A 72,089-nucleotide genomic window follows, 5' to 3' on the forward strand; every position below is an offset into this window, starting at 1 on the left:
CTAAAATCTTTTTTTCATGCTCATTTTTTAATACAAATTTTTAATTATTTGTTAGTGTATACATTTCATTAACTTTTTTTAAACCTTTTGTTTATCAAATAATTGTATATTTTATTCTTTTAAAGCAAAATTAAAATAGTATTTTATCTCTACAATTTTACATTTTGAAATAGCTTAGCACTCTAACATCGTGCTATTGCATGTTCCTTAATTACGTAGCAATTAATATCATTTATTTCACTTCTATGCATCTTTCTTTTTTACCTACTTGGTATCTATTTTCTTTTTCATTACTTTCTCTTCAGGTTGTTTCTCTCCCACCATTCTTTTTTCTTTTTTTTTACTCAAGACATCATCTTTATTCATTCTTATTTTGTCATGTATCATGTTTTTTATTTTTCTTTTTTCCTTTTTTATAACAAATATTGCAATTCATTTGCTTTTAAATGAATAAATATTCGTAGGTTGACAAACAAATAACGAAGTTGTCTTACTTAGTAAAGAGGAACTAGCATGTACCATTTTAGTCATCTCATAACTTTGTTGAAGTGTTCCATTTTAAAAAAAAAATTACTCTTTTTTTTATTTAAAAAAATATTATGTGATTAACTGATTATCATGTATATATTGTTGCATGTTATTTTTTTTTCATGCATTTTTTTTTGTCAAACTTGGTATATGTTATTTGAAGATTTTTTTTAGCAGATGTGGTTACAATTTTTTTTTTTGGTAAATGGCTAACAAATTTTTTTTTTCCAAGGCAAATGGCTAACATGCTTTTTTTTTTCCCCTTTCTGGATAACATTCTATTTTTTTTCTTTCAAGATGTATCATTTCTTTGGACATGTATTTTTATAGACATGTAAATATTAACATATTTATTTATTATTATTATTATTTTTTATTATATTTACTTTTAATAATATCACATATATTTTTTTAGGAAGATTACTTTGAAAAGTTATAAAATATTCATAAAGATAAGTATTCACTTACAATAATTGACTAAATTTTAATGTGACATTTTCATATTATATTCTTAATACTTAAATTTTAAATTTTAAATTTTTTTGTTATATGTTCATCCTCTTAAAATATATTCTATTAAATAAAATTATACAATAATAAAAAATAAAACTTAACTTTAAAAAATAGTAAAAAATAAATTATTGTCTCAAAAGATAAGATATAAAGATAATATAATAATATGATTATTTAAAAATATTATATGTACGAATTTAATAAATACAAAAATATAGTTATGATATTTTCTCATTTAAAATCAATTCTATTTTTTTTCCAATATTAATATACTTGAAAATGCAACATTAAATAATACTTATACAATAGCATGTAATATCATTTCTACCAGTTTAGGGTTTAGGGTTTATGTAGCTTAAAATATTTATGATTATTTGAAGTATTATAATTGTAAAAGAATTAAATTATAGCATTATAAAAAATAATATAAATACACATATATATTAATAAATTAATTTTTTTTAAAATAAATATAAAAATATGAAATATCTTAATTCTATTAGTTATATTAATTTTAAAGATTAAGAGAAAAAATTATGCTTTTAATATCGGAAGAACCAAATTAAATTAAATAAACAAATAAAAATAAGTAATTAGAGCATAAAAATAATTATTATAAATTTAATACATGCACTAAGGTATTCTTTTTTCCTAATAACTTATAACAGTCACATCTTTAAGCTCAAAAAAAAAAAAAAAGTACATCTTTAACTTTTCCGCGAAGAATAGTAGAAAGTGCCCAGGGGCGAAGTCAGTAGCGTAGGAATAACGGAAACCGCGCACACGGTAAGGAAGCGATTTTAAAAGAAAGAACTAATAATTTCATATGTTTTTTTTACGAAATTAGTTTTTTTTTTCTCATTTTATTTCTATGTAATAGTAATCATCTTGTCACGCGTTTCTGTCTCTTTTCTTCCCGTGTCATTGTTTATTCCTCAAATATATTCGCTCATTGAAATTGGGTAATTCCGTTTCAAAATACGCGGTTGAGCGCAGGAATTAATAGTCTATGAAGAGAAGAGAGGTGTATATTCATTAATTCCTGTTTGCGAAGTTCAATTTGACATTTTCGATGGAGTCTCAGAGTCAGAGAGATCGCAGAACAGATGCTCTCGGAGATCTTCGACTCCTTCCCGACGAAATCCTCTGCACTATTTTGGAACGTCTCACTCCCCGAGATGCTGCTCGGGTCGCTTGCGTTAGCAGGTAACACTATCCACAATTATGTTATAATACAGTTCCTTAATCATTTCAGTTATGAATCTGTATGGAAATGGATTGTGCTGCATCGTTTAATTCGATTGCACTTTTGGTGTTTTGCTTTTCGTGTGACTCGGATTCATTGAGCAGCATTCTTTTAGTTATTATAGATAAATCATGTAGCTCGTGAGTACTGTGAGTATGATATGTTAAATTTTGGCAGTGTGATGTACATACTGTGCAATGAAGAACCACTGTGGATAACTCTATGCCTAAAAGGAGCATCTGGTTTGCTTCAATACAAAGGCTCTTGGAAGAAAACTGCCCTACATAAGTATGTCTCTCCCCCTTACGCAATTGCTGGTTCTGATATCAAATTATTAATTGCTATCCTTTTTGGCACTTAATTTTAGTTTCTATTGAATTTTAACGTATTTGGAGTTGGGCATTCTGAATGCAGTGAGAATCTGCCAGACAAATACAAAGAGTACCATCGAGGGCCTTTATATTTTGATGGTAAAAGTTCTAACACCACAAGCCTCTTATCTAATATTTTGCGGGTAAATTTAGGCTATATGCTCTTAGAAAATCATGCTGAAGAATTTTGTATAAACCACTGATATTCACCTTCTTGCAGGGTTCAACTCTTTATTTCTGTACAGGAGATTATACCGCTGTCATACCACATTGGAGGCATTTTACGCAGATAACGGAAATGTGGAAAGAATAAAAGACATCTCTCTGAAGGACTTCTATAATGAATATGATGCAAAGAAACCGGTACGGAGAAGAATTTTAATAGTAAACAATGTTAATTTTTTTCCCTTGAGAATTGAAATGGTTCTGCATTAGTTTTTATTTTTGGAATCTCTTACCAATTAAAAGACAATATCTTTGAGCTCTATACTTCCATTGTTTTCTTTAGTTTTTGGAAGAAATTATACCGATACTTTTTTGCTAGTTTATTTTTTTTATAAAGATGGTAAGTGAGAGTTGAGAAGACATTTTTTTAACCAAGGGTCCTTTGCAGAGATATTATTATGGTTGTTGGTCATGCTATATGTTCCTGATATCTTGAAATTCATCAATTTTGAATTACCAATTGTTAATGGTTTTCTTTTTATTGAAATGGAATTTCGATGAATTAATCCCAGGTTATGCTTACTGGATTGGCTGATACATGGCCCGCCCGGCATAAATGGACAACTGATCAGCTGTTGCAAGACTATGGAGATGTAGCATTTAAAATTTCTCAAAGGAGTTTTGGGAAGATCTCCATGAAATTCAAGGATTATGTCTCATACATGAAAGTTCAGCACGATGAAGATCCCTTGTATATTTTTGACGAAAAGGTGCTTGTATTGAGATATTCATATTTCAATAATCTGCTCCACCTCCCTGCACTATTTCTTTCCTATTTCTTGTTCTGCAGAATTTGAGAGTTTGGAGTTGTTTTAAATTTGTTTTAACACTCTTGCAGTTTGGTGAAGCTGCACCTAACTTATTGAAGGATTATTCTGTGCCTTATCTTTTTCAAGAAGACCTCTTTGATATCTTAGATACAGATAAACGACCATCCTATAGGTGGCTCATAATTGGACCAGAGAGATCTGGGGCCTCTTGGCATGTTGATCCAGCTCTAACCAGTGCATGGAATACCCTTCTTTGTGGCCGTAAAAGGTAAAGAGATAAGTTGCTTGACTTGTAAATTTTGCCTCCATTTTGAGTTTTTGACTTTGTAGCTTGTAGCATAGACTGACTGTTTACTCCATATTTGAGGAAGCTATATGCACAGTCTGTTTTGAGTTGTATCCTTGAAAATAATTAGTTGGTTCCTCTAGCCTATGACAATTCTTTTATTTTTTGGAGTTTCAGTGGGGGATAGGAATGAGGAAACGTGACATAAAATCCTTAAATGTGAGTGTCTAGACTTGTTAGATATTAAACTAGGCATCATTTTTTTATCTAAAGAAACTAGGTGCCATTAAGGTGCAAGGCCATCCATTGGCTGTAGCTTAATATTGCTATTAGGGTTTATGTTTGTTAGTTATTTGGTCGATGAACAAATGTTTGGTTTACAAGTTTCACATTTTGGTTTTAAATCATAGTAGTCAATAGCACACTATAGTGGATTGGAGCGGGCCATCCTGGTATGGCATTCAAATTGTGGAGTAGTTTTCAACAACAGCCATTTATATATGCTTCAAAAACCCAATTTAACTCCTGAAAAACACATTGTTTAATAAAATTTTGATTTCTCCCCCATTTCCTAATAACTTTTTTTGCTTCAGAAGCACAATAGGAATTGAGAGTTAGTTATCTTCCTTGACCATTCCACATAAAGTTACCCCTGTTTTGACCTTTATTCCTTCACACTTTATCTTATTCACATTGATAGTAATTGTGTGTATCAACTGTGTCTTATTATTTCTCATGATTTTTTTTAATTTTTGTTTTATTTGAGTATCGGTATGTTTAGTTTAAATTATTTAATTTGTATTATAGTATTTAAAATAGCAGCCATCACACTCCTGCTATAACAATTTCAAAGTTAGCCACTATGTACTGCTATCCGATATATATATATATATATATATATATATATATGTTTTGAATTTTCATTTAATCTATTTCTGAAGTCTGAACTAATGCTACATGGCATAGTTTTTTCTAGATTTTATAAGATAGTAGCACTGAGATGCTATATGAAAAGTAAGATTGGTCATTTTTAGACTTGGCGTGCTATTCCTGATATATAAGCTAATCTAGGTATTTAAAAACTTCACATTGGCCAAGGTTGAACAAGAATCTTAAAATCAGAAAACCTATATCCTCTAATGACATTTCAGTTGTTTCAATCTTCTGGGTCTTAGATGTAGTGTATAGGTGTCATATATAAATCAAACTTAAGCTTTGTTGTTTTTAGGTCTCTCTAATTGCTTTTTTTTTTTTTTCCCAAAACTCTTTCAGCAAGCTGGTAAAGTAAGCAATTATTTTTCTAAATGAACTGAATCAAGCACACAGTAAGACAACATCTTGGCAAAACAATAGGAAAATGTTGATGTGATATGGGTTGAGGGGTGGGTGTTGCTAGGTTCAATTATGTAACTTAGATTGGAGTTTTCGTTACTGCTTGATTATGTTTTAGTTTCAGGTAACTAATGTTTAAGTGGTAATGTTTCACTTGCATTTGTTAGGTGGGCATTATATCCTCCAGGAAAAGTGCCTTTGGGTGTGACAGTACATGTCAATGATGAAGATGGCGATGTCAATATTGAGACTCCATCTTCACTGCAGGTACTGCAATGTTGCGATTTGGAGTGATTTATATATCCTCTTTTTGGAGGTGTATAATTATGATCAATATCCATAATAACTTCTTTTTTTTTTTTTGCCTATTTGTTGATGTGGTTATTATTATTAATCACATACCTATTTTGCAGTGGTGGCTAGACTTCTATCCTCTTCTTGCGGATGAAGACAAGCCAATTGAGTGTACACAACTACCTGGAGAAACAATTTATGTTCCAAGTGGATGGTGGCACTGTGTGCTAAATTTGGAAACAACTATTGCTGTCACACAGAATTTTGTGAATTCCAACAACTTTGAATTTGTATGTTTGGATATGGCACCTGGTTATCGTCATAAAGGAGTTTGTCGTGTTGGGTTGCTTGCTCTTGATGAAGATAGTTATGAAAATGTCAGACAGAACATGTCATGTAAAGAAAAGGATTCAAGTTACTCTTATTTGTCAAGGAAAGAGAAAAGAGCTAAAACTCAGAAAGATGTAGATGATCTGTATTGTGAAAGAGCCATAAATGGTGCATCTAGAAGCTACAATTTATGGAAAGATGGATTTTCTTATGATATAAACTTCTTATCCATGTTTTTGGATAAAGACAGAGACCACTACAGTTCCTTGTGGAGCTCAGGCAACAGCATTGGTCAGCGAGAACTAAGAGAATGGTTATCTAAGCTCTGGATTCAAAAACCAAAAATGAGAGAAATAATATGGAAGGTTATTTTTTTTTCCTACATTTATGCATTCTTTGAGCTCACAAAGTTACATTATCAGATTTTATGACCTTTTTCTGTTTATATATGTCTAGGGAGCATGTATTGCTCTAAATGCTGACAAGTGGTTAGAATGCCTATCAAAAATTTGTGCCTTCCATAATTTGCCCCCTCCCACTGATGATGAAAGGCTTCCAGTTGGCACGGGTAGCAATCCTGTGAGTTTTTGTTTATGTGATTAATAATTTTAACTTGTATTTTCATAAAGATTGAAATACATTAATTTTTCTTAGGCTTTGGTGAAAATATTTGCTCTATAGTGTCACAAGCAATATTGATGATGCAAAAATAACCAACCTCGGCCTTGGAATTATTGTAGATTTTAGTAGGATCATTCAAATGGAATTTTTGGTTTAGTTGAAGTGATTGTGCTTTATCAAAGAGTAAGGATGCTTTTATCATTTCTTTGTTATACCCTTGTCCAAAGTATGAAGTTAATACTCAATTAAAACCCATGGAAACAAAATCACATTTCAATCAATGTGCCCTGTCTGCAATCAACTTTTCTTTCACTTATTTGGACTTAGAGCCTAATTTAACCTCACAAAATTAGTTTGTGAAATGAGGATTGTCCAAACCTTATGAGGACTATATTGACCTTATCTTTAGTTGATGTAGGATTTCAACTTACTGAGAGTCGATGTCCTAGTGGCTCTACACTATGACGCGTCACACCTATAGGTAGCCCCCTCTATAGGTAGCCCTTTCCTAGACACTTTTGGGCTAGGGGTAACTGTAATTAAGGAGGCTTTCTAACACACTCCCTCACACCTAGTGCTATGGGCTTGGAGGGTTGTAGCATGGCAATGCAAGTAGCTCAACAATGGATTCAGGACAGGTTTTGATACTATTTTAGAATTTGGGTTTAGGGCCTAACTGAATCCACAAAACCACATTGTAAGGTGAAGACTGTATAAGTCTTATAAGGACTACATTGTTCATATTTATGTTGATGTGGGATCTCAACTCGCTAAAAGCTGATGTTCAAGTGACTTTAAACTACGAAGCTTTGCTCAGATTTTCTGATGGAAACCCAAGAATGGTTGGGATTATCATTTCAAATAGAAAAAAAAAGATTGGTGGATTAATCTACTGTCTCCCTCTCCCAGAGCACAAGCTCTGAATACAATTCAATAGAAATTCACCAAAACTATCTCTCTCTCAAACTACTATATTTATTATCATCTCCCTCAACTAACTCCCTAAAATAGATAAAAGTAGATAAATCCTAAAGATAAACTATGATAACATGATTCAAATAACATAATCCTAAACTAAATCCTAAAGATAAACTATGATAGCATAATTCAGATAACATATTCATAAACTAAATTTGCTTCTTTGAGTTGGGTTCTATCATTTTTTGGTTAAACCTTCCATAGGTAGTTCTTTTTGTGACACTTGCAGACTAGGGGTAACCACATTTATAGCAGCTTTCTAACAATTTCACTGCTTGTGGACTTGAAAATCTTTGATGAACCACTGTATTCATCTTGTATTCTACTTTCGGCATTTGGGGCCCTTTTATTTCTTCCACCTTAAGGTACCTTAGTTTAGGTTCTTTTGTTTTTTTGCCATTTGAGGTAAAATAGAAACAAACTCTTGGATCATGATTCGGCTCCTTATTAGGTGCTCCATATCTTACAGAAGGTGCCTTCAAGATGCAAGGTCCAGCATCTTACCTCAGCAATAGGTGAAGAGATTGTCACTTCGACTGCACCAAGAAAACCAAAAATAACAAGATCCAATGGCATTGTAGTTGTTGATCTTTTCACCATCTTTTTAAGTTCATGTCATAGTTTTCCCTCTAGTAATCATGAGTATTGTCTTTTGATTGTTGAGCTGTTATAAATATACAATTACTTAGCTGCTAATTATGGCCCTATCCGGCATGGTTGTCTGTTTTGAGCTTTGGAAATTTAAAAAATAAAACTGCTTTTCGGTCTTATCATTTTTATTTCAAACTTTTTTGGTGGTTAGTCTCAATTTTTTATAAAAAAAAGCTTTCATCCAAACAACACAAATCATTCTCTACTTCCTAATTCAAGTTGATTTGGTAATGTAGGTGATGGTGGGATTAGGAGTGTAGGGTGGTGGCTATTATAATGGTAGTAAAACAGACAACAATAATAATAACAATGATAATGGTAGTGGTGGCAGCTAGTAATGGCATTAGTCACAATGTAGACAACAGTGGTGGTAGTATAGTAGTGATGACTGTAGTATAGTAGTGATGACTGATGAAGGCAGTGACTGGCAGCAATGTTCATTGGCTGGTGTGGTGGTTGTGACTCTGGCTGTGACAACTGATTGGTAGCAGTGGAGGTCAATGATGGTGGTGACAGTGATGTATTGTGGGTCTTTTGGGAGAAATGGAAGAGTTAAACTTATTTTTATAACTAAAAACCAAAACTATTTTTTATTATTTAAAAAATTGGTATAAAAGTTTCAAAAATTGAATTAAAAAACAATTTACTTCATTTTATCCAGACATGTTTTGTTTTGAAATTTACCTTTGAAAACTTGCAATCATCTTGAATAGGCCCTAAGGTTCTCTAGTTGAGTTATGGCATGAGAATGGCTTGTGGTATGTTCATTCATTATCTAATGGAGTACCTGTTGGAGTATAAAATACCTTTCTAACTGTGGGAATGTTTTCCATTCTCTAACTAGGTTTATTTAGTGGGAAACTCTGTCGTCAAGATTTTTGTTGAAGGAGGACTGGAAGCTTCACTTTATGGTTTAGGCACAGAGGTACTTTATATTTGGCATTCTGTTTCCATTGCTTCTGTTGTACATATCTAACTTTAATATTGTATATTTTTCAGCTAGAGTTTCATAGTCTGTTGCATGAAGCCAACTCCCCTCTCAGTAAACATATTCCCAATGTTTTGGCCAGTGGGATTATTTATCTTGAAAATGGATCTTATAACCATTTAAGTTGGGATGGAAAAGGAGTCCCTGATGTCATTGTGAAGAACAATCTAATCAGTAAGATATGCAACGTCAATGGTTTCTCATTTGGGGTATGGGGCAAGAAACAGTTGGAGTATAGAAATGCTGGGATGCTGGTGGATGGATCAGTTAGCTTAGATGGTCACTCAAGCATATGGCCATATATGATAACAAAGCGATGTGAAGGGAATATGTTTGCGGAATTGTAAGTCATCGTTAGGGTTTAGTAATAACTCTGCCATTCAAATTTCTTATATTTAAAAGTGACATAATTCACTGAATCTTATGGATTTTGTTTTCATTCTCTTGCAGAAGAGACAGACTAACATGGGAAGATACAACAAAATTGGCCTCCTTCTTGGGGGAACAGCTGTGCCACCTTCATCTTTTGCCATATCCACCCCTAAATATTTCATCTTTTTCTGATATTGAAAATGACCTAAGCGTGGTTGAGGCTAATGGTTGCATTGCAACTATTAACTGTAAATCAAACGCTGCAGCAGAATGGGGGCTCTTCACCAGAACCTTAACAAAGATGAGGAAGGATGTGTCAAGCCGTTTGACCAAGTGGTACAGTTTGTTCTTTTTGGCCCTCTGGTTTCTTGTTATACAATATAGTTTAAATTCTTAGATATGTAAGAAATGTGCACTGAGGGAAGACATCATATTTTTATGCATATGAATGCAAATTTAGTGAACCTTCATAGCACTTTGAAGTTCAAAATGAGTTCATAACTTCATATAGATATAAAAAAAACTGCCAATTTCAGTAGCTGTATTTATCAATTATTTATAAGCTCTCTTTCGACGTTGACTTGCTTAGATTGTACTTTATTCACGAGTTGCTTTTTTTTTCTTTTTTGGTTTTGCCTATTTGCTCCTGTAACATACTTGTCTCTATGATTAATCTTTCTGTTAGTCATTTTTATTTGTAAGGCTGCCTCTTATGCTTGTTACTAATATTTTGTAGGGGAGATCCAATTCCTAGCAAACTGATAGAGAAGATTGATGAATATATCCCACCTGATTTTGCTGAGTTGTTAAATATAACCGAGGTTTCTTCTAAACTCAAAATCACATTCTGTCATTAACCTTTTTTATAGATATGCTACTAGAGTTTCTCTTCTAAAATCTGTGTAACTTCTATTTGACTTCAGAATTTTGGAAATCATGCTAGTAAACCTTGCTCCTGGATACACACTGACATTATGGATGATAACATTTACATGAAACCATCATTGGTTTGCTCTACTACCAGTGGGAAAACTGAAGATAGCACCATGGTGGACAATGGTTCGTTGAGTAATTATGAAGTAAAATCATGGTATCCTAGTCATATTCTTGATTTCAGTGATCTTTCGATAGGTCAGTACTTCTCCTTTTCTACTTCCAAGAATTTTATTGTCTAACTTTTATTGAAACTTTGTCATTGTATGGCATCATAATTGTTCAAGTGCTTTCAGTATCTACAAGAAGCTTTTTCTTTATTCAGTACAGTAGAACTGGTGTTGTGTTTTCTCTAAAACATGAACGAAGACATGCATGTTATTAAACCCCAGGACTGATTATTTTTTCCTGTGGTTATGATTTCATTTTTTCCTGCACTATTTTTATGGTTTTCAGGCTAATGCAAGCTGTTCTGCAAAAAGTAATCATTATAATTTCAGTTTTGTCCCCAAGAAATAAGAATTCTTGTTCTTTAGTGATTGCTGGTCTTGAGATGCATATTCCTGGTAAATTTAAGAATAATTAACTAGTAGCTTGTTAAGTAACATGGTTACTCATTAACCAATCTATGAACATCATTAACCAAATGAGTGATTCTTAAACTGGAAATATTTATACCAAGAAATCATTCTATACAATTTTCCCCAAATGTTTCTTTCTATGGTGTTTTCATACTTTTGTTTCATTCTTCTTTAAACTTTCAGTTGATTGATATTGCCTGCCTTTTTGTTAGCTCTTCTATTATACATTAGTTCTTATTTACCTTCCTCTGATTTGTCTGTCTAATCTATTTATATAATTAGTTGTACAATTATTTATGATTGTCTCACCATTATCTAGATCATCTCTTTAACTCCGCGCAGATATATGTTCAAAAAGTAACATTGCCGTGAAAGTATTCTGATGTTATTTCCATATACTGGTTATTTCAGCTGTTTTTCTTTTTATTTATTTTGCAGGTGATCCTCTTTTTGACTTGATACCAATTTATTTAGATGTATTGAGAGGTGATTCGTATCTCCTTAAGCAGTTTTTAGAAAGTTACAAACTTCCTTTTGCTAGTAACATATCAAGGTATGAGTCAACAGAGAGTGATCAAAAGTTTGGTCGACTTTCTTATGTTGCCATGTAAGTAACTGTCTCCATATTTCTCTTGCATAATTAATTTCTCATCAACTAGTATTTCAATTTGCATATATGGAGGATTTATCTAGAAATATGAAATTGTCTGTACCTATAAGTCAATGAATCAGTCACGCTTCCCTGGTCCCCTGAAAGGTTGTTCGAATATAGCTGAGATTGTGTTTAGTACTTCATTAGTTGATAATAATAACGTTAATAATTTTTCACCTTGCATCATGAATTTTACAATGTTTCACAAGAATAATTGGATATTTAATTTAAACTCAGAGTAGTCTATAGAAGCAAATCATTGCACCACGAAACTAGTCGATAAATTGGTAATTGTGAATTTTCCATTTCATGTTTATTTGTGGAAGTAAGTAATAAATGAAGACTTTGTTCTACACGCATATGAAATTATTCGGGTGCCTTGATGCAGAAAATGAACATTTTGTACGGCTAATATTTACAGACTTTTCTTTTGGTCAATTATCAGAAGTATAGGGTTATGTTTGGATTGATGAAAAGGAATGGACTGGAATGGCATTAATTTTTTGTTTGGATTGTTCAATATTGTAAAATGAAACGTAGCATGGTGGAATGTATTCCTTCACATTCAATCTGGTATTTCTATTTTTCTTCCCCCAATTTATAGAATGGAATTGCACTAATAAAGTTATCACTCATAGTTTCGTTTACTTTTGAAAGGATGCCGTAGAAACTTTATTTCTTCACATCTTAAAAGCCAAACAATGATAGGATTGTTTTATGGATTTTGTTTACAATTGCTCTAAGGGCATTTATTAAGGAGCATTTAGTACACTTTATTAATGCTTTCATTACATAAAAAAAAAATAGTAAATTAATTGTGATTTTAAAATATAAGTGCTATTGCATTTCATTACATTAATAAATTTGTGTATTTTGTAAACTTTTTTTGCAAATGTTGAAGTAGCCCATTGAGATTTGTTCGTTTTCTTTTGAAATTGTAGGTGCTATTGCATCTTGCATGATGAAAATGTCTTGGGAGCTATTTTTAGCATATGGGAAGAACTAAGATCAGCAAATTCATGGGAAGAAGTTGAACTGACAGTTTGGGGAGAGTTGAACAATTACAAAGGCTTTCCGTGACCATTGGCCGTTTAAGTGATTTTGGAGCCCGAATGCACGTCAGAACCCCGGTGATCCTAAATATTCAACTTGTCCAGAGAGGAGTTTAATCAATTAGTTAACATTAGCTTTTTATCTATTTCATTGTTTGAAAATTCATAATAATGTTTCCTTCCCTGTATAGTTAATTTAGTAGTGAAATCATAACATTTTTTCCTGGCATAGAGCACTGTAAAATCACAAATTTTTTCTATAAATTCAAAAGTAAATTATATGAATATATTCTAACTTTAAAATGGATTTCCTTAGTTTCTTCCGGAGTCTGTTATTAAAATGCATTGCAACTTCTATCAATGTAACACGGGAATGGATCTTCTCATGTGGGTTTAATTAATGTAACGCAAATAGGAGAGCCATCTTTAATAGTTTTTTTAAGTAAAAATTTAATGCTTTTACACTATTATACCGTGTATTAATAAATTTATATTTTATTTTAAAAAAATTAACTCTCAACTCTCATGCCTTTCAAACCCATTTACTATTGACTATTTTTATTTGCTAAAGATGGAAATAAAAAAAAATTGGATTCAAGAAACGGAAAGAAAGTGGTTAAATTATTCTTTTGAAAACTTTTTTTCATTTATATTATTTTATTTAGTCATTTAAAAATTTTAATTTAATTTTTAAAATTATTTAATATTGTATTTATGTATAAATTGACACTAGTCATGAAAATACTAACGTTAATTTTAATGATGTGGACAACATAACTCTCCTGATATTTAACATAATTACATAGCAAGATTTGAATTCAATACCATTATATAATAATACATAATAAATAAAGAAACATAGTTCAACATGTTATAGAGATTAAAATTAGTTGAGAAAGATATTACTTGCAAGGAGATGTAATGTAAAATGTTTTTACATTATTATTCAATCACAAGTTATTATATATAGAAAAATTGTTGATTTTAATAATAACTATTTTATAAATTATATTAAACATGATTTTTAATTCATTGACTTGGAAAAACTCTTATACTTCTATATTCGGTAAACTCATTGAAAGGATCTTTACACTTAAATAATCTTTACTCTTAAATAATCCTTTGCACATATTAAAGAGCTCTTGAATAAGCCTTGGGAGGTGGTCATCCGTCACTCCCTTAGGGAAGGTAATGAGTAAACTGATTACATGGCCAAGATGGGACCTAACTCTGATGTGGATTTTCAGCTGTTAGACTCCCATCCGAAGGACTTGCAGGCTTGCAGCACATTCTCTTGGCAGATGCCATCGGAATCGAGTTTAGTAAGTTTTTGTTAGACTTTTCTTTTCTTTATTTTTTTTTCTTTCTGTATTTGTCTCCATGTCTCAAAAAAAAAAATCTATCATTAGTCAAGAATATTCTTTATGTAAATTAAAAAATAAATAAAAAAAAACCTCTAGGAGAGGTAGCTTCCAACAAAAAAAACTTGACTTGTTAAATTGCTTGTTAACCTTATCTAAAGGATTAAGTAGCTATTATAAAATGAGTATTGACACCTAATTTTATAATTTTTATATATTTTCTAATATATCATTCAATATTATCGAATAAATTTACACAAGTCATACTTAAAAGATATTATACTTAAGTTTTTTTTTTTTATCAATAAGAATCAAATTTGATATTAAAAAATTATAATAACTTACACTCTACTCAATTAATTAAGTTTGACTCCTTATATTAAACATTAAGTTTTAAATAAATCTACATAAAACTTATACTTACAAAAACTATTATTTGTTCGAATACATTATAATTAAAGCATAATCATCGAATAAAACATACATAATTTATATCTATAACTATATTAGTCTATATTTATAATCTATAATTTATAACTATAATAAAAATAATAGGTCTTTTTCGTGATATTTTAGTTTCAATTTTATCTCTATAAACTAAAATTACTTCCTCATAATTACTATTTTTTCCCTGTAAGTTCTACATTATAAATCACTTACATTTTTTAAATAACTACAACGTTTCACTATTTTTTGTTTTATTTTTTAAATATGAGAGACACACCTTTTAAATAATTATCTATTTCTTTGTTTTATTAACTTTTCTTTTAACAAGAGAGACACTATAATTTATTTTAAATATCTTTTTCATTATTAATTATACTTATGATTATTAATTATACTTATTAATTATTAATTATACTTATGATTTTTTGTTGATATGTCTATTAATCAAATCAATAAAGTTCTATTTATCGATATATATGATCTTTTAGACCGTAAATAATTAATGATCTTTCTTTAGAGTTTGAGTACTTATTAATTCACTTTTTTATTATGTTATTATTAATTATTATGATGACATTCTAGTTCTTAATTATAATTATAATTCTCCTAAAAAAAGAGATATTTAGAGTGATAATTATATATCTTATAATCAAGTATATTTGAATACTTTTTTTCTATGAGTGGGAGAAAGAAATTTGAGATGTAATAAAAAAATAAACATAAAATAATGATGTATGTACTTCACAATATAATCGCTCTTATAAAAAATAGTACGATTTAAATAATTTCTGATAAAGCTTACTATATACCAAAAATTAGGGAGACATAATACTTTATACGGAAATTGTGTAGTAAACTTTATTAATGCAAAGAGCGAGCGAATAGCAGGTTGGCCTGAGTAGTGACTAGTAGCTAGTGCCTAGTATGACCTACCACTTTCTTGATTCTTAATCAAGGAGGACCGACGAAATAAAAAGGAGGACCAGAAAAAAGTTACAGTGAAAAGCACTTTTAAGGGCCTCACACGCAGTGGCTACTCGAATCCAATCTCCAAACGGGCCCATTAGCAACCAACCCAGCCCATTCCTTTTCCTTTCCCAATTGGCCATTATTGAGTTTCTGAATGGGCGACCCGTTGAATTCAAAGTTGAAACTTTTCAAACCAACGAAAACGAATATTATTCCTGGTTATAAAAAGAATACAGATTCGCATTCGCAAATGACAGAGTAAGAGAGAGAGGGACGCACCAACCTTTTCCGCCACAGAGAGTATCAAATTCAAAACCCCGTGTTTGACAGCTGTCACTATTTTCTTATTTTAAATTAATACTTAATTTGAAATTAAAAAATCATAAATCACCAATCCAACGGTTCACGTTCCATCTCCAAAACGACCCCACCAAGGCTTCTCAAAACGCAATTATCGGACGCAATAGCCTCAAAACCAGCCTTTCCCTTTCGTCCCTCTCCGTCTCCCTCATCGCTCCCTTTCTCTCTCTAACCAGATCTCGCTCTCTCTCTCTCTCTCTCTAGATTCCACAATGGCGGCCGCTCCCACGCCTCGTGAAGAGAACGTCTACATGGCGAAGCTTGCCGAGCAAGCCGAGCGCTACGAGGAAATGGTCGAGTACATGGAGAAGGTCTCCGCCGCCGCCGACAACGAGGAACTCACCGTCGAGGAGAGGAACCTCCTCTCCGTCGCCTACAAGAACGTCATCGGCGCGCGCCGTGCCTCCTGGCGCATCATCTCCTCCATCGAACAGAAGGAGGAGAGCCGCGGCAACGAGGACCACGTCGCCGTCATCCGCGACTACCGATCCAAGATCGAGTCCGAGCTCTCCAACATCTGCGACGGTATTCTCAAACTCCTCGACTCTCGCCTCATTCCCTCCGCTTCCTCCGGCGATTCCAAGGTCTTCTATCTCAAGATGAAGGGAGATTACCACAGGTACCTCGCCGAGTTCAAGACCGGCGCCGAGCGTAAGGAGGCTGCCGAGAGCACCCTCTCTGCCTACAAATCCGCTCAGGTTAACCGTTTTCTCTTTTTCTTTTCTTATTTTGTCTGATTCTGCGATTCAGATCTGTTCGGCTTATTCTCCAGATTTCCGATTTTCGATCTTTGTTATTCTGTTCATGAAATCTATATGATTATTAACTCGATTTGTTTTTAATTCTCTGCTCGATGCGGTTTTGTGGAACGGTTATGCATTATTTGTTGTGGCCTTTTATTTATGTGTGCGATTTCGTTCTGTACAATTTGAATTGAACGATTTTCGTTGTGGAAGTAGGAAAGATTAGAGTTAAGGAATGAGGATCGGAAAATGAGTTCTCGTGCATCTGCTTCAACTTTATTTATTCCGGTGTTTAGCTATCTTTTTTTAACGAATGAACGTGTGTTGTTTATTTTGCAGGACATTGCAAATGCCGAACTGGCTCCAACTCATCCAATTAGGCTCGGCCTTGCTCTGAACTTCTCTGTATTCTACTATGAAATCCTTAACTCTCCTGATCGTGCCTGCAACCTTGCAAAACAGGTTAGATTTAGAGTGAATATTATGGCCTGTGTTTTGCTATGTGTATTTGTGTCTACTTCATTTTGAGCAGAGTTTTGGATGTTTCCCGGGAAAACGATGGAATTGGGACCGCTGCAGTGAATTATGCAGCTATTATTGTCCATTAATTGGAATAACTTTATCGCCACTCCATGTTGCATTTCGTTAATGATGAAGCAACAATGATGTTACTTGTTGGATTCTAGCGACTAAATTTGGAATCTGGAGTTTGCTTTGTACACTTGTTGTTACTTTACCTGTAGCTAAAATGAGTTGTCAAATATTTATTGGATTTCACGCTAATTGTTTGGATATCTAATAATTATAGCTAACAAACAACAACAATCAATAATTGACTACTTAATCTAGTTACTGGTATGGATTGGTGTGACCTGAGTAATATCCGTAGAATATATTCTTTTAGTTATTGATGTGGAAATGTTCTGGTACAAGTTGCTGGAGCATAAATTTACTATGAGTTGTTTTGTTCTAACGAAGAATCTTTCCTTTCGATATTCACTAGGCTTTTGATGAAGCAATTGCTGAATTGGATACGCTGGGAGAGGAGTCATACAAGGATAGCACTTTGATCATGCAACTTCTTCGTGATAACCTCACCCTTTGGACATCTGACATGCAGGTATTGATTTTAGTTTGCCATAGCTCGTGTATTGCTTTTTCCCCCCTTTTATTTTCTGTTTTTCAACTTATTGATATTGGTTTGTTCTGTCGTGGTTTCAGGATGATGGGGCAGATGAAATTAAAGAAGCAGCACCAAAACCAGACGATCAGCAGTAAAAATATTTTACTGCTAATTAGAATTGAACTTCTCCTCTATATCTTTTTGAAGGGGGATGGTGTTTGTTGCTAATATCTTTGGTACTGGGATTTTAGGCATTCATGTCTGTTATGAATTGTGGATGTACTGGGCCGTTTTAGTTTGTCCTTCCATTTTCAAGTGTTTTCCAAATTGCCTATTTTATTAAGGACACTGAAGTTTTTATTATATGGAATTGGAATTTTAAGATACTCTTCTATTTAGTAAATTTGGCGTCACCGAATTTTCTTGAGTGTGAGGGTTAGTTATATTTGTATTCGTTTTGAAACCTTGAAATCTGAATTTAGTTTGATCGGAATTGGATTTGATTTGTTCGCGTATAACTCTTGGGGATTGTACACTTCATTTTGATGAATATCGCATTGTAATCTCAATTCGTATATTTCAAGGCCACCTGGACGGCTACTTTTGGGCGTTGCGTTTTTAATTTTCTGATTGATGCTTCCCTCTATCACGTGAACAGCTTTCGGTAGTACTGGTGAACAAGTATAAATGTTATCGGCAATCAAATGGCTTACAATAATGGAACAGAAAACGAAAATGGATAGAGCCATCTAAAAAGAATTGTTGACTGAAGCGAACAAGAAATGTTGTAACTGATTCTGTGAAAAAAGATTGTGATTCGCGATTTTCTTTTAAAATCCACCAATCGTGTTATATGATTGATTCGTGTTAACAAGCCTAAGATATCACTTGACATTATATTGGATTATTGGTAATTTAAGTAGATCTGAGTCCAGCTCTAACAAGGCTAAACCATATTTTCCCGAACTTCTCCTTGTTTACGGTCTTATCTCCATTGTTTTTTCTTTTCCAGCCACCACCTTCATATCCTACCCTCTTCTAACTGCAGTTTCTCTATTTGTTCATCACGCCTTTCTCTCTATACATTTTTTCGTCACATTCCTTCCTTTCAACTAAACTTCCTTTGCAATTGTATTTATACTATTCAAGTTTCTTCTGGCTAAACGACCATTGTGGGGTACTATTAGAAACTTATTACCAAAATGGGGCTGTTTTGAAACATTTTACACCTTTGGGGTTCTTTTATTGGGTGTCGCTATGGCCCATAGCGACACCCATGACACGTGGCATCTTTTGGTCTGAATATGAGCCATGAACGCCATATTGATAGAGTCGCTGTAATTTGAGGCGTTGCAACTCATAGCGCCTCATTAATTGACCGCCTGCGTGACCACACAGAGGCTGACACGTGTCCACAGCTAATTTGAGGCGTTGCAACTCATAGCGCCTCATTAATTGACCGCCTGCGTGACCACACAGAGGCTGACACGTGTCCACAGCTAATTTGAGGCGTTGCAACTCATAGCGCCTCATTAATTGACCGCCTGCGTGAACACACAGAGGCTGACACGTGTTAATTAAAAAAAAATTTGATTTATATTTGAAATACGTTTAATTTATTTCTGCTTAAATATTGAATTTATTTATTTTAATTCTGTTTTAATTTTATTTAATTAAAAAAAATAAGTTTATTTAAATTTTGAATTTATTTAATTTAATTCTGTTTTAATTTTATTTAATTAGAAAAAAAGTTTATTTAAATTTTTTAATTTATTTAATTTAATTCTGTTTTAATTTTATTTAATTAGAAAATAAGTTTATTTAAATTTTTAATTAATTTAATTTAATTTAATTCTGTCTTAATTTTATTTAATGTAGAAAATAATTATAAAAAAAAAAAATGGGGCGCTGTGAGCCACAGCGCCACTCAGGCGTACTGGGCCACAGTGCCTGTTAAGAAAATAATGTAAAAAATAATTGAAAAACGAAAAAAAAAAAAAAAAAATGGGGCGCTGTGAGCCACAGCGCCACTCAGGCGTACTGGGCCACAGCGCCTGTTAAGAAAATAATGTAAAAAATAATTGAAAAACGAAAAAAAAAAAATAAAAAAAAATGAGGCGCTGTGAGCCACAGCGCCACTTAGGCGTACTGGGCCACAGCGCCTGTTAAGAAAATAATGTAAAAAATAATTGAAAAACGAAAAAAAAAAAAAATGGGGCGCTGTGAGCCACAGCGCCACTCAGGCGTACTGGGCCACAGCGCCTGTTAAGAAAATAATGTAAAAAATAATTGAAAAACGAAAAAAAAAAAAAAAAAAAAAAATGGGGCGCTGTGAGCCACAGCGCCACTTAGGCGTACTGGGCCACAGCGCCTGTTAAGAAAATAATGTAAAAAATAATTGAAAAACAAAAAAAAAATAAAAAATGGGGCGCTGTGAGCCACAGCGCCACTTAGGCGTACTGGGCAAGCCTATAGCAACACTAGTCCAACCCAATCAAGCCTAAAAAAAAAAAAACCCACGTGTCATGGGTGTCGCTATGGCCCATAGCGACACCCAATAAAAGAGCCCCAAAGGCGTAAATTGTTTCAAAACAGCATTATTTTGGTAATAAGTTTTTAAAAATGCGCTACAGTGGTCGTTTAGCCGTTTCTTCTGGCATCTTTGCTCTACTCAGATCTAATGCGGCTAAACGACTAATTTGGTGTAGTTTTACAAACTAATTACCAAAATGGGGTTGTTTTGAAACATATTACACCTTTGGGGCTGTTTTGTACGGTGTCGCTATGGGCCATAGCGACACCAATGACACGTGGCAATTTTTTTTTTTTAGGCTGGATTGGGCTGGATTGGGCTGGACCAGTGTCGCTGTAGGCTTGCCCATTACGCAAAAGTGGCGTTGTGGCTGACAGCGCCCCCTTTTTATATATTTTTTTTTTCTTTATTAAATTATTTTATACATTATTTGCTCAAGAGGCGCTGTGGCCCAGCACGCCTGAGTGGCGCTGTGGCCAGCACGCCTGAGTGGCGCTGTGGCTCACAGCGCCCCCTTTTTATATATTTTTTTTTCTTTATTAAATTATTTTGCTCAAGAGGCGCTGTGGCTCAGCACGCCTGAGTGGCGCTGTGGCTCACAGCGCCCCCTTTTAATATTTTTTTTTTCTTTATTAAATTATTTTTTACATTATTTGCTCAAGAGGCGCTGTGGCCCAGCACGCCTGAGTGGCGCTGTGGCTCACAGCGCCCCATTTTTTTTTTTTTTTTTTCGTTTTGTAAATAATTTTTTTACATTATTTGTTTTGCAGGGGCTGTGGCCCAGCACCTAAGTGGCGCTGTGGCTCACAGCGCCCCACGTTTTTTATTTTTTTCGGTTAAAATTTTTTTTTTACATGATCTGTTGCAGAGGGGGCAAGTGGCGCTGTGACTCACAGCGCCCCATTTTTTTTTTTTTTTCAATTATTTTTTACATTATATTACTTATTTTTTTAAATGTACATTTTTTCTTCTTTGAAACCTTTTTTTTTCTTTTATCTAATATTTTTTTATAAATTTTTAAGCAAATATTATAATTAAAAAATATTACATATATTTTTATTACAGGCGCTGTGACCCACAGCGACTTGTACACTATATATACCCCCATTCTGAAAAATCACGTCAATATCTCAACTCTATCTCTGCCATAGTATTTTGTTACGGTATTTGTTATTTTTTCAGTAAATCAGTCAGGTTGGTTCTTTACTCCCGTGAAGTTAAGTTTTAAATTGTTATTTATGATTGAAATTTTTTGTTATTTAAATTGTATTTGTTACACTGGAAGGATGTATGAAAGTGCAGAAGGTGTAACATTTGAGGGACCAAAAAAAGGGATGTATATTAAACGAGGTTTAACTTTGGATATATTAAAAAGAAGGATTCACAACAAATTTAATCTTAAGTCAAATCAAGTTATATTATCTGTAACTTACAGATTTGTTGTTTCACAGCATGATGAGAACAGATATTCTTCATTGGAATTGAGTGATGATGATGATGTACAATGCATGATAGAAGCTTTTAATTAACAATTATTAAGTCAATATTTTTGAACTTTAAATATCCTATAGCGACTTTAAAATATTTATAAAAAAAAAACTTAAAAAAATTTTACCTCAAATGCAGAAACTCACGAGCACCAACAATCCAGCAATCCAAATCAACAATAATCTAATTAAAAAGTATAAATTATTATTAATCAAAACGTAATATAAATAAAATAAATTTTTAATAAAACAAAATTTAAAAAACTGAAGTAGAAAATAAACAAAAACTTACCCGGAGAAGGAGGACAAAACGAAGGTAAAAGTGGGGGAGGGGGGGGGGGACCATCTGCATTTTATAAGGGTAAAAAATTAATTATCTTAACGGCAGCGCCATGTGTCAGCCTCTCATTGGCCAAATCTGCGGTGAAAATGTGAGGCGCTTTGAACCCCAGCGCCTCAAACGCGCCCATGGCCACGTGTCACTACGTCATTGGTCAAAATTGCGGTAACAGGAGGCGCTATGAGCTGTAACGCCTAAGAGGCGCTGCAAGCCATAGCGCCTCATTTTATATTTATTTGTTTTTCCTTTTCAATTTTCATTCACGTTCTATTACTTATTTTTAATAACTAAAATTTGTATAAATGTCATTTTTTTTTTCTTTTCTATCAGACATTTTAAAAAAAAAAATTTTGCATATTATAAATTTATAAAATATTATAAACATTTACACAAAAAACGCCATTTGAGGCGCTATGAGCTGTAACGCCTAAGAGGCGCTGCAAGCCATAGCGCCTCATTTTATATTTATTTTTTTTTCCTTTTCAATTTTCATTCACGTTCTATTACTTATTTTTAATAACTAAAATTTGTATAAATGTCAATTTTTTTTTTCTTTTCTATCAGACATTTAAAATTTTTTTTTTTTGCATATTATAAATTTATAAAATGTTTTAAACATTTACACAAAAAACGCCATTTAAGGCGCTATGAGCTGTAACGCCTAAGAGGCGCTGCAAGCCATAGCGCCTCATTTTATATATATTTTTTTCCCTTTTAAATTTTCATTCACGTTCTAATGCCTATTTTTAAAAACTAAAATTTGTATAAATCTTTATTCTTTTTTGGTTTTTTATCAGACATTTTTTTAAAAAAATTTTATCATTAAATAAATTTAAAAAATATTATAAAGTTAAAAAAAAACACTAGTTGAGGCGCTATGAGTCCTAACGCCTATGAGGCGCTGCCAGCCATAGCGTCTCATTTTTTTCTATTTATTTTTCCTTTTTAATTTTATTTCATTTTATATTACTGTATTTTTTTAACTTTATATTTTCTAAAATATCAGTTCTTTTTTCTCTTTTTTATCAGACTTTTTTAAACAAATTATTTTTTAATTTTTATATTTATAAAATACTAAGTATTTTTCTTAAATACGAGGCGCTGGAAGCCATAGCGCCTCATATTTTATATTTTTTTTTCGTTTTTAAGTTTGTTTCATGTTATATACTTTATTTTTTCTGTTTATATTTTTTAAAATTTAAATTCTTTTTCTGTTTTTTATCAGACATTTTTATAAATTTTTTTTTTTAATATTTATAATAAATTTTTTTATTATATATTATTTATATAAAGGTGGTGTTATAGGCTACAACGGTTGTAATTTAAGCCAGGATGAGGCGCTATGGGCTATAGCGCCTCTTTAGAGGTCTCCAGCAGCTACAGCGACTCACACAATATGGCTCTCATGGCTTATATTCAAACTCAAAAAGTCCACGTGTCACGGGTGGCGCTATGGCCCATAGCGACACCCCTTAAAAGTACCCCAAAGGTGTAATATGTTTCAAAACAGCATTATTTTGATAATAAGTTTTTAAAAATGCGCTACAGTGGTCGTTTAGCCGTTTCTTCTGGCATCTTTGCTCTACTCAGATCTAATGCTTTATGCAAGTTTTTTTAACTCAAATAATCAAATTTATTGCTAGATGTTTTGGGTCATCTCAGTGTAAGTTGTTGCCGGGTAAAGGCCCATCCGGAAGGAATGAGAAGAAAAGATGTAGAGAAGACCAAACACTACCAATGTTTTTGTAATAGGATGATAGACCCATTTATTTAAACATTTTATATTAAAAAACTATTTTTTTAATAGAATAAACAATTTTTATTTACTTTAAAGTAGCTTTTATCTGTTTCTTTAAAAAAAATAATTTTTATAATCATTTCTTTTTAATTTTAAACAAACTGTTCTGATATCATTTATTTTTATTATCTTTGTAATTTTAGGACTATTAATTTGTTTAGATATTTAGTTTTGGTTTGTGCTTTTGTTCACAGTTGCTTATTTGTTGCGTACTGTTATAATGTTTTTCCTTTAGCATCTTGCGTGTTGCTAGTGTAGTTGGACATTTTGAATGATTTTTTTTATATTAAGAAAACCTGTGATTTTACATTGATCTAATTAAAAAAAACAATATCATTTGTTGATAATTTTTAAATAAAAATAGCACATTATATTCCCAGTATCATGTATTGATTTTACATTCGTGCTTCTTATTTTTAAATAAAAATAACACATCAATAAAAAGATTAATGATAATTTTTTTATGTTTTTTATAATTAGAAAAATAAAAAGGAGGCTATTAATTTTATTCCCTGTACCAATCAATCCTTATATTATAAATTTTAATCTCGTTTTAAAATTCTCTTCGAATATGAAAACGTTTCATATTATATCTATCTCATGTTGTAACATGATTTTATTTTTTTCTTCCTTATTTTTTTAAATTATTTATTTTTATATTCAAAATGTTTTTTTTTTATCTCAAATCTAAATCTTCTGTATTTTTAATTTTAGTTATTTTACTCTTCTTTAATCAAAGCTAGTTATATTTTTTTTACTTATTTATTTAAATTATATATACAATATATATATATATATATGTCAAGTAATATATTTAGATATACCCGTTGATTCCTTATAACACTCTTTTTATCACAACCGGTACACTCCAAAATAACCGTTACTCGTATATCTTTACCCTTGGCCATGGTCATGAACCTCCTTTAAGTTTTTAATTCATTTTTAACTCTTCCATTTTCAAATTCGAATCTAAGAAAAAGAAAAAAAGAAAAAAAGAAATTAATAAGATCTCTTGATGCCAATATAGTCGATAGAATCATATTATTTTATATTTTTACTAATTAGAACAAGTAAAGAGGAAAATGAAAAATAAAATCACAATAAAAAATCTTTTTTCCTATTTTTGGAGAAAGGAAACAGTGCAATTTTAATATTAATTAATTATAATGTTAAATAATTTGCTATATAAAGTAATTTATATTTGAAAATGGCTAATAAATTTCTGTTAAGAAAATATATTATAATAAAAATTTAAAATTTTCTTTAAATAGAATTTATTAATATTATAAATTATAAAGTTGTTCCGTGTAACTTATTTACTTATTTTTGTTTATGGAAATAAGTAGAAAAATGTCTTTCCTTCTGTATTTTTTCATTTGAAAAACGCATTTTCTCACCTTAGTTATACTTTAATTTCTCCTTTTCATATTTGATTTTTTTTCTATTTTATTTCTCATCCAATTAAAGTGTTTATGTGATATTATTATCCTTTGTTTGGTGTAGGAGGAAGAAAATAAGAAAATGAAAGGATTTTTTTTTTCCTTTCTCTGTACTTTGCATTTTTTTCTTCAAACAAACAAAAAAGAAATATTTTTATCCTTGTTTTTTCTTCATATATTTTTGTATCTTGTCAACATATCATTTCCCAAAATTTGTTTGCAAACTGCTTTCTATGGTGCTTTTCGCAACTATTAAATGTTAATATGTTCGCAAACTGCCTTATCAAAATTAATTTTTAGTCTAGTAACGGAAAAACAAAAAAAAAGTGTTACGTCAACACCTTAAATTTGTACAGATTTAAAATATTCAATAATAAATTATTACTATTTCATATAATATACAAGTTAAATATTTATTATATATAATTAAAATTTAAAATAAATTATATAAATAAATATTATATTTAAATATTTAAATTATATTTAAATTTTAAATAAGTATATATAATTGAAATTGATATTTTATACAACGGAAAAGAAAAGTAAAACTATCTCTCACCTATACTTTTAATCAAGAAAATTTGCCTATAGTTTCTCAATAGAAATGTTCGAGAGGTTAATCTCTCACCAATACTCATAGAAATACTATAATCAAGTACTAAAATATAACTTGAGACCAAAGTTGTCAATTTCGAGGGTTTATATAATCTCGTGGAGATTTTCTAAATTCAAATTGTAAACTCGTAGATTTTACTTAATATAAAAAATATGTTAAAATACTTATAAATAACATAATAACTAACATTTTAACTTCATATTAAAGTAAAATAGTAAATTGCAGTAATATAGTAGCAAATTTTAGTGGCAAATACATAATTTTGCACAAGACACAACTTACAAGTTCTTAAAAAATAAAATGACAACAAATAAAAAGCTAAGAAAAACACTAATATCTTTAAATCAAGTCGAAAAAAATATTAATTATTATGTACAAGTATAGTATATTTTTGGACTGGATAAAAAAATGGGATACGAGAGAAAAATAAATGGAACAAGGAAGGGAAAAGGGAAAGAAAGAACTTTCACTACAAAAAATGAAAAACTCTAGTGCAAAGAGAACACAAAGGAGAAAACAGGAACACACGACTTGGAAGAGAAAACCAAATCGCATAGTGTGAAGGAGAAAATCAACATGCATGGCGTAGAGGAGAGAACCAAAATGCATGGTGATGTAGAGAAGAGAACCAAAACGCATGAGACAAAGAGGGAGAATGAGAGTCGGACGACACATGAGCAGGAAAAATACTTTGTTTTGGGAAAACCTTAAGTGAAAGGTGTATTTTGGGGAATTTTGTGAGTGAAGTCCATAATTTCACAATATCGAAGTAAACTCGCGAGATTACTCAAGATTGCACAATTTTGCTTGAGATTACTCAACAATGACATTACTAACAAGTTATACAAGTATGACTGACCAATCTCGTAATCTCGTACAAGTTTATGAGTATCACTCGAGATTGATAACTATGCCTGAGACAAAGACTATATAGTAAATTTATAAATAAAAAATAGGTTGAAATCTCGTGGTAAGAAATAAAAGGAAGATTTTCCAAATACACGTATAACTCTTTATTTTTCATAAGTTTTGTTTAGTGAATTGTTTATATTTGAACTAACAAATTTAACTTAATTATATATTATGATTCCTAAATAAATTTTGACCATTATAACGAGATTTAAATCACCTAGAATAAAGGTTGTAATGATCAATTGATTTATATAAAGAATAATGGAAGAAATCATATAGGACAGTACTAGTAATAAAAATAATAAAAAGAAGAAATAAAAGATATATATATATATATATATATATATATATATATATATATATATATATTAAAAGAATAAAAATAAGTAGTACATAAATGCAAACAAGCATCCTTCATAACTGGAAGTCATGAGAGAGTAGACAAAATGGTGTACAGAGATTTACATAAAACATTTATGACCTCTCAATTCATGTCCCAATTCGAGTATTTAAAGAGAAAAACTTCCGATGATCATTCAATATTAGCCTTACACATGTACATTTATTTAATTGCTAAAAATTGATAATAACTTCATTAAATTTCTTCTTTTTTGATGGTTGAAACTTTATTCATTACTCATTTAATTGTGCCTTTCAAGTTGCCTTCAAAACCCTTTTTTATGATGTACAAAGATTTATGTAAAATATTTCTAACTCCCAACTCTTGTCCCAATTTGAGTATTTAAAGAGAAAAACCTATAACATTTATTCAATATTAATGTTACATGTGTAAAATTTACTTAACTGCTAAAAATTGATAATAACTTGGTTGAACTTCTTTTTTGATGCCTCAAACTTTATCCATTACTTATTTAACCGTCTTTTCAAACTCCCTTCAAATCTCTTTTTTTTTTTTTTCACTCTTTTAATAGATTATGTCGAAAATGTACATGTAATACTCTTGTATGACTTTTTTACATGTGTGAAGAATCTTTTATTTGAAATTTTTTGAAAATAATAAAATTTCCTTCCAAATATTTAAGTAGCAGCATAAGTAGACTTGAACTACAGATCAATATAGTGAACAAACCTCGATCTAACTCTGATTCGTGAGTGGGTGATATTGAATTATTGACCACGTTTTCTATTGGCAATGGAGCATATAGGTTAGGCTTACGTCCAAATCAAAGGAAACGTATCATCTTCGCATGACGCTCTTCCAACCACATTAATGTCAAAATAATAAAATCAATTAGTGAGAGAAAAACTTCACGTACGGTTCACTTTTCAGGGTTACGGCTTTTGGATTATAGAAGATGTTGAGAAGGAAATATATATATATATATATATATATATATATATATATATATATATATATATATATATATATATATATATATATATATATATATAGAAAAGATATAGGAGAGAAAAAATAATGAATATGTGTTGTAAAAATATATGTTTTGAAAAAATAATTATATAATTTTGTACTCCTTTAACCTTTTGTCGAGATGGCCTGGTCGAGAGAGTCATCGTTGAAAGAGTTTGTATAAGAAAGTGTTCTTACTTAATTCTTGCATCTTTCATGTTTAGGGCTAGGACAAGTGTACCTCTAGACCTAGTTGGTCTTGGGCTCCCAAAGGAGCCTCCATCAATATTAATCTAAATAACTTCATTGGAAGGTGATACCCACAAAATAAGAGTTGAAGTTTTCAATTGAGGTTGAACTTGGAACGCCTCTTGCAATGAACGAATCAATGACATGATCTAGTTGCGAATGTACGAAGACGGCCAAGTATTTCTATTAAAAATAAATTCATTACGAGTACACAAAATTATCCAACAAGTTATGCCAAAAGGAATGTAATATTTGGCCTAAATGTGATGGAGACAATATGTGGGATCCTACACATAAGAAGTCATAAAAGATATACAATGCATTGACGACCACACTTGATGTGCATAGGGACAATCACAAAGAATATGAATCCAAGTTTCCTGAGCCATTCCACACCTGCAACAAGAAGAAACAAAATATATATATATATGTTGTGAAAAACAAATATTGTTAGAAGGGAGACTTCCTCTATAGATAAGCTAAATGAAGTGCTTGATATTTTTTTATAGTTTAGATTTTCACACCTAGGACCAAGACTCTGCATAAGAATGATGAAAGGTTAGCTCACAATTCAATCACTCATAATCGAATTTGGTATCATATTTACCCAAAATTGAATGACTCCAAATGACAATATCACACATAGTATTATTAACAAAAGGGTAAGGGAGAGACACATGAACATCATGTGAGATATTTGTAGTTAGAAAATTAAAGCATCATACTCCATCAATATAAACATCTCGTACTTGTAAATGCATGTCTCTTTCATGGATCCCGTCAACTTTACTATACAAGGCCACATTCAATGACCAAAGATCAAACATGTTCCTATATTATGAGACACACCTTGATTGTCCAAGTTGTCACGATCTTGGTCCTTGGTCTAGGTCTTCTCGTTCCGCTCTAGGTAGTCCGAGGAGGGGGAGGTGTTGGATCCTTAATCCAACGTTGGTCTTATATGTGAATAATTATATATTAAAGACACATAATACCAAATTAAAGTGATCTAATGACGTATAAATTATTTTGACAGTTATGTATCTGAAAGGTTATGGGACCTTTAATGTGTGATAACTAAAGGGTAATTCTATTTTGTGATGGGTTAAAATAGAAATACCAAAAGACCTTATGACTGCCTACAAATAGGCTAGGTCTCCAGATCACACTACGTTCTTTTCTTTTCTGACATCCCATTATCAGAGAGAGATAGAGATAAAATTAAAGGGTTCTCTCAAGAGAGTACGTGTTGATCTGGAAGGCCAAACCGCACCGCTCTCTTATCATCATGAATTCAGGTATGCTTCTGCTTATTGTTTCTAGTGATTAACATGATAGATTTTATTTTATATAGATGATGGTTTTCATCAAAAGGTTAAATTTGGTTCTAACAATTGGTATCAGAGTCATTTATCATGTTTTATCATTAGGAATATTTTGGACATGTTTCTTCATTATAGTATTATATAAATTCACCATGCATTTACAGTTGAAAGAAAATCAAATATATGTATCTTCTAAATATTATAGTAAGGAGAAAAGGTTTTTTAATTATTGGATGATTTAGTTTTTTTTTTTTAAATTCTTTTATGTAATTTGGAACATGTGTTTTGTCTTGCGGTATCACGGTTTCTTTTTTTTTTTTTTTTTTTTTTTTTTTCAGTATCTTGATAGCATGTGTTTCATATACATAATAGTTAATTAAATTAAATTCAATTGCTCGAATATTTTTATCTTGTAATTAGCTTATGATTCTGGCATATTCCTGGTATATTGTAATTTAATTTCGGTTATGATAATTGGCCAGATACAGTATTATGAAAATACTATACGGTTGTTCATTTTTCAGATTTTTTTAATGATAATTGATTTCGATTTCAATTATGTATTTAATTCATTTTTAATTGATATGTTTCATATTATAATTGATTTCGATTTCAGTTACGTATTTAATTCGCTTTTAAATTGATATATGACATATTGTAATTAATTTTAGTTTTAATTATGAATTTAATTCGTTTTTAAATTATGAATTCATTTGATTTTAAACTGATATATTAATTACATATTATGTCAAAAGTTTAATATATATATATATATATATATATATATATATATATATATATATTAATTTCGGTTTGAGTTATGAATTTTATATATACACACGGTAATTTTTTTTATTGTAATGATACGTTGATTTGTGTGTATATATAAATGAAAAGGAATAATTATTTTTAAGATTAATCAAATTCAAATACTAAAATAGTAAAAATAAAGGTTTATATATATTTTTTAAGATTAATTAATTGAAACAACATGTCATCAAAGTGACCTTTCTTGTGAAAATTAATTTATTTTAAAATATAAAAGGTTGTGATCTTGTAACTTATGTGTGTATTAGTCGGCCCAAAGGAAGGTTAATATTTTACATAATTACATGTGTAATTGTGGTGATAAATGTGTAATAATTCTTTGGTTTCTTTTTTACGTGTAAATATTAAATCAGCCCAAAGGAAGGTTTATTATTTGACATGTTCTTATTATTAGCATTTTATTATCGCATCAAGGTATCATTGAATAGTTAAAATTTTATCCAAAGATAAAATATTAATGTATTACCGGTATCTTGAAATAGGATTTATTTGTATTTGAATTTAATTTTTATTTTTTGAGACTTATATGAGTGTATTTTGTTTGTTGTTCTCAATTCAGTTATGAATGATCCTGCCAATATTACTGCTAATGTCAACTCTATTCCTGTATTAAATGGCTCAAACTTCAAGTCCTGGAAAGACAATGTCTTAATAGTTCTTGGAGTAATGGATCTTGACCTTGCATTAAGGATAGACTCACCCCCACCTCTTACGGATACAAGTACCTCTAAAAATAAAAGGGAAATGGAAATGTGGGAGAAGTCAAATCGCATGAGTCTAATGATCATGAAGAAAGCCATTCTAGAAGCATTCCGAGACACAATATCTGAAAATATAAATACAACTAAGGAGTTCCTTGCAGAAATTGAAAAGAGGTTTGTTAAGAATGAAAAGTCTGAGATAGGTACACTCTTAGCAAACCTAATTTCAAAGAAGTATATGGGTAAAGGAAACATTAGGGAGTACATCATGGAGATGTCTCATATTGCTTCAAAACTAAAAGCACTTAAGTTAGAACTCTCTGAGGACTTGTTGGTGCATTTAGTTCTGATTTCTCTTCCAACACAATTTGGTCAGTTTAAGGTGAGCTATAATTGTCAGAAAGAGACTTGGTCTCTAAATGAGCTCATCTCACATTGTGTTCAGGAAGAAGAAAGATTGAAGCAAGATAAGACAGAAAGTGCTCATATTGCCTCTACCTCAAAGTATAAGGGCAAGGGATTGAAAAGGAAAAAGGATAAGGAAGTTGCAGTTACAGCACCTTAAAGGAAACAACAAAAGAAATCAAATGAGTCTGAAGGCAATGGTTGTTTCTTTTGTGGAGTTGTAGGGCATGTGAAGAAGCATTGCACTAATTATCACGCATGGCGTGCTAAGAAAGGTATGCTTCTCAACTTGGTTTGTTCTGAGGTTAATTTAACTTCTGTACCTAGACACACATGGTGGATAGATTCTGGTGCAACAACTCACATCAGTGTGTATATGCAGGGTTGCCTGAGTTGTCGAAAACCAAATGATGGTGAAAGATACATCTATGTGGGTGATGGCAAGACGGTTCAAGTTGAAGCAATTGGAAAATTTAGATTATTGTTAAAAACTGGTTTTTATTTGGATCTTGATGAAACATTTATTGTACCGTCTTTTAGACGAAATTTAATTTCTATTTCTGTTTTGGACAAATTTGGTTATTCTTGTTCATTTGGGAGTAGAAAATTAAGTTTGTTTCATGATTCAAAATTGGTTGGTTCTGGTTTTTTATCAGGTTATGATAATCTTTATTTCATTGATACGATTGCTTCATTTAATGAATCTTTACAATTAAGTACTCGAGGCATAAAGAGAAAATTAACCAATGAGAATTCAGCTGCGTTATGGCACAGACGATTAGGTCACATCTCTAAACGGAGAATAGAAAGACTTGTGTCAAACGAAATTCTAAACCCTTTAAATTTTACAGATTTTGATATTTGTATCAATTGTATAAAGGGGAAACAAATCAACAAAAGGAGATTTGAGGCCAATAGGACTTTGGATGTCTTAGAACTTATACATACAGATATTTGTGGACCATTTCCTACGGTAGCATGGAATGGTCAGCAATATTTTATAACGTTCATAGACGATTTTTCAAGATATGGCTACATTTATCTCATTCATGAAAAGGCAAAGTCATTGGACGTGTTCAAAAATTATAAGGCTAAAGTTGAGAACCAACTCAACAAAAGAATTAAAAGCGTCAGATCTGACCGTGGTGTTGAATACTATGGTAGATATGACGGTTCAGGTGAACAACGTCCAGGACCATTTGCTAAATTCCTAGTGGAATGTGGTATCGTCCCACAGTACACTATGCCGGGTTTGCCCACTATGAATGGTGTTGCTGAAAGACGAAATAGAACGCTTAAAGATATGGTAAGGAGTATGATTAGTCATTCTACTTTACCAAAGTCACTCTGGGGAGAAGCCCTTAAAACTGCAGCATATATCATTAATAGAGTTCCAACAAAAGCAACTGGAAAAATCCCTTATGAACTTTGGACAGGCAAAAAGCCTAGTTTAAAACACTTACATGTTTGGGGTTGTCCAGCTGAAGCAAGGCCTTATAGGCCAAATGAAAAGAAACTGGACTCAAGAACTATAAGTTGTTATTTTGTTGGATACTATGAAAGATCAAGGGGGTATAAATTTTATGATCCCACAACTAAGTCGATTTTCGAATCAGGAAATGCTCAGTTCTTTGAGGATGTAGATTTTGCAAGGGGAGATATAATTAAGGACTTTGTATTTGAAGAGGAATATGTTGATATTCCCACAGGTGTTATTGACATTGTTTAGGATCCTCTTCTTGACTTTGTTCAAGACACAACAAATCAACAATGTCAAATCTCCTATGCAAGAAGTTGTTCCAGAAGAACAAACACTTCCTCCTCAAGAACCAATGCCATTAAGGAAATCCACTAGAGAAAGAAGAAGTGCAATACCAGATGACTATATTGTGTTTCTCCAAGAACATGAGGTTGGAATTGGATTGATGGAAGATGATCCAATTAACTTTCATCAAGCCATGGAAAGTTCTAATTCTCAAAAGTAGATTGATGCCATGAATGAAGAGATTAAGTCCATGAGGGACAATGACGTTTGGGATCTTGTTCCATTACCAGAAGGTGCGAAACCCATTGGTTGCAAATGGATATTTAAGACCAAGAGGGATTCGAAAGGTAATGTGGAGAGGTTCAAGGCTCGTCTTGTCGCAAAGGGATTTACTCAGAAAGAAGGTATTGACTATAAAGAAACTTTTTCTCCGGTTTCTTCTAAAGACTCTTTTAGGACTATGATGGCATTAATGGCGCATTTCGATCTTGAGTTACATCAGATGGATGTAAAGACAACATTTCTCAATGGTAACATTGATGAGACAATTTATATGATGCAACCAGAAAACTTTATTTTGAAAGATTCAAAGAATTTGGTTTGCAAACTTAAGAAATCCATCTATGGGCTCAAGCAAGCATCTCGACAATGGTATTTCAAGTTTCATCATGTGATCACATCGTGTGGTTTTGAAGTGAATTTAGTTGATGATTGTATATACCATAAGTTTTGTGGGAGCAAGTATATTTTTTTGGTTTTGTATGTTGATGATATTTTGCTTGCCAGCAATGATATAAATTTATTGCATGAAACCAAGAAATTTCTATCTAAGAAATTTGAGATGAAAGATCTTGGTAATTCATCTTTTGTATTGGGCATACAGATACATCGAGATCGTTCTCGAGGTACTCTTGGGTTGTCTCAAAAAGGTTATATCGAAAAGGTTCTCAAGAGATATGGCATGCAAGATTGCAAACCAGGTAATACCCCTGTGGCTAAGGGAGACAAGTTTAGTCTCGCTCAGTGCCCTAAGAATGACTTTGAAGAAAAGGAGATGCAAAATATTCCTTATGCATCAGCAGTAGGAATTCTTATGTACGCTCAAGTCTGTACGTGTCCAGATATTGCGTACGTTGCAGGGATGTTAGGCAGATATTTGAGTAATCCTGGATTGGATCATTGGAAAGCAGTTAAGCGAGTCATGCGGTACTTAAAGAGAACAAAAGATTATATGCTCATATATCGAAGGTTGGATCAGCTTGAGATCATTGGGTATACTGACTCCGATTTTGCTGGATGTCAAGACAGTATGAAATCTACATCAGGCTATATATACATGCTAGCTAGAGGTGCTATTTCATGGAAGAGTGCTAAACAATCTCTTATAGCCTCTTCTACTATGGCAGCTGAATTCATAACGTGTTATGAGGCATCTAATCATGGAATTTGGCTGCGAAACTTTGTCACAAGCTTGCGTATAGTAGATGGTATAGAAAGACCACTTAAGTTATTTTGTGATAATAAATCAGCAGTTTTATTTTCCAACAATAACAAAAGCTCAACAAAGTCTAAACACATAGACATCAAGTTCCTAGTTGTTAAAGAAAGAGTTCAAAGTAAACAATTGTCTATAGAACATATTGGCACAAACTCCATGGTTGCGAATCCGCTTACTAAAGGATTACCACCCAAAATGTTTCTTGAGCACACTGCTCATATGGGTGTTATGTCTTTAAGTGATGTTCAGTTTTAGTGGGAGTTTGTAATTTTATGAATGCTTCTATGACATAGACATATTTTTCAATATATGTATGGTTCAAGTATATTTTCTGCAGAAATAAAGTTTTGGTATATTGAAACTTTGATTTTGTCATGGTTTGATCTCACTAAGGTTTAAGGAGGACCTATTGGAATTAGGCATGTTAAGATCACATTACATGAAAATTCCATACTACACATCCATATCATGATTCATGTTATTCATTTGTATCAATATATGTGACCATTGATGGGTTTAGTTATGACAAATTAAATGTAACAAAGACTGATTTGATCCTATGTTGGTATGATTGATGAACCGAATTGGTAAAAGATGCATTTTATAATTATATAATTATAAGGTTACACATATAGTCCAAGTGGGAGATTGTTGGATCCTTAATCCAACGTTGGTCTTATATGTGAATAATTATATATTAAAGACACATAATGCCAAATTAAAGTGATCTAATGACGTATAAATTATTTTGGCAGTTATGTATCTGAAAGGTTATGGGACCTTTAATGTGTGGTAACTAAAGGGTAATTCTATTTTCTGATGGGTTAAAATAGAAATACCAAAAGACCTTATGACTGTCTACAAATAGGTTAGGTCTCCAGATCACACTACGTTCTTTTCTTTTCTGACATCCCATTATCAGAGAGAGACAGAGAGATAATTAAAGGATTCTCTCAAGAGAGTACGTGTTGATCTGGAAGGCCAAACCGCACCGCTCTCTTATCATCATGAATTCAGGTATGCTTCCGCTTATTGTTTCTAGTGATTAACATGATAGATTTTATTTTTATATAGATGATGGTTTTCATCAAAAGGTTAAATTTAGTTCTAACAGGAGGTGCCTACAAAAGACACTCTTACGCTCAAGTAAGTGGTCGGCGTATTAAATGTGGTAGTTGAAGTTAGTTACATACCTCGTTAGGGGCCTATTTATAGTTGTTGTTGTTGGGTCGCGATTAGGGATTGGGCCCCGGGAAATTAGGGGGTTAAACCGGTATATTAATTAAATTAATCTCTCCTTAATTGACTTGACTTAGCTCTGTAATCTCGTATGTGCGGACCCTGCTGGCCGACCCGATCGACCATAATTTAACCTAGCCGACTAGCTTGGCCGTGTTCGGTATGGTCGGTCGAATCGGCCGAGTTGTGTGTTCGGCCTGATCGATTGCCATCCGGTATAAAACCAAAAAGAGCAATCTTCCTTATCGATACAAAAGGTAAAGCCAACCTCAAATGCACTAATGCCTTCATAACACAAATCCAAGAATAAGAGCAACTTGGAAAAAGTTTAAGGTGGAGTACATGAGATTGACCAACATATTTGTCATGGAGCATCTTAAGTCATAACTTGTTAGAATCATGAAACAAGGTCCAACCAAGTTTCCTAAGTAAAATAATATTTATTTGTCGATACTTAAGAATACCTAAACCATCTCAAGTGCAAGAAGTGGAAATAACAATCCACTTAAATAATAAATTTGTATATATTAATATATAGTGTAGATTACATTCTACTATCTTATTATTCAATTAAATGACAACAAACTCTTAACTTATTTAAATATAACACTCCATGTCATTGTATCAATTACGGAATAATTTTAAATAAATACTAACATAATATCTTAATTAACCAAAGTTAACAAGTTGGTTAATATTACAAATGTCAAATATTTTATACTAACCTTTTTTTTCTTCTTTTTTACTATACCAAGTGAGGTTCTTTTGGAGATTTTTTTTTCTTTACTACTAGTATATAAAACCTTAAATTAGCTCAATAACATTATTATCCTCAGCATTTCTGCGTTTGAGTTTTTTCCTTCTTACTATTAGCATGTAACGAATTTTGGTACCTCTCTAGTTTCCTTGTAAAATATGTTAATTGAATAAACATTTTTTTCACGTAATACAAAAGATTAATACAAATTATGATGACTAAATATACGACAATAAAATGAGGATGATAGAAAGTCAACACATTTAAAATTAGTTATTGGAAATTAATTTCTCATATTCCTAAATATTTTAGTAAATATGCAAATTAATTTAAATTCTTATATATATATATATATATATTAAATTAATTTGATATAATATATATATATAATGATTTAATTTAATATTATATATATATATATATATATATATAATGATTTACGACAAAATACTATTTCATTATGATTTATAAGAATTACAACATTGATTGGTATGGTTTAGGAGGACATGTTTCAAATTGTTATTTTAAAAAGGTCAAAGATAATATTTATTTTTACAATTTTGATTTGAAAAAAAAAAACTCTAAATCAGCAACCATAGCTCAACAAATAAAAGTTACACGATCATGTAGCTTTTATGAATTATCATTCAATTAAAACTCATTATCATTAATTTATCATATTTACAAAAAATTTATATATTTAATTTAATTTTAAAATATAATTAATTATAATGAGACATTTATAAATAAATTAATAAATTAATATTTTTTTAATTAAAAATTTTAATTATTAAATTTATAAATTTAAATTATTTTTATTTTTCTTGCAGATTAAAATTAGCAGGAAAATTCATAAAAAAAACTTATCTGTAAAATTTTTCTATCATTTATTATAATACTGATAAAAATTACCTACGAATTAATTTACGCAAGAAAATCCACATGAAACAAAAGAAAATTCTTACCATATTTTTTGTGAATTTTTACCATTAAAAAATTATGATGATCAAAATTGTAGCAAAATTTACAAAAAAAAATTGTAAACTATTTTTCATAAAAAAGAATTATAACAAATTTCTACAAATTATTTTTCACAAATAAATTTGTAAAAATTTCTGTAGATTTATTATTGTAAAAAAATCCATAAAAAATTTCTGCGAATATTTTTTTAAAAAAATTCGCAAAAAAATAACATTTTTAAAATTAAATTAATTTTTATTTTAGAGGTCATCGATATTTAATAAAACTTTGATGAATTTTTTATTAGCTATTTCAATTAGGATGAAGTATAATAATTTCAATAAATTTAATGTTTAAGTCAAATAAACCAATTTTAAGGTCGTGAAGTATAAATTATTCTAACATATATTAGAATAAATATATCAATATCAATTATTATTATTATTAATTATATTATTAACATTTAATATTATTTTTTTATATGTTTATTACATATTAGATTAATATTTAATTCTATATGTACTAATAATATTAAATACTATATTATTATTAATATAATGATTATATATACAATATGTAATACAATATTAGTTATATTAAGAGAATTTTATGCATTAACCATTTAAAATATTCTTTCTACATTATCATCCAATAACAAGTTTATAGGAGATTAAATATTTTTATTTAAAAATAGAAGATTCAAATAAACTGACATATCAAGCCTAACATATTTTTCTATAAGTCTAAGCTTGACCTTTTATATATTTTTAAAAGTCTAAACTTGACTTTTTCATTAAACAGGTCAGGTTAGGCTTCAAAGATGTCAGGTTATAGGTCCTTATTTAAGGTTTGGATTATTCTCATCTTAATTTGACATCTATTGATTGTTAAACAATGATGTGTTGTCATTTAAGTGATGTAAAAAATATTATTTAATTTAAATAAATTTTAATTGGTTTAATTAATAAGTAATATTATTAAAAACAAAGATATCAAATAAATGAATAAATTTATTTTGACAAATAATTTTATTTAATAACATTATTAACTTAAATTTATTTAATATTTAATAAAGACAAATTTAAATAATTAATGTTATTAAATTTATTTAATAATTAATTTATAATAAATTAGTGTTATTTAATAATATTTTTATAGTAAATTTATTTAATAACGTTATTGAAATAAAATAGAATAAATAAAGTTGTTTAATAATGATATTAAAATAATTTTATTTAACAATAATTTTAAAATAAAAAAAAATAATATGATTTATTAACATTATTAAAATAATTTTTCTTTGTTTTTAATAATTTTATTTATTAGTAAGTTATTAAAAATTGATTTAAACTAAATAATAGTTTCACGTCTGTCAACATCTAAACATAAAAGTCAACAAATGTCAAATTAATTATAGAATCAAAATTGTGTACTTTGAAAATGTAAAAATTAAAATTATAAATTAATAAAAATAAAAAGATTAAAATTAAAATTTAGCAAAAATAATATCTTGTTTTAATTATTAAAATATTCAAAGAAAAGATATCAAACAACATAATTCTTAATACACTTTCTTTCATTTATTAAAATTTATTGAAAATCATAAAATTTTTGAAACTAACATATTCTTTTTTATAATCATGATATTGGTAAGAAGTATCAATCATTAAAAGCGATGACTAATCGCTATGGGAGACTGTTAAGCCACACAAAATTAAAAAAAAATAAATATTCTTCTTTCAATATAATTTATTCCACAAGATTCGAACTTTAAATAACTTATTTAAAAGACACAAATTATTATTACTTATGTCAACCATTGTTGTTAATTCACATCTTGTTTAATGAATCTTTATCCTAATTTCTATTTTTTAAGTTAAATTTTAACTAACACAAGAGAAAGTTTTTCTAACACTCCTAAAACATTCACTTAAAATAAAGTGAGTAAATTATAATTACGATCTCATTTTGTCAATAAAAATTGAACTTCACCATTAAAAAAAAATAAAATTACAACAACTCACACATCACTATGAACTTATCACGTTAAACTCCTTACTTTATAACATTATATATGATTTCTTTATCAATAATGGATATTATGTATATACATATGCTAGTTTTCATTCATTCACAAAATAAACTCATTTACCAAGTGATTCTAGAGTAATTGGGCAGTATAGGAGTGAGTTTCAAAACTACTTTCAATACTTCGAGAATTTGCACACTAAATCAAATGACAGTGCCACATGGAAGAATTAATATTTACACAATCACGATACATGATAATCCTCCTAAAGATGCAACCGAGTCTTTAATTGAATAGCTGTCCTAAAAATGTAGTTGTATTCTCACTTTTATTGTTTTTTTTGTGAGGAGAGAAATAGGTGACTAGAAATAAAATGAAAATTTGATTCAAGAGAAATATATGAGAAATAATATTATATATGTATAGTAAAATGAAAAGAAATAGGTGAGAAATAAGGTATATAAATAAAAAAAAAAAGAAATAAATAAATAGAGTTAGTAAAAAAGAAAGAAATAGAAAATAAAAAAGTTAGAAATAAAGTATATAAAAATAAATAAAGAAAGAAAGAAAACATAAACAAGAAAATTAAGAAAAGAATAAAAAGTAAGAAATACAAAATATTTTAATTTTTAATAAATATTTTTATTTTGATCAATTAAATTAAAAAATTCAATCATCCTAATAAAATTACAATCAAATGAATGTCTTCCTTTATTTAAATGGATGTCTTCCTTTACTCAATGTGAGGCTCATAAAAGAAAAAAGAAAAGAAACAATAATAAACCATTTATTCGTATAAATACATGACTTATTCGAATGATTTTTTTTGCATAACAAATTTATTCACAATTTCTCTTCAAATAAGCACGGAAATAAAAAGGTGTTGGACTCACACTTTTTATTTTCGTCTCCTTCATTTCTTACATACTAAACATACATACTTATTTACACTCTATTTCCGATCTCTCCCTCTCATTTCTGCTTATTTGTAGGCTACCAAACAAACCGTTAGTTTATTGATCTTTTTGAACATTTTATTTATTAAATTAAAATATTCATTGAATATATATATATATATAAAATAATAATAATAATAATAATAAGTTATTCTTAAACTAAACAAGTTTTATTTCTATTGACTATGATGATTAAAAACATGTTTAGATTAGGGATAACTATTGCTCAAGCTAGACCAGGTCTATTGTTATTTAAACTTGACCTAATTTTTTGATCAAGACATTTTTTAAAATTCAAATTTGACCTAACTAATGTCTAAAAATATGAGACAAGATCGAATCAACCAAATTTTGATACACTATTTTAATTTTAACATTATGTATAGTTAAATTATAAAGTAATAGAAGTGTAAAACTTAAATTAAGATATATTTTATAATATTTTTTTTAAAATAAATAATTTTATTATAAATATAATAATATTATGATATAAAAAAATATTATTAATTAAATAAATTTTTATTATAAATACACAATAATTCAATAAAACTTATAATTTTTAAGAGAATAATATATTAAACCAAGTTATGCAACTCAAAATGTAATCCAAACCCATATTAAAAATGCACTAAGTTCAATTTCAAAATTTAAATCCATCCAAATCAATCTCAAGTTAGATCGGGTTAACATATAAAGTTGAGTCATATTCACCCTATTTTAGACTATACTTCTAAATTCAGTATTTACTTAAAGAAAAATTTGTATTATGTGAATACTAAAATTTTGCTCCAATTTTAGAGAATTCATTTAGATGGATTTGGAATTGCAAAGACGGTAAGCAACAATTAAGAAGAGTAACAAAACATATGATTTATCATAGGTATAAGGTGGCAACTTCACCCGCAGAGAACAATATCAAGAGGCACAACACAACTATATTCATTTTTTTGGTATCATTATGAGAAAATTAATTGAGTTCAAGACTACCCCTACATGATGTCCTTAAATGCTTATGTTTACAAAAATAAATCCATACAAGGGTTGAAAAACACAAAGAACTATCCACCTTTATGTTACGAAAAATACGAAACCAAATCATTACTTATCAGTAATAGTTCCAGATTCTAAACCAATTTCATGTAAAAGAAAAAGATGGTTTTAACACAATTTTTTGTTGTAAGATTATAATAACTTGTATTCATCTATCTCCAGCACAGAAGAATAAGACCCACCATGCGTTTATACAAAAAAAAAAATAGTGTAAACAAATGTGATGTGTCATATGACAAATTGCATAACAAACAACATTCGGATACTTGTCAAATTGGAAATAGGAAAATAAAATTGACTTATTGAGTCCAAACTAATTGCAAAGCATTTGCATTTCTAGTTGTCAACCTTTGTGTAATAAAACTTTGATAATTAATTCGATCAGGAATGCGAGAAACACATTTTAAGACCAACAAAATCAAGACATTGTGTCACAAAAAAGTCATAGATCATCTTTGCAAATCTAAACCCAAATGAGATAAATACTTTCAAAACTAAGGGAATCAATACTCATCATCAATCACTTGACAAAATTACCAGATATTCAATGATGAACTTGCTGCAATCATATATTATATAAGTCAGGTGGAACAATAAACAGAGAAATTCACTCTATTTAATCCAAGATGCCTTCTTTCCTAAGACACCAATTATAATTACTTTCTGAATAAGCATATGAAACAAGATCACTTTATAAGAGGCATTCATGGTACCAAGTTAAGTCTTACTCTTTCAATTTGTGACAGTATTCTAACAAAATAATGATTTACATGTGGAAATATCCAAATTCAAAACCACTTATCCTAAATTCCACAAATCACATCAGAATAAAATAATTATCCTACTTAAGAAAATTTCACCTTAAAATTTTAATCAAGAAGAGTACATGTTCAAAGAACCAAGACCAATGTCAACCCAAAATATAAATACTAAAAAAATCACAACCAATCTCCTAAGTGGCTAAGCATATCGAGTCTCAAATTACAAACCAAGAGCACAAATAGAGAAGCATTAATCAATAACAAGAATACACAACCGAATACATTTAAAAAAATGCGTATTAGTATAGTGACTAAAAGAAATTCAAATGCCTAAGCTAAATTGTATGACATTAAGTTGCATATGTGATCATTCTAGTACAATGCATATTAACATAAAGTTGCAAGCCAAAAGAAGGAAAAAAGAATCTAAAATATTTGCAGGCAAAATAACTAGCATTATGGAAGAATTTGAACCTTGCATGTGCATGTTTGTAGCCTATTTGTCGTAATTGCATCGATGCAAAAGCAAATTGTATTTACTTCGATGTCGTTTTGTGAATTTAATGTGGTTTTTTAATAACGCATGGGTCATTAATAGTGTGTTTGCATATACTTACAAACGTATATATCTCCCACTTCTTCGTGTTAGCATGTGCGTTACAAATATGTATCTCCCACTTTTTCGTGTTTGCATATGTGTTAACAAACACATCTCCCACTCTTTCGTGTTTACATATGCTTTAACAAACACACATCTCCCACTTTTTTTGTATTTGCATATGCGTTAAAAGCACATGTATCTCCCACTTCTTCATGTTTGCATATACGATACATATGTGAATCTTTGATAACACAAGTCATTAATAGTGTGTTTTCTTATGTGATATAATTAGACTTATCTTCCACTTCTTCGTGTTTGCATATGCGTTAACAAATGCACATATCTCCCACTTTTTTTTGTATGCATATACGTTACAAATGCACATGTTTCTCACTTCTTCATGTTTGCATATGCGTTACATGTGTGAATCTTTCAGAACACGTGAGTCATTAATACCATTTTTGCATATGCGTTACAAATGCACATATCTCACATTTCGATGTGCTTGCATATACGTTAATAAATGCACATATCTCCCATTTTTTCTCATTTACATGTACATTACAAACACACATATCTCTCATTTCTTCATGTTTGCATATGTATTACATGTGTGAACCTTTAATAACACGTGAGTCATTAATATTGTGTTTGCATATGCGTTGCAAATGCATTGTGTTTGCATATGCGTTGCAAATGCACCTATCTCCACTTCTTCATGCTTCCATATGCATTACAATGCACATATCTCTCACTTAACATATCTCCCACTTTTTCGTACTAGCTTATGCATTACAAAACACACATATCTTCCATTTCTTCGTGCTTGTATTTGCATTACATATATGAATCTTTGATAACATGCAAGTTATTAATAACATGTTTGCATATGCATTACAAACACATGTATCTCCCACTTTTCCTTGTTTGCATATGTATTACAAACACCCATAACTCCCACTTCTTTGTACTTGTATTTGTGTTACACATGTGAATCTTTGATAACACCTGAGTTATTAATAACGAGTTTGCATATGCGTTAAAAACACACACTTATCTTCCATTTCTTCATGCTTGCATATGCATTACATTTGGAGGTATGTTCCTATTTTGCATGTCAAAGACACCAACAGACAAGAAGCTACTCTTTGTAGCTTATGCTGGATCCATGTTCAATGGCAAGAGACATGTTATGCAGTAACACAAACCCAAACACACTGTGAATGGATGGGATGTTGCCACTAACAAACACAGAATCCAAGAGACAAGCAGGCATGTAGAACAAAGTTTTCCACCAGAACTCTAGCAAGGAATGGCACAAACACGCATTTATTTAAACTGAAGAAGCAGTCAATTTATTCCCCTCAAGGCCATGGACAAGCATCCACAAACAGAATGCGATATGACAAAAGGCAAAGAAATAAATGATGGTTAGGACATTTAGACAAAGAGCAAAACCAGGGTGAAGCAAATAAAGATTTTAATTATATTGATAATTGATAATAAAAAGAGCATAATCCCACTATAATTGTATAACATCTAATTTGCTTTTGCATCCCACAAACATGATAATAGCACGAACCAATGCAAAACTGTTCCCTTTTGATGTCTTTGATTATCCCATTTACAGAAATAAAATAAAATAAACTAAGCAGCAGCGGACCAGTTTGAGTCCAACCACCGGAAATTGAATAATCCCCAGTACCAGCACCAGCACCAGCACCATGACCATGTACATGTACAGGTAACACAAGAACAACCCTAAACCTAAAATCTAGGCTAAATAAAGCAGTGACCTGCCCAGAGCGAAATCAAATCCCTTTCCATCGGGGGCTGGGAACGGGCAGGGTGGTGGGCGAAAGCGGCAGCTGAGGAAACCCCTGGCCTGAAGTTGGTGAAAAGAGAAGACCCGGCGAGAGCAGAGGGTAAGACGCCAGCTGCGAATTCAGACATCCAAAAGGCACAGGAGAAGACGGCATCTGAAACGCCGCTTGAGAAGAACCCATCCCTTGCTGCTGCTGCTGCTGCTGCTGCTGCTGAAACTGCTGCGGAGGCAGAGGCAGAGGCTGAGACTGAGACTGAGGAGCCACAGAGAAGCCGGAGAAGTGCTTGTTGGAATCGACGATACTCTGCAGATCGCGCATGTAGGCGGAGATAGGGGACTCAGCAGGCGCGTGAACGGTGGGGAAGGGCGGCAGCGGAGATAAGGGCGCAGGGGGCCTGGAGAAGACGTTGACGTTGGGTTGCTGAGGGCGGGGGTTGATGAGCGGCGGAGGACGGTTGGTGATTTGCGGCAAGGGAGGAGGGCGAATCCTCTGCAGCCGAGAGCTGGGGGGCTTGGGCTGGTGAATGGGAGGGGGTGTGGATATGCGCTCGTGCGCAGGTGAGCCCGTCAGTTTCTGAACCACATCCCTGAAGTCGTTCTTGTTGATGTTGTACACCGGCGGCTGGTGCTGCTGGGCGGGCCCGTGCCCGTGGACCGGGTTTGGCTGGGGCTGGGGTGGGTCGAAGGTGGGTTTCTTAGTGATGGGCTTGGAGATCTTCTGCGAGAGCTTGTTGAGGTGCCTGAGGTAGTGTTCCCTGTTGGTATTGTTGGCAGCAGAGGCAGAGGATGCGGTTATGGTTATGCTAGTATTAGAGTCTGCAGAGGGATGACAGCTTTTATCCATTACAAAATACAAACACTTTCTCTCTCACTCTGTTTCTGTTTCAGCGGTGCCTCTGCTCCTCTTGTGGTGGGCTTCTCTTATCTCAGATGCTCAGTAGGGACACACCACACCACACTATATACTATACAATTTTTATTTTCCTAGGGTAACACTAACACCCCCTCACAGTCACATTTTCCGCTCAAACTAATTATCATCAAAATTAAATTCCATATCACCCAAATTTACTACATTCACACACTTTACTCAACCAAACTATTTGTTTTTGCTGATTCCCTTTTTGTTTTTTCTTTTTTCTTTTCTCTTTCGCTGCTTTTAATATGTTTTTTTTAGGGGCTTAAAAGAAGAGAACAGACAAGAATCGAAAAAGTGGGGGAGCCACAGTATTAGCCCTCTGTTTTTCTCCTCTCCTTTCTTCATTATATGTATTAATTAATTAAATTAATTAATTATGATCTTATCTTCTAAAGTAATCTATGAATTGCCACTCGTCTTGTCACATCCTAGTCGTATTAGCTCACACTGTTGCTCACTCCAACCGGACGTCAAGGTAGGTAGTAGATACGTGTCTTTCGAGAAAAAAAATAATTCAAACTTAAAAAATTACTTTTACAAATTAAACAAATATTTTCGTATTAATATATTGAAATATTTATTGTTCATAAACTAATAATATAAAACAATTTTAAGTTGTTATTCAATCATATATCACATAAAATTTTATAAATTTTATAAATATTATTTTATTTAACATTTAAAATTTTATTATAAAATTTCATAAATATAATAAATATATTTATTTTATAGGTTTTTTTATATAAATTTCTAACATACCTTTAAATCTTTTAAATTTATAACAATAAAATAAATATGCAAAATGAATAAATCCATTAATTAAAGAACACATTTGTTAACAATAATATATATATATATATATATATATATATATTTAACATTATATTATATTAATGTTATAAAATAATAATAAAATTAAAATAGATAAAAATTGTTAAAACAACAAATAATATGAGAGAAAATAAATAATTATAAATAAATAAATAAACGATGACAAACTCAAATTATTATTTTTTATTATGAGTATTTATCGATAAACATGAGACAATTTCTTTTAATAATTTGATAAATATTAAATAAGTGAACATATATTTTTAATTTGAATTTTTTTCCTGAAATTATTGAGATTACTAATTACTTAATTAAGTAATGTAAATCTTTCGTAATTTACGTTAATTGAAGTCGGTGACAAAAATTAATTATATAATTATTAAAATTTTAATTAATATGAATGGATAGTATAAATATTTTTTATTCTATGGATGATTTTATTGTTATAAGATTTTATCGATCAATTAAAAAGTATTATTATTGACATAACATTTTAATTATTTCTTATAAAAATCAATAAATTTAATACTCTTTTATTTAAATTTGTTTGACATTTAAGATTTCAGTATGAGATTTCAAAAATAAAATTAATATATTTAATTTCATTGAAACGTTATATTTAATATTACATTGATATTTTAAAATGATAATCGAATTAAAATAAATTAAAATTGTTAAAAAGTCATACAAAATAAAATCAGAGAAAATTCATATATAATTTATCTAAAATAAAAGAATTGCACTTTTTAAGAATTAAATGTAATAGCAATTATTGATTTAAAAAATTAATAATTAATATTATAATTAATGTTTGATTTTATTTTACACCTTAAAATATATTTTTTCATTTTGAAAGAGTTAAATCTAAAAATATATATAATAATTTATAATTAAATAACAATATAAAACTATTTCAAGTAGATGTGTATCATATATTTTCATATATTGAACTATTTTCTCATATATTAAACCAGTTTGTAAACAAAATTATCAAACAGTTGTAATTTTAACTTTTAAAAAACTAAAATAATAAAATTGTCTCTTGAAAAGGATTAAAGTAGTCGTTATTTTCTGATTTTAAATATTAAAGTCCCTAACGCTAAATATTTACCCTCAAAAAGTGCTAAAAATTAAAAAGATGAGTATTTAAATTGATCACTAAAAAGATATAAAAATATATATATATATTAATGAATTTCATTCTTTCTTTATAATAAAATTGATAATTATTTAGAGAATCTAATTCGATATTTTTCAAATTTGTTCATTAATTTAAACTTGCAAATGCTCTTTTAGAAAATATTTAATATCCATTTCTTTCTTCCCCATACATGTTTCAACATAAATTTTTTAAATGGGATTCATTCATGTACATATTATAATTGTTTTAAAATATTTAAAATTAATTTACTAACTTTGAAATTAAAAATAAATGGAAAAATGTTTTTGTAATATCAAACTAAAAGTTGTGAGGGGCAATTCACGTGGTGAGTTTCAAATTCAGTGGGTCTGGTCAAACCTGTTACGGTTGTCTTGGCTGTTACCAAATCGGCCATGACACAGAATCTTAAATCATGTATGTCCAAGGTGAATGATGTCCAACCCAAAAATAGAAAAACCACAAAATTACTGTTACTCAGAACAAAATTAAAAGAAAAAACAAATGAAGTGTTCCATTTTGTTAAAGATTTCTATCTCCTCCTACTGTACTGCAATTTCAGCTTAAAATCACACTGAGTGTAAAACACTACTTAAAAATTATTTTGGTTTCTAAGTATAAAAATAAAACATTAAATTAGTTTGACAAATTAATATTATTGATCAATTTGATCATTATCATTATAAATAAATAATAATAAAAATACTTGGTATTTATTTAAAATCATAAAAATTAAAAATAATAAAAATTATATAACATGTAAATAGAGATTAGAATAGATCATATAGAACTTTGAATATATAGGTTAGACCTTTTATGTAAAATTAAAACCTAAGTCTAGTTTATTATCTGTCATAAATTTTTTTATAGATTTGACCTGACATTTTTGAAAGCCTGGCCTATTATTCTATTTAAATTATTAATATTAATTTGATCAATAAACTTAATTTTTGAAAATTAAAAAAAATATTTTTAATATATAGTTTACTCAATTTTATTAAATTTTAAAATTTAAAAGAAATATAGGAGAAAAATTGAATAATTTTCTATTAAATGAACAATTCATGTATAATTATGTATATTGATGTATACTCATGCACAGATCGTAAACTTATAAATCAATAATAAAAAATATATATAAATATTTTAAATATTGATAATTTATTTTTATTTTATAATTTTATTTGTTTGTTTATATTTTGTTATATATATATATATATTATTTTATTATTATATTATATAAATAAATAAAGTTTAACAAGTTTTTCTATAAATCTAAGCATGACCTTTTTATATAATTAGGTTTTTTTAAAAGTTTAAATCTGAACTTTTTATTAAATAAGTTAACTTATATTAAACTTTAAAGAAGTCAAGCTATAGGTCCAATTTAAAATCTGACTTATTCTCATCCCTGCATGTAAATCAAGTGGATAATATACAATTAAAAAAAATAATCTTAAATAAAAATAAAGATAAAAGGTTGCCATAAAATAAATGAATAATTATTATTTATAAAATAGACAAATAATTATTTTATTTTCTATTTTATCCTTATGAAATTTGATAATAAAAAAATATTAATATATACAATTATATAAAGAAAATACCTCTTCTGATAATTACCTTTGACATGTTAAAAAAATAAATGAGAACTAAATTTTTATTTTCATTTTTATACGAACCATTTTTTTTATCTTTTTTTTACAACTTTTTAAAATTACTTTTTTCTATGTAACTTTTTATTATTTTATTTTAAAACTACAATAATTTCTCATCGACACAAAATATTTTTTTTTTACTAGTATACAATAAAGGTATAGATATCTATAAATAAAAAAATAAAAAATAAAACATTGTGGAAATCAAACGAAAGTATCCTTTTATATATAATATAAAAATTAATTAGATGTATAAAATTAACAATATTAATTAATTTTGTATTTTACATTTTTTAAAAAAATTAATTCTTAATCGTTTTGATTGACTAACTCGATATATAAATTGTAATATTAAGAGTTGAATTTCTTACTTTTGATAAATTATAACTAAATTAGTCAATAATAATAATTTTAAAAAACTAATTAATAGTAAGTATTAATTTATTATTTTATAGTGTCAAAGTTTAAATAAGTGAATTATGATAATTTTAGGTATTAAATTAATATTTTATCAAAAAATAAATGATTATTCTATTTTTATTTTTATTTTTATATGTCAGAATAATAAATTTATTACTCATCCATTTATTTATTTTGGTGAAAAATATTTAAAAAAATTTGTTTATTTTAAGATAAAATTTTAATTTAATATTTATAATTGTCAATTAATTTGAATTGACACGAGTAACAAAAAGTTCAAGTTACTTAATTAAGTGGTCAAAGATTCAACCATAACTTTTATGAATATAAATAACTTAATTTAAGAGAAAATACATACCAAGTTGCTCCGAAAGAAGATTATCATAATTAACTTATTTAATTTTTCATATTTTCAAGATAATTTTGTTGTTCCTAATAAAATATTATTTTCATATTTCACTATAAGTTTTTTTTTGTGCATTGTATAAGATATTTTGAAATTTAAATAAAATTTGTATCTTAATTTGTATAGTGCACAAGGTAATTTTTTATTTTATATAAATATGTTAATTGATAATAAATAATGTTTATAAATATATATATATATATATATATATTACATTTTATATTTATAATAAAAAATTATATTTTAATATAAAATTATTTTTAATTGTAGCTAATTTTTTTAAAACAATATTGAAGTATAATTTAAAAATAACATATTAAAAGTGAGACTTAAATATATTTTTAGTTAATGTAAGATGAGTGAATTTTAATTTTACCTCCTGTAAATTTTTTTCTTTATTTTTCATCAAGTTACACTCTAATATTTTAATTCTAATTTTTTATAATTCACTGTAAAATTTGTAAATATTATTTTGTGCGTTGAAATATTTTTTATCATTGTAAAATGAATAAATTTTGATTTGATTGCTGTAAATTATTTTTCTTTAATTTTTATCTCTCTAAAATCTAAAATCTTTATTTTTTAACTCTAACGATGATTTTAATTTGGAAATAATGTTTATTTTAAGGACTTATAAACTATTTTTAGATGTGTTACACTTTAACATGATACCACTACCTGTTGTGACTTGTGTGTAACACCAAAGAGAGCCACCTAACCTTTTAATAAATAATAAGTAGTTAAAAATAATTACATGATAATAGAAACTAAAACAATAATTTTAAATTTTAAAAGGATGAAAAATAAAGATTTCTTTTACAAGGATCAAAGACTAAAAACATATTTAAATATGAAAGTAATAAGTAATAAAAATACTTGATTTATATTTTATTTAAAGAAAAAGTCTTAAAAATATTTATCTATTAAGAATATTCTTTACAAACACTCTCATTTAAGATTATTATTATTATAATGTGTATATATATATATATATATATATATAAGAATTTTATTTTAGATTTATAATTAAAAAAATATATTCTAATTTTTTTTAATTATAGCTAATTTTTTTAAGACAATATTGAAGTATAATTTAGAAATAAATACGAAATTAACATACTAAAAGTGAAACTTAAATATATTTTTAATTATTGTAAGATGAGTGAATTTTAATTTTACCTCCTGTAAATTTTTTTCTTTATTTTTTATCCTTTTAAAATTTTGTAAATATTGTTTTGTTTATCATTGTAAAATGAATAAATTTTTATTTTGATTCTTATAAATTATTTTTCTTTAATATTCATTCCTCTACAATCTAAAATCACTATTTTTGAACTCTAACGGTGATTTTAAGTTATATAAATAATATTTATTTTAAGGACTTATAAATTATTTAAGATGTGTTGCACTCTAACATGATATCACCAACAGTTGTGAGTAACATCAAAGAGAACCACTTAACCTTTTAATAATAATAAATAGTTAAAAATGATTACATAATAATAAAAACTAAAAATAATAGTTTTAAACTTTAAAAGAATGAAAAATAAATAATTTTTTTTACAAGGATCAAAATCAAAACTTGTTCATTTTACAAAGAATAAAAATATATTTAAATATAAAAATATTAAACAATAAAAAAAACACAATCAATATTTTGTTTTAAAAGAAATCCTAAAAATATTTATAAAATTCTTTACAAGCACTCTCATTTAAGATTATTATTATTACAATATAATATATATATATATATATATATAATACTATACTTAAATTTAAAGTATTATCACTTTTATTATTAGTGATAAATATTTATCATATTTAATATGAATAATTAAGAAGAAACTTTTAAATTTTGAATAAATATTGAAAATAAATTATTAAAATCATTGAATGTTTAAAAATCAAATTCAAAATATGATAGGTTAAAATTACAATAATTTTTCAAATACATTTTATCTAATATATATTTTTAATTTTGTATAGTTTATAAAATTTTAAGAATTAAATTAAATTGACAAGTATCATTTCAAATTAATAAAAAAATGTTCAATAAAAGAAAGTAAATTTGGCTTAATAAAAATGAGAATAACTTCTAAAAAGAATAGTCTTGTTTAAAAATGAAGACACAGATTTAAAACCTAAAGATTAATAAAACAAATTAAAAACTAATTATATTTTTAGGATATTTTATAAATAATCCTCTTATTTATTAATTGAAAAATGAATGTATTAAATAATTTTACATTTTTTTAAAACATTAAATATATTCTCTTTGAATATATTTTTTAAACATCAACATAATAGTTCTATATTATAAAACATTAACATTAAAATTTTATATGAAGATCATTAGAAATTTATTTGAAATTAGTCTCACATGTGATGTGGTTGAGGGCATTATCTTTAAGCATGTAATTAATGGGTTCACTATTTCCAAAAGGTTATTCAGGATTTCCTATTCTGGTCAAAAGTCCGTTACTCTGTACTGTGCTAGTCAGTGATTCTATGGAACGATTTTCCGAACGTCCAAAGGCCTTTTGACCAAATCCTCATTATAATTATTACCTCTTAATTCTCTTTTGTATCTAGTAGAAGCAGAATTGAATAAATAGTAATAAAAAAAAGCTGCAAAAAGCTGTTATTATGCCTTATATGTTATCATTCCTTCAATGCAACTTTCAGTGGAATCTGTGTGGTTAGTTTTCTTTTCAACAAAAAACTGAAATCAGATATTTTTTTCTCTAACTTCATTAACTTTATATTTTAAAAAATAATTTAAATAATTTGATTTCTAAAATCATATAATTTACCATTTAATTTATATAGCAGTAGAGACTTTAAAAAAAATAATATTTTAATACGTACAATATTTATCATAATAATATAATTAAAATTTATAATAAATTATATATAAAAAATATATTATATTTACATATATAAAGTATATTTAAAATAACTGTATATATTTATATATTTTTTAATATATAAATTATATTTTAAATTTATGATAAATAATTTATATTGTAAGAAAATTATTTATTTTAATATATTAATATTTACTTAATAAATAATTATAATAAATAAAAATCAAATTAAATAAGAGGTTAATTTTTATTTTTTTTTACAAATTCTCTCATTAAAAAAATTTCTAAAAATACTTTCGTGCAAGATAGAATATTATGTTTAATATATAGAGGTTGATAAATATAAAATGATTTTTTTATAGTTCATCAAAATTACTATCGTTTAATCTTAATTGTTATAGAGTATCAAATTTATGAAATTATAAAAATTTGAAGAAAAAAAAACAAAAATTGTATGTAAGGACAAAATATATTTTTTAATTATAAAAACTAAAAAATTAATTGTATGAAACAATATGAACCAAGAGGATATTTAAATTAATAACATAAAAGAAGGTTGTAATGACATTATTGTTAAGCTAAACCCTATATATTAAATAAAAATAGTTATCTTGTATAAGTATTTTTAAGTTTAATGATTCGTCATAGTTTTTACATTAAACAATATAGCTACAAGCAATGGAAAAACATTTGATGTCTTAGAATTATAAGTTTACTAATATATGGATATATAGTACATACTATATCATAAAAAAGAAACAACTAAATAAACATAGATGATGTAAATACAGTGATCTAATAAAAGTAAATTGTACAATCTAAGTTATCGGTCAAACAACTTCTACAATCTATACAATGACTACTCAAATGTAGTCTCAACACATTAACTTCAACACCACTAGGTGACTTCCATTGCCTCTCACCATAAGCCTATCCTTGTTTTACTCTTATAACATACATGATTATCGCAATTCATACTACATGGAAACACATAAGGGTAAATTAGAGTTTAAAACATAAACATATATACAACATTCAACATAAAAACATCAACAACTTTAATACATCCTCAGATCTTCATCAAATATCCAACACTATCAACATGCATCATCAAAATACAGCCAACATATATTAGCCTAAACAACTTAGTCTACCACAACACAATGTCAAATCAAACATCATAATATTAACAACTCAAATTGTTCATCACAACAATACAATATTTACAACACAACAATTATATGTGTCATCACTCATTTCAATTAGAAAATCTCCTACAACATAGGGTGAATAATTTAAGTGACTTGGCCTACCGAATCAACAACACATGTTGATTTTTTTGGCTTGCTAGATTAACAACAAATTAAATATCAATCCACAACACAACAACTTGTTTTCTTGGATGTCGTCACTTAAACAAGTAAGTCTAGTATTATTGTTGGGGTACAATAGTTAGGTATGGGTCTATCATGACATTAGCTAGCTTAAGTAAGTCTCCAATGGGTTTAACCCGTGACTACCCTCCAAATACTATGCCCCTCTAATACTTGGCTAGAAACTAACTTCTTGACTTTATATTTTACTCGATTAGTCACTTATAATCAATATAGTTCGACTTGATCCCTATACACGTGTATCTCGATCTTACCTACACACGGTACCAACTAAGTCTTAGAGGAGATTCAACACAACTATCCACTTCAAGGGTCAACTTCCCAAGAAGGGTTTTCAACAAATTTGGGTTCTCGAAGCACCACAATACAATATTCACACAATGAGATATGCAACTTTTTTTAAAAAAAACTCTCCCCTAATCTTAGGTTGGTCATCACAACTCAACAACACCATGCATAAATGCCTAAAGCATTCTCAACATTCATTACCTCAAACAACACAATAACTTCTTGCATATTCAACACAACTACATAACTAACACACAACTCTACAACTCACAACACACATCTCAACTCATATTCAACTTCTCAATCATCATTCATCTCAAATCATCATCATTTATAGAATAAACAATGCTTAACAACTTTAAAGTATGTAACATATACATCTATTCATCTCATATTCAACAATTCATCAAATACGTAAACATGTTTTTCTGTAGCAACTAGCACCCAACGCCATTCACCTAGCGCCTGATGCCTTCCAAATAGGGAACCCTATGCCTTGCCCGCAATCTACACTACACAACCCGCGCCCCATGTAGATAAGGCAAAGGCCCCTAAGATCTCGCGCTTGGTATGACAAGGTACCACACCCGATCCCATACTAATGCTCGATGTCATCTAGATAGAGAGCTTTAGTTTGGCCAGGTTGCGCGCCACTCAACCTTGGATCCGACATCACCAAGTCAAACACCCCCCAAGGTTCTCACGCTCGATGCCACTCAAACCACACCCGACGCTATCCAAATCCGAGACATGTCTCTCTCCTCACGTCTAACACCATCAATGTTTCCCCCGGTGTGATCGAGACAAAAATTCTTATCTTGGAATGACATTTTGTGCCATGAAGGCACGCCTGACGCGATATCAAAATTCTACATATGCATAACCCAATTTCAACCCAAAACCTAAAATTCAACAAAAATCCAACATAAGCAACTTAATATCCTTCAACATAACATTAGCCTGCAACTTGTTGAAACAATAGAACATGATACTCAACTAGAACAACACAATAGTGCAACTCAACACCATTCAGATAGCATGTGAACAACACAATGTCAACACAATGTCAACATGTGACACCCTCTACCCCAACATCATTAATAAACATAAACTATATTTATAAAAGATTTTCTTAGAATGATATAAAATAATAAGTATCATAAGGTAGAAGATGCACATTCATAATTCATACACATAAATATTAAACTCAAGAAGTTATTATAAAACAAAGATTATAAATTAATCCCAGTAAAGGTGGCAGTGCCTCCTAGTTAGGAATCAATTTATAATTTATTAAATTACACAAGAAAAGAAAATATTTTTAGAACAAGAAAGACATAAGAGAAATCCTAGCTAAACCCGATGTCACATCCTATCAGAGCATGCCCCAAGAAGCCTTTAGGCCTCATCACCAACATCCTCATGATGATGATCACCTGCAACATAAATTTAAACATATACAAAAAAAATAACAAGGGAGTGAGAAACATCTCACTCAGTTGTAGATGAAGAAATAAAAGTTAAATAGCACACACACATAATCATTATCATATATAATAATTATTTATTATGCAATGATGTCATAGACTCAACTCATAAATATATGCATGTGGCGCCATACGGAAGTTCACATATCATCATTGGTGACCCTAAGGCACACCTAGTTAGCATATCGTGGGTGACCCAAAGGAACACCTGGTTACATCATTGGTGACCCAAAGGCACACCTTGTTAGCATATCATGGGTGACTCAAAGGTACACCTTGTTAGTCGTGGGTATGCGGCCTCAGCGGCACACCTGGAGTATATATGCATATGATGCATGTCATACAATCATAAACTTAACATTTAACATGTTACAGAATTTTCTATAATACACCATATCATAAGCATAATTCATATTTATATTATATTTTATTAGTCCAATAGTCCAAAAGTCCAATAGTTCAATAGTCCCATAGTCCAAAGGTTCAATAGTCCAATAGTCCATTGTCCATTGTCCAACAGTCCAACAGTTCAACAGTCCAAAGGTCGTTAAGTCAAGGGTCCAATAGTTCAAAGGTCTTTAGGGATCATATAATTTATATTTCATGGTATAATTAAATCCTTAAGTAAAATAGGAAGCTTAATGAAAATAAGGAGGCTCGGCCTTCCATTTAGATAATAAAGTCTAAATTTATAAGTTAATAGGAGGCTTAGTCTTCCATTCAATGAATATTTTAGAATAGTAAAGGTGAAGTTATCCATTAATTATAATTATTAATTACGACACCCTCTACCCCAACATCATTAATAAACATAAACTATATTTATAAAAGATTTTCTTAGAATGATATAAAATAATAAGTATCATAAGGTAGAAGATGCACATTCATAATTCATACACATAAATATTAAACTCAAGAAGTTATTATAAAACAAAGATTATAAATTAATCCCAGTAAAGGTGGCAGTGCCTCCTAGTTAGGAATCAATTTATAATTTATTAAATTACACAAGAAAAGAAAATATTTTTAGAACAAGAAAGACATAAGAGAAATCCTAGCTAAACCCGATGTCACATCCTATCAGAGCATGCCCCAAGAAGCCTTTAGGCCTCATCACCAACATCCTCATGATGATGATCACCTGCAACATAAATTTAAACATATACAAAAAAAATAACAAGGGAGTGAGAAACATCTCACTCAGTTGTAGATGAAGAAATAAAAGTTAAATAGCACACACACATAATCATTATCATATATAATAATTATTTATTATGCAATGATGTCATAGACTCAACTCATAAATATATGCATGTGGCGCCATACGGAAGTTCACATATCATCATTGGTGACCCTAAGGCACACCTAGTTAGCATATCGTGGGTGACCCAAAGGAACACCTGGTTACATCATTGGTGACCCAAAGGCACACCTTGTTAGCATATCATGGGTGACTCAAAGGTACACCTTGTTAGTCGTGGGTATGCGGCCTCAGCGGCACACCTGGAGTATATATGCATATGATGCATGTCATACAATCATAAACTTAACATTTAACATGTTACAGAATTTTCTATAATACACCATATCATAAGCATAATTCATATTTATATTATATTTTATTAGTCCAATAGTCCAAAAGTCCAATAGTTCAATAGTCCCATAGTCCAAAGGTTCAATAGTCCAATAGTCCATTGTCCATTGTCCAACAGTCCAACAGTTCAACAGTCCAAAGGTCGTTAAGTCAAGGGTCCAATAGTTCAAAGGTCTTTAGGGATCATATAATTTATATTTCATGGTATAATTAAATCCTTAAGTAAAATAGGAAGCTTAATGAAAATAAGGAGGCTCGGCCTTCCATTTAGATAATAAAGTCTAAATTTATAAGTTAATAGGAGGCTTAGTCTTCCATTCAATGAATATTTTAGAATAGTAAAGGTGAAGTTATCCATTAATTATAATTATTAATTACGACACCCTCTACCCCAACATCATTAATAAACATAAACTATATTTATAAAAGATTTTCTTAGAATGATATAAAATAATAAGTATCATAAGGTAGAAGATGCACATTCATAATTCATACACATAAATATTAAACTCAAGAAGTTATTATAAAACAAAGATTATAAATTAATCCCAGTAAAGGTGGCAGTGCCTCCTAGTTAGGAATCAATTTATAATTTATTAAATTACACAAGAAAAGAAAATATTTTTAGAACAAGAAAGACATAAGAGAAATCCTAGCTAAACCCGATGTCACATCCTATCAGAGCATGCCCCAAGAAGCCTTTAGGCCTCATCACCAACATCCTCATGATGATGATCACCTGCAACATAAATTTAAACATATACAAAAAAAATAACAAGGGAGTGAGAAACATCTCACTCAGTTGTAGATGAAGAAATAAAAGTTAAATAGCACACACACATAATCATTATCATATATAATAATTATTTATTATGCAATGATGTCATAGACTCAACTCATAAATATATGCATGTGGCGCCATACGGAAGTTCACATATCATCATTGGTGACCCTAAGGCACACCTAGTTAGCATATCGTGGGTGACCCAAAGGAACACCTGGTTACATCATTGGTGACCCAAAGGCACACCTTGTTAGCATATCATGGGTGACTCAAAGGTACACCTTGTTAGTCGTGGGTATGCGGCCTCAGCGGCACACCTGGAGTATATATGCATATGATGCATGTCATACAATCATAAACTTAACATTTAACATGTTACAGAATTTTCTATAATACACCATATCATAAGCATAATTCATATTTATATTATATTTTATTAGTCCAATAGTCCAAAAGTCCAATAGTTCAATAGTCCCATAGTCCAAAGGTTCAATAGTCCAATAGTCCATTGTCCATTGTCCAACAGTCCAACAGTTCAACAGTCCAAAGGTCGTTAAGTCAAGGGTCCAATAGTTCAAAGGTCTTTAGGGATCATATAATTTATATTTCATGGTATAATTAAATCCTTAAGTAAAATAGGAAGCTTAATGAAAATAAGGAGGCTCGGCCTTCCATTTAGATAATAAAGTCTAAATTTATAAGTTAATAGGAGGCTTAGTCTTCCATTCAATGAATATTTTAGAATAGTAAAGGTGAAGTTATCCATTAATTATAATTATTAATTACCGCAACAAGAAAATCAAGTAGTACAAACAAAACACAGTAATAATATATATTCAAATAATCAAACAACAGACAAGGGATCGGGAGCCAATCCAACAAACAGACTATTTAACAATTATTTCTACACCCCCAAGCAAGGTTTCCCACTCCCCCCTTACCTGGATAAATAGGAATTTGGGCAGAATCTCCTCTCTTTCTCCTTAAACCGGAACCGGAACTAGAGCAGAACCTTCTCTCTTATTTTCTCTTTCTATCTCTCTAGAATTCCTTCTCTCTAAACTTTTCTTCTCTCTAGTTATGAATTTTCAAAATCCTTAGGTCCCTATTTATAGAAATTTTGAAGTTACTATGCACTATGCACTATTCATTAAAATAATATTATAAGTTACTATGCACTATGCACTATTCATTAAAATAATATTATAAGTTACTATGCACTATTCATTATTATATTCAAATTTATTAAAAAATTTGAACTCGCGTCCGTGCAGCCGCCCCTTCACTATGCAATTGCATAGTGAAAATACTATTCATACATACGTATACATAAATAGTAAAATACGTATATGTAAATAGTAAAATACATATACATGAATAGTAAAATACGGGAATAAAATACTTATTCACATAATAAATAACTCTTTTCATTTGAATAAAATTTTGGGATATTACACAACACATCACATGCACAACTTATTATTCAACTTGAATAACACTACAACATGGAATTTTCATCACACAACACAACAACTCAATCACATATGCACCACAAATCAACTATATGCATCGTCATGCATTTCAACTAGTAGATTTCCTACAACATAGGTGAGCAATTTAAGTAGTTTGACCCTACCAAACCAACAACAACGCAATCTTTTCAATCTAGCTAGATCAACAACCAATTTGAAACAAAATTCCACGACAATATAGTTTCTCAGATTTTGTCAATTAAATTAGGAAGTCTATTATTCTTGTCGAGGTAGAATAACTTGAGTGTGAGCCTACCATGACATTAGCTTGCATAATTAAGCCAACTATGAGATTAACCTGCCAACTACCTTCTTAATACTACGCTCTTCGAATACTTAATTAGGGATTTTGGCTCCCGACTTTGTACCTTATTCAGTTTCATCGCTTTATACATGTATGTCTCGACCTTGTCCACAAACGAATTAACATTAGTTGCTTTATAATCAGTATAGCTTGACCTGACCCCTATACCATGGTTGCTTGTAGCTGGTATGCCTCGACCTTGCCAACATACAACATTAACTAAGGTCTTAGAGGAGACTCAGCTATCTACTTCAAGAGTTAACAACTCAAGAAGGATTTTATGTGACACCTTCTATCCCCATGTAATAACACAATTAATAAACTGAATAAAAAAAAACTGTCATAAATGAATTTCAAAAGTTCAACATAGAGAGTATCACATTTTAACAAAACAAAATCAATTAAAGTTCAATTGAAAACTAATACCATAGAAATAACAATTGTCCTAAAACATGATTAAAAGAAACAAAAATCCTAACTAAATCCTATTGTTACATCTTATCTTAGCATAAAACGAAATTCAAGAATTAGGCCTCATCGCTAACATCCTCAACACCAAGATGCAAGTCACCTGCAATAACATATAAGAAGGACAACACAAAACAAAGGGAGTGAGAAATATCTTACTTTGTCTTACAATATAGAGTACAACCAAATAGCCAAATACAAACAAGATACAAGGTATAATATAACAATACTATGATAGGAATACAATAGTTCAGAGTCTAATAAGCTAATACAATAGTTCATTCATATACATTATGCAATGGACACAAACTACAATTCATTATGCATGTGACACTAGTCAAAAACAATCACGTGGTGCATTGCCTTAAGCACCGCACAATGTAGCCTAAAAGTATATGTCAGATCATACCCTCAATGAACTCTCACTAGGAGGACATACTACTAGGGTTTAGTTTGTATAGCGGAACCATGCAAACTCTATTCCAATCACACAATGGGTAGAATTGGGGTGTCACAAATCGGTTGTCCCCTAGGACTGATCCCCAAACTTATACATAAGGGGGTTTTCCTTAACAGTGTATTCCATATATTGTACCTTTCCAAAAATATTTATCTATATAATGCATGTCAAACAAGACACTATGCATTATCACATTACAACAATTCACACCCATAAATGCACATCAATTATCTTTTCAATTCATAATTACATCATGACTAAGTCTTGCCTAGATTTCTTATGACATGACATTCACGGGATCCATACACATCAACCATATCAATAGTAGGACACATAAATCAATTCATACATAGTTCACAATCATGTTAATAGCATACTCACATAGCACAACTAGTTATCAACATTAATTAGTACAGTAGTTACACATGTTCGCAACTTAAGCACAACAATTACATAACATCATTTGATACACCTCAAGATAGAATCATTATAAAATCATCTAATCATAACCATATGTTAATACCTTAACCATAGTTACTAAGATATCAACATCACTAAGCATTTAAATCCATATCTTAACTAGTTTAGCAACGTTATCAATATCACACATTAAGTCATTAAGCATTTCTATCCCTAAAACACCTTAAGTCGTTAAAAATCAACTTACACCATAGCCTATTTAAATTTGATTTCTTACATGATTTATGTTTCCTAAATATTGATATAGGGACCTCAAACAATTCATAAGATCAAACACTTAAGGGTAAAGTTATTTATCATCACCATTCACAAAATACATTTTCATAACTTAATCTTCTAAGACATCTTGTGGTCCAAACACCTTATCTAGAGTCATATACATGATATTAAGTTGATCTTAATATTATTAGAAAGCTTAATACAATTATCTACAATTTTTATGTTGACCTCAAAAGTTAATTCTACCATCTACTATTTTTTAAAAATACACAAAACCAAAACGTTGCCTAAATCTGACAGTTTGACCTTTGCTCACTAATTTAATCATAACCTGAGTTTTAAACCTCATTTTTAGGTGATTCCAACAATATTGGAAAGCTAACATCAAGGATTACAGTTCATATGTGGATCACAAAACTAATTATGATGTTATCATGCTCGACGCTCAATGCCAATTTTTGCGCTTAGTGTAGGACTTCCAGAGGGCACCTTTTGCTCGCTAGTTGAGCCATGCTCAGCGCCGAAAACAACACCCAACGTCGCTTTCGTGAACAACAACTTTGTAACCTTCAATTTTTGTATTATTTTCTCTAATCCATCAAATTAGATACTTAATCGATAAAATACTCCAAAATAATCATACTACACATCTAAAAGGTAAGGATTTCATATAATTATATACTTCTATTAATTTCTCACACAATAATATATTTTCTTCAAATACTTTCTGTAACAAAATAATTTCACAAATCTTCTTTATAAATAAAAAATACTCATAATTATTAAAAATCTCTAAAATATTTTATAAAAACTCTTTTTAATTGATTAAAATATTTTTTTTAATAATTTTAGAAAATTTGGAGTATTACATTCTCAATGATTGGACTCGTAGAGCGCCACAACAATATTCTAACAATGAGGTATCCAACTTTTAAAATTACTTTCCCTTTAGTCCTAAGTCAATCAACACAATTCAACACTATGCCTTAAGTATTCTAAACTCAACCACCCTAACACAATATAACATACAACTAATGCTATACTTCAACAATTTAATCAACTATATACATCAATGTATAAATAAACTATATCATAGAACAACATACAACATATAAGTGCTTCTTCTGCTCATACAATGTTCAACACTTAGCCAAAGGAAACACATTAGGCAACCCACGCCTGCGCCATTCTTCTTGTGCTCAACATCATTAAGGTAGAGAGCACTTGGGCTCGCCCATGCCTACCGCCACTCGACCTGCATCCTGCGTGGATGAAGCAAAGAGCCTCTATTGCACTCAAGCCTAGCGTGGCCAAACTCCATGGTCAACCTCTTTTCAAGCATAGATTCTCTACTTGACTCCCACTTGACATCCCTAAATTGATGCCTAACATTGCTAGGCTAGGCAGAGAATGAACCTCTATCTTAATCATGTTGGCACCTTTTCTACTAGGACAGAACGTGACCAAGTCAGAGACATTTTTCTCTTCTTATGTTCGACATTACCAATCTGACACCCAACATGAATAGAGTAGAGAACCCTTGATTTGAGCCATGTTTGACACCATAAAGACGTGTTAGGCACAATGATGATTTTTGCACTTAGCATAATTGTAATTTTGCTTAATCTGCTTGAAATTCAAAAAAATTTCAACATGCAATACAACTATTCACATATACTCATCATCAACGACTTATTTCCAGCAAGAAACAACACATGCAACCATCATTTTGGCTAAAATCACCAAGATCACCCCAATATACTCCATCAACAAGAAAATTTAAAATCTCCATCATTTAACTTGAAATTAACCAACATAACCACATTTTGATGAAAATCAATCAACATGCATCTTAAACAATCTAATATAATCAAAGTTATAACTTTCCTTACCTTAGAATTGAAGAGAAATGGGAAAGAAGGAAGAAAAGAAATCCACTTAGGCAACTTCGTAGTCTCACATCAAAACTTCAATCTTCAACTCTACAGTTTTAAATCACCACACTACCACTCAACACAATTTCGAGGAAGGATTCTTGGATTGTCCTGGGATTTAGAAGAAAAAAAGAAGTTTTCAATCTCTAGAGTTTTTCTCTCTAGTTTATCTCTCTATGGTTCTTAAGAATGAACTTATGAAGATTAATTCTTAAAAAGAAATCTTATATACCTTTCCCTCAAAGTCAAACTAGATTTTTGCTCAGAGAATCTCTTAAATAACTAAAACTCATGATAAATTTCTTAATTCCAAAGTTTCTCAACAATGACCATCAAATCTTCACCAAAAATAACTATTGATAAAAAAAAATTAATAATAATTAAAGAAAAGCACAATGTTACAATTCTAATTTACATATATAAAATAATAACAAGCTATATTAATCTTATATGGACAAAAAAAATTATAACCTTTTCAAAAGACTAAACAAAAGGAACATAATATTTATAAATAATATCTGAACATAGCTTAATTTTGTATTAAATTGTACATAATTCTATTTATTTAATTTAAAATAGATCATAACTTTATAAAAATAAAAATAAAAACTAAATGTAAATATTTTTAGTCCCTTGTTTTAAGACAAATTTACTTTTATGAACTTTTTGCGTCGGCCCCGGTGGTCTTTATTGTTTGGCACTAACAGCACATGTCTATATAGCCTTTTATGTTTTGCGTGGCTATGACCCACAAGTTGGATGAATTACATTTCACTAGGCAAATGATTAACAAACGGCAATTGGAAATATCACTTGTGTCAACTTTTCCAACCTTGTTATGCTACTGTTTCTTTCTTTATTTAACTCCACTTCTGGAGTCTTTTGACCGAGAACATAGATCGTAACTCATATTATTTGTTTCTGCGTATAAAGGGGCCAGAGATATGGAATCTCATATATGCCACTCATTAGGTTTCGTTTTTATATTCGTTCATATGTCGACAATTTGCTTGAACATATTGATAATGACGTTAGGTTTAGCCGTCACTTTCTAACAAGTTTTTGATTATAAGAACTACATTTCTTGTTCTTCACGGGCCATTTTGGGGCTCTATTGGACATGCATTCACCTAATTACATATAAAAATAGAATATACGATGTCAATACTCAATATATTCCACATAAGCTCATCTGCGAGCAGCAATTTGTTGTTTCTTCTTTTATTAGGCACGTTTCAATCCACGTTGAGTTCTACACATTAGTTGGTTTTAAAGTTTAAAATAGTCTGATTTAATTCTTCTTTTTTTTTCAAGCATGGTTGAGTCGATACGCAAATAAACATCATTAATTAAGTGAAACACATTAACAGTTAATTGACAATGTCATTAATTTAAATTTTGTTTGACATAATAAAGATTAATTGACAATCTAAGAATAAAGGTCGAATATGTGGCTCATAATTCTTATAACTTACGGTATGACTAATGTGAGTTATTAATGTTTGCATGTTCGACGCACAATAATCGTGGACTTCGGCGTAGATTTTAGTTTTAACAGATTTTATATTAAATTTTAACGATTTAATGATTAAATTATAAGTTATATATATATATATATATATATATATATTATAAATTTAATTATTAAAATTTAATATAAAATATGAATTATTTTATGAAATAAGTACTAAAATTTATTCTTAAAATAAGTAAATTTATTTCTTTTTTATATATATATATATATGGTGATGATATGTTTTTTCAAATTAAACTGTATTCATAAAAATATATTATATATTAATTTAAATCTATAAAATTAAATATCATTATTGTATTGTTATCATTGTAATTATACATTTCTATCATTAATATTATTATTACTATCATCATTGCTATTAAATCTTAGTTGTCATATTATTGTTAATATTATTTTATTATTACTATCAATGATAATGATGTGACAGTAGTAATGGAAATGAAAATTGTGATATGATAATAGTGATAATATTCAACATTATGATGTGATGATGGATTGGTGGAGTCGGCGATTGGCAGTTATTGAAAAAAGTTTAATCTTCCGAAGTATGTGAGAGATGAAAACTACATATAAGGTGAGTTTAGGTGATCATATTACTGCTGATTAACTTATAATATATTAATATTCACTGTACATATATGGTTTAGATTTATAGTCTTCTCAGAATTATATGATCAGGGGTTCGCTTGCACTTCTCCGGATTGTGGTTCATTTATCTGTAAGTGCATCTTGTGCTCCTTCACATTTGGCTTACCATTGAAACCCTCTACTTTGCTTCTTCTTGGGACAAGAAGCATATCATGCTCGATAGTGAACTTAGACAACATCGTTGTGAACGAAAGGGATGGGTGTAGGTTAGTTTAGTTGAGTTTTCAAACTCTCTACCTGATACTCAAATTGAACAATGCCGGGTTAGACAAATGAGATTCAAACAAAACCAATGATTGGTAGCAAACAACAAAAAATAAGTAGATTCAAGTTAAGCCAAATGGGTTCACGGGTCAACTTGTACCAGCTTGCTTTAATACAAATTATTATTATAGCTCTCAAAATTAATAAAGTGCAAAATCATTGATTTTATTGTCTATAATTTTGAGTTATTATTTGTAAATATAACGAGTATTTGATATTGGTTTCATTAAAAATTGTTTTAATTTATTTTTTAAATTTGTTTCATCTATCAAGATGGATCCTATCATTTATTACGATCTTTTTCTTACTATTATTAGTTCCTTATTGCTTACTATACCATTTTTCTTATAACAGGAAACATCTTCAGTCCCTTACTATTTGTTTCTTATTATTAGTTCCTTATTGCTTACTATACCATTTTAGAAACATCTAGTGTCTAAAATATGTTCGCTCATTAAACATTTTTCAAAATGATATCACTATCAACTGAGTTGGGTATTTTCAAAGAGCAAAATCCATGTTAAAATTCGATTAATTAGGAAAAAGAAAAGAAGAGATAGAGAGAGGTGCCACTTTCTCTTGCGTTTTTTTAGGGGGTTATAAAACAGAGAATAAAAAATCAATCTTACTATTATAAACCAAAAAATAAATCTCACTTATTGGGTGATTGGCAATGTTAAACTCAGCTATCATAACATACATTGAAGTAGCTATTTAATCACTAAACTTTGTTAGCTAAAGAGGTGAGCTGGGTAACTTGACGTGTTACGTTTTACAATTGTGAGGTATGAGCATGATGGACGATCCGATTTCAGGTTTTGGCAACTTTTTTTAGTTGTGATATCATCATCCTATCTATAACTTACTATTATTCTGTCATTTCGAACATAATTGTCGCATCTTGGCACATTTTGACTTTGCCACTGAACTAATTCATCAATATAGATGAGCATGGTGTGGGCCTACTCCAATATACAGGTTAAAAACGAGAAGCAATAAATAAAGGGGAGTGTCTTGTACATTAATTTGAGAGCACTAGACTCAAAAATAAGATTTGACCATAGGTTCATAGTGATGATAGAATGCAATTATAGGTAGCCCAGCCCAAATGACAGACAAAACCAAACTAGCCTAGTGGTTGGGCCTGTCCAACTGTTTGCACTTCTTGAACCAGGAATGCTTGGATTAACATTCTCACATGCCAAAAAGAGATTTTTCGTAAACTATTGAAGCGGATGATTGTATTATTATTATTATTATTATTATTATTATTATATATCCGATCACAAACTATTATATATAATAAAATTGGGAAGAGTATATGTATTTAACTATACATGTATGATGTATCATTCGCATGTGTATTATATTGACAAATATTTTGTGACGTGTTCATTTTCTATGATACTTTCACACAAAGTATTATTTTTTTTAAAAGGAAATTGAAGTGAATTTTGATTTCTCTATAGTTTTAATTCACTTTATTCTTTAACAAGTTATATAACACATCAATATCACGCATGTCGGGCGGAATTAGTGACATGTAAGTTTAATGCAAATTTATTGGTCAAATTACTCTTTTAATTTCTTATTTTATTTAATTTATTGAATTTTATCTTTTTATAATTAAAAGGTTCAATTTAATAATTTATTGTTAAAAGATTATATATAAATTATCAATTATTATTATTATTATTATTATTATTATTTAAATTAATCCTCCTTTGTACCTTTCATGTGTATGTCTCTATGTGCAAAGCATACTAACAGATTGATATATATAAGAGTGTAAATGGATTGGATTTGAACTTTTTTTGTACTTGATTCAATTAAATATAATTGAGTTGGGTTGAATTGAGTTTGTAAACTCTTTTTTGAACGACTCAATTCAATTCAATCCAACCATAATCGGGTCAAGACAAGTCAGATCATCGAGTTAAATCATTAAAATATATATATATATATATATATATATATATATATATATATATATATATATATAATTTTTAAAATTTTCAAAACAAAAAAGAAAGATAATTGATTCAAATTTCAGTACATAATTCAAAGTACAAATAACATTATAACAATTATAACAACTCGCTATGGTTCCCACACTAAATGACATAGCTACAAGTAGCAAAGAAACAACTAATATCTTAGAATTATAAATTTATTAATATTTAGATATGTACTACATACTATACTTATGAAAATAAAACAACTAAATAAACATAGATGATGTAAATACACAATAAAAGTAAATTGTACAACTTAAGTTGTCAGTCAAGCAACTTCTATAATATATACAATGACTACTCAAACGTAGTCTCAACACATGCAATCCAACACCATTAGGTGACCTCCACTGCTTCTCACAATAAGTTTATCCTTGCTTTGCTCACATACCATGTATGATCATTATAGTTTGAAGCACATGAAAATATGGAAGGGTAAGCTAAAGTTTTAAAACAACAACATATATATAACACACAACATAAAACATAAACAACTTTAAAACATCATCATATCTTCATCTCACCTTCAACAACTTATCAACATGTTCATCATCACAATACAACCAACATACATACACATTAACAAATCAATTTACTACAACTCAATATCAACTCAACATCATGGTATTAATAATTCAAATTGTTCATCTCAACAACACCGTATTTACAACACAATAATTACATGCGTCGTCACGTATTTCAACTAGGAGATCTTCTACAACAGAGAGTGAGTAGTTTAAGTGACTTAATCCTACCAAACCAACAATACAGGGTGATCTTTTTGGCTTGCTAGATCAATAGCAAATTGGATATCGATCAAAACCACAACTTGATTTTTCGGATGTCGCCACTTAAACAAGAAAGTTTAGTACTACTATCAAGGTAAAAAAGTTGGGTATGGGCTTACCATGACATTAGCTAGCTTAACTGAGTTTCTCATAGGATTAATCCATTGACTACCCTTTAAATACTACATCTATTTGATACTCAGTTAGAAATTAAGTTTCTGACTTTGTACTTTACTCGATTGGTCATTTGTAATTAGTATAGCTTGACCTGACCCTTATACTATGGTCGTTTTATACATGTGTGCTCGACCTTGCCCACACACAGTACCAACTGAGTCTTAGATGAGATTCAACATAATTATCCACTTCAAGGGTCAACTCACTACAAAAAAAAGGCATTTAACGACCACCAAAATCGATTTCTAAATGTGTTTCCAATAAGGGTTTTCAACAAATTTGGACTTTTGGAGCACCAAAACACAATATCCATACAATGAGATATGCAAATTTTAAAAACCTCTTTTCTAGTCCTAGGTTGATCATCACAACTTAACAAAACCATGCCAAAATGTGTAAAGAATTATTAGCATTCATCATCTCAAACAACGCAACAACTTCTTGCATGTTTAGGGTCACCAAGTCAAAGAGATCTCGAGGTTCTCATGCTTGGTGCCATTCGAACCATGCCTGGTGCTATTTCAACTCAAGACGTGTCTCTTTCCTTAAGTTCAAAGTCACCAATCTTATGCCCAACGTGAACGAGACAAAGAGTCTAACGTTGGAACATTGCCCAGTGCCACGAAGGCACACTTGTTGCAATATCATAATTCTGCATATGCAGAACCTGATTTTGACCCAAAACCTAAAATCTAGCAAAAATCTACCACATGTAACATCAAACACCAATTATACATATCACAACCAACACATATATTCACTTAGAATCAACATGAAACTACAAAGTCACCTTAAATCACCTCATATCATCATGAACCTAAAATCCCAACTCTAACTACAAACCACTATGATTTTATCAACATAGCTTTGAAACTTTGAAGGATTCATCTAACAAACAACACATACATCATTCAACAACTTAATAACTCCATTAAGAGCAATAATTTAATTTCTCTCACCTCATAAATCTTTAGACCGAGAGACAATGGAGAAAGAAGAGGAAGAAGAAAACTTGAAACTTTGCAACTCACCCAACTGATTTCCGCAACTATTGTCATGAATCCAACAACAATACAACACTAATAAGGATTAGGAAAGAAAAAGAAGAAGATTTGGAGTTGAAGGAAACTTACAGATCATAACACTTTTCTCTAGAATTTTGAGGAAAAGAGTTTATGAGGCTCTATTCAAAACAAAAATCTTATATACTCTTCTTATTGGGGTCAAATTAGTCGTTTGCCCAGAGAAACCCCCTCAATACCACTAAAACTCCTAAGAGATCTTCAAACCGAAAGTCTCCCAACACTGAACAACAATCCAGCTTAACAACACAAAACAATTAAAAGAATTATAACACTCTGCAATTTACAGTGTTTCAACAATCATGAAGGAAAACTCATAAATATCCTAAACAAATAAATATTATGTCACTATTGTAACAAATTTTGAATTAGATAACAAGTGAAATTAAATTATTCTCCTTGTTTTATGCCTTCTTGAAATATAGTATTTTCTTTTATATATGACTCAAAGTAAAACACAATATAAACTCATTTAGAGTATATTAAGGGTTGTATTGTATTAAGTATTTTTTAATTCAATTTAACAATTTAATTTATGGTTTGGGTTCATTGGGTACCAAACCTTTTACCCGTTACTCAATCCAATCATAATCAATTAATGAAAAAAATTATCCAATCCAATATGCAAAAATGTAATTGGGTAGATTGATTCACGAGTGAGTCGTTACTCGCTTACACCCTTATGTTGAGTTCAAATGGATCGATAAATATGACCAAATGAGTGGTAATACAACAACATAAGATAATAAAAAATGGTTTTACCTATTGTAATCTATAAATATATATAAAATATATATATATATATATATATATATATATATATATATATCAATACGATGTAAAAATAATAATATAATTTTGTTAATTTTTATCTGATTTCTTTATTATTTCCTTTTTATGTATTGTGATTCATTTTGTTATCTCTACTTTATTATATATATTTTTTACTTATTTATTTATTTTTACATTTGTAAGGGTGAGTATATCATTGTATGATTTTATTTTTAAGTTGTGCATTTAATTTTTATAAATTTTGTACATTTAAGATGATCACTAAAATTTAAGATTTATACTTAGTATAAGTACAAATTAAAGTTTTAAATTATAAAAATTTAGCTTAAATAGAAGTTTAGTTCTTTAAAAATAAGATTATTTTAATTCTCTTAATTCTAATTATTTTGATTTTAATCCTCTTAAATTTA

The 72,089-nt window shown here is 29.7% G+C and overlaps 4 protein-coding genes and 1 long non-coding RNA gene across 8 annotated transcripts; 3 read left to right on the forward strand and 2 right to left on the reverse strand.

Moving 5' to 3' along the window:
• Nucleotides 1-1,750: 1,750 nt before the first annotated feature.
• LOC109816982 (putative glycosyltransferase) lies at nt 1,751-13,038 on the forward strand. Of its 3 annotated transcripts, XM_020382167.3 has the most exons (17): nt 1,751-1,827; nt 2,038-2,247; nt 2,465-2,575; nt 2,702-2,757; nt 2,879-3,021; nt 3,396-3,593; nt 3,722-3,921; nt 5,439-5,538; nt 5,685-6,260; nt 6,352-6,474; nt 8,990-9,070; nt 9,145-9,476; nt 9,584-9,841; nt 10,242-10,326; nt 10,429-10,636; nt 11,458-11,626; nt 12,613-13,038. In XM_020382167.3, the coding sequence occupies exons 2-17, from the start codon at nt 2,114-2,116 to the stop codon at nt 12,749-12,751; spliced, it is 2,913 nt and encodes a 970-aa protein (XP_020237756.2). In that variant the 5' UTR covers nt 1,751-1,827; nt 2,038-2,113; the 3' UTR covers nt 12,752-13,038. The 3 variants fall into 3 exon arrangements, with proteins under 3 accessions (XP_020237756.2, XP_082933248.1, XP_082933249.1); XM_083077122.1 differs by lacking the exon at nt 1,751-1,827 and having other exon boundaries at nt 1,913-2,247; XM_083077123.1 differs by lacking the exon at nt 1,751-1,827 and having other exon boundaries at nt 2,217-2,247; nt 2,702-2,801; nt 2,904-3,021.
• Nucleotides 13,039-15,785: 2,747 nt separating this feature from the next.
• LOC109816968 (14-3-3-like protein) lies at nt 15,786-18,229 on the forward strand. 2 transcript variants are annotated; one of them, XM_020382150.3, is made up of 5 exons: nt 15,786-16,558; nt 16,943-17,065; nt 17,607-17,723; nt 17,825-17,877; nt 17,934-18,229. In XM_020382150.3, the coding sequence occupies exons 1-5, from the start codon at nt 16,073-16,075 to the stop codon at nt 18,067-18,069; spliced, it is 915 nt and encodes a 304-aa protein (XP_020237739.2). In that variant the 5' UTR covers nt 15,786-16,072; the 3' UTR covers nt 18,070-18,229. The 2 variants fall into 2 exon arrangements, with proteins under 2 accessions (XP_020237739.2, XP_020237738.1); XM_020382149.3 differs by having other exon boundaries at nt 15,799-16,558; nt 17,825-18,129.
• Nucleotides 18,230-31,186: 12,957 nt separating this feature from the next.
• LOC145958703 (uncharacterized) lies at nt 31,187-31,891 on the forward strand. Its single transcript, XM_083076216.1, has one exon. It carries the CDS (start codon nt 31,187-31,189, stop codon nt 31,889-31,891), a length of 705 nt encoding a protein of 234 aa, XP_082932342.1.
• Nucleotides 31,892-44,810: 12,919 nt separating this feature from the next.
• Nucleotides 44,811-46,301, reverse strand: LOC109816974 (VQ motif-containing protein). The gene has a single exon (XM_020382158.3). It carries the CDS (start codon nt 46,014-46,016, stop codon nt 45,159-45,161), a length of 858 nt encoding a protein of 285 aa, XP_020237747.1. The 5' UTR covers nt 46,017-46,301; the 3' UTR covers nt 44,811-45,158.
• A 9,951-nt stretch (nt 46,302-56,252) lies between these two features.
• Nucleotides 56,253-59,913, reverse strand: LOC145959074 (uncharacterized). Its single transcript, XR_014434689.1, has 2 exons — nt 56,877-59,913; nt 56,253-56,841 (listed from the first exon to the last, which is right to left on the reverse strand). It is a non-coding gene; the product is annotated as an uncharacterized LOC145959074 (long non-coding RNA).
• Between the last annotated feature and the right edge of the window lie 12,176 nt (nt 59,914-72,089).

Source organism: Cajanus cajan, chromosome 6 (genome assembly GCF_000230855.2).
Source record: "Cajanus cajan strain Asha chromosome 6, NIPB_CcT2T_4, whole genome shotgun sequence".
NCBI classification, from domain to species: Eukaryota; Viridiplantae; Streptophyta; class Magnoliopsida; order Fabales; family Fabaceae; genus Cajanus; species Cajanus cajan.

Excerpts from the sequence above, each read along its gene's own strand:
- LOC109816968 (XM_020382150.3), top strand. The coding sequence starts at position 16,073 with ATGGCGGCCGCTCCCACGCCTCGTGAAGAGAACGTCTACATGGCGAAG. Across the intron at positions 16,559-16,942 it reads CTGCCTACAAATCCGCTCAG|GACATTGCAAATGCCGAACT; the intron begins GTTAACCGTTTT and ends TTTATTTTGCAG. Across the intron at positions 17,066-17,606 it reads CCTGCAACCTTGCAAAACAG|GCTTTTGATGAAGCAATTGC; the intron begins GTTAGATTTAGA and ends GATATTCACTAG.
- LOC109816982 (XM_020382167.3), top strand. The coding sequence starts at position 2,114 with ATGGAGTCTCAGAGTCAGAGAGATCGCAGAACAGATGCTCTCGGAGAT. Across the intron at positions 5,539-5,684 it reads AGACTCCATCTTCACTGCAG|TGGTGGCTAGACTTCTATCC; the intron begins GTACTGCAATGT and ends CCTATTTTGCAG. Across the intron at positions 11,627-12,612 it reads CGACTTTCTTATGTTGCCAT|GTGCTATTGCATCTTGCATG; the intron begins GTAAGTAACTGT and ends TTGAAATTGTAG.
- LOC145958703 (XM_083076216.1), top strand. The coding sequence starts at position 31,187 with ATGAATGATCCTGCCAATATTACTGCTAATGTCAACTCTATTCCTGTA.
- LOC109816974 (XM_020382158.3), bottom strand. The coding sequence starts at position 46,016 with ATGGATAAAAGCTGTCATCCCTCTGCAGACTCTAATACTAGCATAACC.